The sequence below is a fragment of the Mesoplodon mirus genome, assembly GCF_964341445.2.
Source record: "Mesoplodon mirus genome assembly, chromosome: 7".
Taxonomy (NCBI): Eukaryota; Metazoa; Chordata; class Mammalia; order Artiodactyla; family Ziphiidae; genus Mesoplodon; species Mesoplodon mirus.
In genome coordinates, this window is record NC_138983.1 from 24,994,158 (window position 1) to 25,060,829 (window position 66,672).

A 66,672-nucleotide genomic window follows, 5' to 3' on the forward strand; every position below is an offset into this window, starting at 1 on the left:
CCCGGAGGAGGGGGCACGTGAGCCGATTCCTGAGGCGCCTATCATTAAGAGGTTGACCTATCTCACCAGCACCAAAGACAAAGAAAATAGACTGGGGAGAGGGCTTACTGACCAAATGCAAAGACAAGGAAGGATGAGAAAACCCAGTGAGTCTTGGCGTTCCGAAGAATTCAGTCAGGCTGAAGCATGAAGGAATAAGAATGGCAGCTTAAGGGGAAAAAAAAGAAAAAAAAGAAAGGTTGGTGAGTAAATTGCTCATATATTTTAAATGCTCGAAGGAAAGATAATGTAAACTTTTCAAGGCAGATTAATAATTGACTTTATCACACCCATATGTATTCAATGAGCCAAGTCAATTTGCTGCAGGGGAAAAAAAAATACTAACTAACGTTGAGCAATTCCCATTTGCCAGACACTGCTGTAGTATTTCACATGTATAATCATTGAATTGCCCCAGCAGCCCTAGGAGGTGGGAATGAATATTACATTTACAAATGAGGAAACAAGCTAAAGAGAGATTGACTTCCCAGGGATGCAGAGTAAGAAAGCAGTAGTCTCACTGAACCCATGGAAGCCTTAGCATTTTGGTTTCCTTGGAGTTGAAGCAGGTGAGCTGATAAGGTGCAGGGCTGAGAGTCTGAAGAAGAGAAGGAGATGGAAGAAGGAGAGAAAGAGCTAGAGCATGACTGAGGGAGAGAGGGAGGGAGAGGAGTACAGGGGTGGAAGTGGAAGAGGAAAGGAGTTATGGTTGTCGCTCCCTGTGGGAGACCCTCTGAGCTAAGGTCTAGGACTGGAGGCCCCACTGCTCAGAAGACCCTTTGGCCCAAGCCACAGCAGGGTGGATGGATCCCAGGATTCCCATGGGTGGGGCCTGTGGGCACCAGCCATGCAGGTGAGGGAGGAGGTGGCCAGGAGCCCCAGCAGTGCGCATGGGACAAGACTTCTAACTCCATACCCAGAAACAGTCAGAGCAGATTGGACCAAAGGACCCTGGGCTGGGAAAGCCCTGGGGAGCAGCCAGTGCAGACCCCTCATTTTATAGTTGATAAAACTGAGGGAGGCTAAATGATATGCCCACAGGTACCCAATGCTAGTGTGTGTGCCTTTTCTCTCTTTGCCTGCAATTACCCACCTGGTAGGGGTAGAGGTGGGACTAAAACCTGGGTCTCCTGATCTCCTAGAATTTAAATGTCCATCACTATCCCTTCCTTCCTACGGGGTCAACTGCTCAGCCAAGTTCTGAAAACTAGAGTCTCAGGGACTCACCTGAAGAAAGGGCTAGGGCTTCAAGGGCAGGAGCAAAGGGGGTTAGAAGACATTGTTAGCATAATAAACCTTGGCCAGCTTCCTGAGAAACAGGCATCTGTCTCTGAGTTACGTCCATGCAATACAAGGTGAATCCCAGTGTTCTTTCTCATTCTTTTCTTGAATAATATGGACTTCCCTGAGCAAAAGGAAGAGAGACTTCTGGAAAAAATAAGTGGGGAAAGCCTGGAAGCCAGAGAAGAACCTTTTGTAAAGAAATTTCACGATATTTGGTCAATGAATGAATAGCTACCAGGGAGTCCTGAAAAATGTTCTTTGTACTGCGCTCTACACAGTAGCCACACTGATGATATTCGAAAGCATATTCTAGTATTGCCTTCCTAGCTGTTAAAATTTGTTTGACAAAGAGACACTGTCCCCTACTGTCCCTGCCTCCCTGACTCGTATTCCTGGGAGCCCCTGCACTGCCCCAAGAGCCAGCAACTAAAGTTGCTCTTCCAGCAAGGGGACCACCAGACTCCCCAGGGTAAGTTCTGATTGGCCAGCGCTTCTGCAAGTACTCTTTGTTAAATAACTGAATATCCCCCTTAGTTATAAAAAACCTCTACAGTTCAGTTTGACTAAAGTACGTAAAATGAATGCTGTACTATGTAGTCTTTCCGTCAACCAGGTGCATATACCTCCTGAGAATCCACTAAGGGTTAAACCCTGTCCTAAGCACAAGAAAACAGCAGAGACTAAAACCTGGCATGGGTCTGTGCAGTTTTCGTGGAGCTTTTAGTCTAGGAGGAAAAGTTCTACACTCAACTTCACACCATCATCAAATAAGACAACCTACATGCTCCATTATCCAATGGTTTTCAACAGGAGATGGTACAGCCCCCCTAAGGGGATTTTGGAAAGGAGGGGAAGTATTTTCTGTTTTTGTAACAACTGGAAGTTGTAACCAGCTTTTAGTGGGAATGCAATGGACAATCCTGCAAAAAGAATGGTTGTTCTACCCCAAAAGCACTGACATTTGAAAGAAAAAATTATAAGCAATCGACCTTGAACCACTGTCAGACAGAATGGTCTGCATGTTGAACCACGGCCTGCCAGAGTTTTATATGATGCTTATCATTGAATAATTGGGCATAATATAGGGGTCAAAAAGAGTTCAAGGAGGCAAGTTCTGGTTAGAGAATCCTACCCTATGGTGAGACAAAGTGTTGCATATAACCAATGATCCTCCACCCAGAGTCAGCCATGGAGTTCTATATTCTGAACACAGTACCTGCAGGAGCAAAAAAAGAAGAAAAGAAAGTGTTTACTGAAAACTATACTACAGAAGACTGTGTTTTAAATACTGAACTTCAGCCCAGTACATAAAGAGTTAAGTCCCTTGCTTGTTCCTTTTTTTAAAAAAAATGAGCAATGTACCTCCTAATCCTTGTGGCTTCATTCCTTTCCAGCCAGAAAGCACTGTCTGAACCCACACACTACTCTCTAAAGCTTTCTTTACAGCCCCTCTGTTGCAGAAACTGAAGTATTATTTTAACCCTCGGCACTCCCCTAAAGTAAAGCAAAAATTTCTTGTCCTTGACCACAGGGCTGAGAGCTGGCAAAATAAATTCTAGTGAAGAAATCAGTAGTCTAGAATGCTAATCCATTATTCAGCCAAAACTGCAAAATATTTTCCTTGTCTTACTCCTGATTCCCACAATGCGACTACGGGAGTGGTAGCTTATAGACAGTAGACACATAGTAGATGGGTGGGGAATATCTGCTGAGTGAATTAATAAAATAATAAAATAAAAAACAAACATGCAGTGGGTCATAGCAAGACTCCGACGCTGCTTAAAGTCACCAAGAAGTCAATTCCATTTGAGGCTCAGAGGCTGGAATCGAAAACTCTGGCCTGTCTCCTATTAGATATTCAATAGATTTTTATTGATTAATAATAGTAATAACAGCTAACTTATGTACCAAGCACTATACTAAACGCCGTACCTGGATCATTTTATTTAATTGTCACATAAACGCTGAAAAGTAGGACTCATCATTATCTCCACTGTCCAAATAAGGAGCGTAAGATAATGAGAAGTGCAACTACATGCCCAAGGTCACTCAGCTAGAAAGGGATGGAGCAGGTTACCAATCCTGGTCTCGTGTCTGAAGAGTTTAGCCGCCCGGCTCTCTGGAGGGTAAGAAGATGAGTTACTGACTTCCCATTCGTTGGAGCCCATAGGATTCCAATATGTCCCACTGGGCAGTTTTTAGAAGCCATCTCAGAGAAATAGGAGTTGAAGAAGCTGCTTCTGAAACCTGGAGCATCGCCACCAAATACTTAAATCAGGCATTGTGCTGAAAACTCATGAACTAAAGGTGTGTATAAAGAGTTCCAGAAGCTCTAAGACTGTAGAAACCAGACAGGCCTGAGTGAGGAAGTCAGGTCAGAGATGGATTCACGAATAAGCTGGCATTTGACAGCCTGGGAAGGAGATAGGGATTTGGAGACAGAGGAGAGACACGTAGGGAAGAACACATCATCACTTCCCAAGAGAAGAAAGAAGAGTGATCTGCATTGAAGGAAGAATTTGATCCTTCTGGCAGCTCATTCCTGCTTTTCAGACCCAGGAGCCAGGTCTAAACACACTAAAAGTAATTGCCGGCACAGCCCAGAACCAGATCTCGGGAGGAATTCTTAAGAAGGCACTTCCAGGGTGATAGGAAAAAGCCTGTGCCTGGCTGCCATGATGAGAGGAGTTTTGCTTGTGCTAGGAACCCAGAGGGCAAGAGTGGGTGTGCACAGGGCTCGGATCAAAAGAGGCTACTCCTCGGCCCCTTTGAGTTTAGAGGATTATACAACAGAAGCCCATACATCTCTGCAGAGGTTCAGCTTTCACAGGATCCTTTAATCATTTCAAACTGGCACTGAGTCCCATCTTATTTATTCATGTGTATTCTAGAGTTTCTCACACAGCAACTCCCCTGAAATCCCCAGGCAAACCTGGGACTCTACTCAAGATGAGTCACTCAGGAGCTCCAAGTGGGTTCCCTGGGTTAGGTCAGTCCTGCCCTCAGCAAGAGATGCTGGAAACAGGGGTAAGGGGGTTATCCTTGAGCTCGGACAGCCTGGGAAACTTCAGGGGTCATGGAGGGAGGAGGGAGGAAATATCCAATGAGGGTGCCTAGATCATCAAAGGGCTGGCATTTGGGGTGTGCTCATTAATAGCAACTGATGGATAAAACTTCTTAAGGATATTCTTAGGGCAGTAGGATTAGTAATATCCTTGGTTTTTTTATAGCAGTGAAGACTTTTCAAAGACTAGTCTTGTAGACTGTGTGCTGCCGAGGATATTGTCCATTATATCAGTTATGACTCTTCTGATGCATTGTGACAGAAACCCAACATGAACTAACTTAAAAAATAGGAAGGGGAGATTATTGGTTTATCTAACTGAAAACTCTAAAGGGAGTTCAGGCATGGCTGGATCAAGGGCTCAAACAATCAGCAGGATTTGGTTTCTCTCTGTGTCAGCTCTGCTTCCTTAAGTGAGTTTCCCACTCTTGAACAGTCTCCTACCACATGATGGACCCTCAGAAGCTCCAGGCTTCCACCTTCCCAGCTTCAATTCCAGGAGAAAGAAATTCTTTTCAATAGCTTCAAGAAAGATCCTGAGATTAAGTCTCTTCTCAGCCTGTTGGCTGACTTCCAAAAGCAAACATTTCAAAAAGTCACATGGTATCACTTCCACTATAGTCATGGTCCCACCTAGATTCAGCGGGAGAGAAATAGACCCCAAGTCTCTATGGGAGAAATGTCAAAGTTACATTATAAAAAGGGTATGTGTGCTGAGATATCGTGTTGAGCCATCTCTAGAAAATACAGTCTGCAGCGACCTGGTAAGCACATTGAAATCTGAGAAGCCCAGCACAGCACCAATTCTAGGCTCATTACTTATTTGATACTTTGCTTTCCAAAGTTCCTAGTGTATTCCTCAACCAAAGAATCAATACGTTTGTATCAAAATCAAGCATTTGTATCATATACATAATAAGAAAACACAGAATATTTTCTAAGTAATGTCCTATTTTCACCCATCTGGTCACCAGTAAATAGTCATAGAGTCTCTATTATAGTCAAGGCATGGTCGTAGGTGCCAGGCATAGAGTGGTAGATAGGATGACATGGGCCCTGGTTTTGTGAGGCATCCCCTTTTTCTTAAGGTGTCAAGGATCTAGAGCCTCTTCATGGCCATCCCAAAGGGTCCTGGAGGTCTCCCAACACAGATCCTTGGAATTCTCCAATGAATCTGAGGAGGACTCCACTTTCCTGAAACCTCCAAAATTCTTTGCAGGACTAGCCTTAGTCCCCACAGAGGATTTTGGTCAAAAAGGGACCCAAATATCTGTCATCACATGATGAAGACATCTGAGGAAAAGTCACAGGCAGAAGCAAATCCTGATGTGAGGTTGCGATGAAATCTTTCCTGTCCTCTGAGAGGACAGAGGCTGTGACAGATACCACATCCCCATCACCAGCCACCCTCTTAAATGTTCTCACCCAGGAGGTGCTTGCCCTTGGGGAAAGGCAGGCACTTGAAGACAATGACTAAGTCAGGACTCATCCAGATGCATATGATCAACCCCAATGCAAAATGTATAAGAAAGAAAATGTATTGGTTTTCATAACTTAAAGGTCCAAGGGTACCTAGATTCAGGAATGTTGGATCCTGGAGCTCAAACACTGTCTCACTACCTTCAGATTGCTCTCTCTCTCTTATCTATCCAGCTCCATCACTTTCCAACTCTCAGATATATTCCTGTTTGCACCTTAGCCTTCTTCCCTACCCCTAACCTGGCTTCCTCCATGTGGTCAGGAAAAATGGCCCTAAGAAGCACAGAGATCATTATCTCTACTGTAACTCATCCCAAAGGAATAGAGACCCTGCTTTTCTCAGGATCCATACCTGTGCCTAGTGAGAACTCTGATTGGCCCTGATTGGGGCATATGTCCCCTCCTGGACCTGTCTCAAGGCCCAGGAAGCTGGAAACCTCCAACTGGTCAGCCTGGGGAAGGGCAGAGCAGGGCCATGATTGGAGCAGGGGAGGGGCGACTTTACCAAAGGAAAACTGAGTGGCTGTTATCGAAAGAAGAGAAAAGGAATACTGGTCAGGCAAAAATAACTAGAATCCCCATATGACCCCCTGGGCCAAAGGCAAGAACCTAAGGGCTAAGTGTATGTCCTCCTGGGACCAAGATTTCATTGCAAATGGCAGTTTCATGAACCCCTCCTCCTATATCTCATCCCAATGCCCACATCCTACCCAGCTTGCCTGCCTTAATCCAAACACCACCACCTCTGCAAGGCCTCACCTCATTTCCCCAGATCAAGAGTGGTCACCCCACAATTGTCAAGCACTTACCAAGTACTGTGCTAAGCACTTAGCTTATTTTATCTCACCTAATCTTCACATCTCCACGAGATAAGCACAATTATTGCCTCCATACTAGTTTGCTAGGGCTGCCATAACAAAGTACGCCAAACTGGGTGGCTTAAACAACAGAAATGTATCATCTCACAGTTCTAGAGGCTACAAGTCTAAAATCAAGATGTCAGATTGGTTTCTTCTGAGGGCTAAGAGGGAGAATCTGCTCCATGCCTCTCCCCTAGCCTCTGGTAGCCCCAGTATCCCTTGGCTAGTAGATGGCATTCTCCTTGTATCTCCACATTGTCTTCCCCCTGCCTGTGTCTGTTTCTGTGCCCCAATTTCTCCTTTTTATAAGGACACCAGTCATACTGGATTAGGGCCCGCTGTAATAACCGCATCTTAACTTGACCATAAGCAAAGACTTTTGTTTCAAATAAGGTCACATTCACAAGTACTGGGGGCTAGGACTTCAACATCTTTGGGGACCTAATTCAACCCATAAAATATACCCTTTTTTTTTTAAGATATCGGGGGTAGGAGTTTATTAATTAATTTATTTATTTTTGCTGTGTTGGGTCTTCGTTTCTGTGCGAGGGCTTTCTCTAGTTGTGGCAAGCAGGGGCCACTCTTCATTGCGGTGCGCGGGCCTCTCACTATCGCGACCTCTCTTGTTGCAGAGCACAGGCTCCAGATGCTCAGGCTCAATAGTTGTGGCTCACGGGCCTGGTTGCTCTGCGGCATGTGGGATCCTCCCAGACCAGGGCTCGAACCCGTGTCCCCTGCATTAGCAGGCAGATTCTCAACCACTGAGCCACCACGGAAGCCCCCTTTTTCTTTTATATGAGGAAACTGAGTCTTAGAGGATTATGTGCCAGGGTTACACACCTCTGAAGGCAGCCTATATGCTAACGTCTGGGATCTGAACAATGTCACTCTGTCTCTCTACTCATCCTTCTCCGGAAATTTCATCCCTCTTTAGGACACTCAATGCTGTTTACTTTGTAACCACTATTCCAGGGATTTCTGTGTAATTTTGCACCACCCTTCTAGACTCTAAGCTCCTTAAAAACAGGAGTTTAGGGCTTCCCTGGTGGCGCAGTGGTTGAGAGTCCGCCTGCCGATGCAGGGGACGTGGGTTCGTGCCCCTGTCTGGGAAGATCCCACATGCTGCGGAGCGGCTGGGCCCGTGAGCCATGGCCGCTGAGCCTGCGTGTCCGGAGGCTGTGCTCTGCAACGGGAGAGGCCACAACAGTGAGAGGCCCATGTACCGCAAAACAAACAAACAAACAAACAAACAACCCCCCCAAAAAAACCCAGGACTTTATTATATTTATTTCTGTTTGCCCAGCCCACATAGCAAGGACTTAATCAATATCACCCAGAAGAATAGAGATAGACACCGAGTTCAGGGGCAAAAGCTGACCACTGTTCTTCATAGATGATTTCATTTATGAACCAGCTAAGTCTTATATAGAAGAGTTTATTTTTTAAAAACACATTTTCATTGGTCCCGTTCGCTTCCTTCATTAATTCTTTCAACAAATTTTTAATAAGCCCCTCCTATGAGTCAGGCACAGTGCTAGGCACTGAGAAAACAGATAAATCAGACAGAGTCCACAGTCTCTTAGAGCTTAGAACCTGGTGGACAAGACAGATAAATCAATAAATCATTGTAATACAATGTCTCGAAGTACAGGCTGTCTTGATGTCAGGAGTTCTTAGAAAAGTAATGAAGGCAGGCAAGCTAGGACTTGCACAACTTCTAAGAAGTTGGAGAAGAGACACTACAAGCCAGAGATCATCTTAAAATACTAAATTTTAATATAGGAGAACACAGCAAATAATCTCCCCATTCCTGCTGCTGCAGAGAGCCAGACTGAACGAACAATGTATTAGAAACTCTGCCCTAAAGCTAGCTTTGGTCTTAACCAGTAAGCCGGAGAAAAACCTCACATGGGTTCCAAATCCAGGCAGACCTGGGTTTTGTTTTGTTTTTTGGTTTTTTTTTTAACATCTTTATTGGAGTATAATTGCTTTACAATGGTGTGTTAGTTTCTGCTTTATAACAAAGTGAATCAGTTATACATATACATATGTTCCCATATCTCTTCCCTCTTGCGTCTCCCTCCCACCCTCCCTATCCCACCCCTCTAGATGGACACAAACCACCAAGCTGATCTCCCTGTGCTATGCGGCTGCTTCCCACTAGCTATCTACCTTATGTTTGGTAGTGTATATATGTCCATGCCACTCTCTCACTTTGTCACAGCTTACCCTTCCCCCTCCCCATATCCTCAAGTCCATTCTCTAGTAGGTCTGTGTCTTTATTCCCATCTTACCCCTAGGTTCTTCATGACCTTTTTTTTTTCTTAGATTCCATATATATGTGTTAGCATACGCTATTTGTTTTTCTCTTTCTGACTTACTTCACTCTGTATGACAGACTCTAGGTCCATCCACCTCACTACAAATAACTCCATTTCGTTTCTTTTTATGGCTGAGTAATATTCCATTGTATATATGTGCCACATCTTCTTTATCCATTCATCTGTTGATGGACACTTAGGTTGCTCCCATGACCTGGGTTTAAATCCAGTCTCTGCTACCCCTGAGCTATGCCCAGCTAGGCAAACCTCTTAACTTCTAAGGTGGTTTTGGGGATTAAGTGAAACAAAGATGCCAAGCACATCCTGTAGTAGTCAAGCCTCCAGAAATGTAATGAAAGTGGTTCTGGACACACCAGACCTAGGTTTGAATTCCAGCTCTGCTCTCGCACCACCCTGGGAAGCTAGTAGACCTCAGTAAGCCTCGGTTCCTGCATATGTAAAATAGGGAAAATCATCATCTACCTCCTAGCGTTGTGACGATTCATGAGATGGGCATATAAAGCACTTAGCACAGTCCCTGACATGTAAATGTGAGCAGCTGTGCTATTACTCCTGTCTACATGGCCCTTGGTCTCCATTTTACCCTCTGTTCTTTTTCTACCTTCTTGTCTAGGGCTCCTAAAAGAGCTCTTTTTAAATATATATAGCATAAAATTTCCCATTTTAACCATTTTTAGGTGCACAGCTCAATGGCATTAAGTCTATTCACATTGTTGTGCAACCATCACCACCATCCATCTCCAGAGATTTTTCATCTTCCCAGACTGAAACTCTGCACCCATTAAATGAGAATTCCTCTTTCTACCTCTCCCTACCACCCCTGGCAACCACTGTTCTACTTTCTGTTGCTATGAATTTGACTATTTTAGGTACCTCAGCAAAGTGGAATCCTACCGTATTTGCCCTTTTGTGACTGGCTTATTTCACTTAGCATAATGTCCTCAAGTTTCATCTTCATGTTTCACGGTTGTAGCATTGGGTCCGAATTTCATTCCCTGACCGTTTCTTCTTAAGTTCAAGTCCATCTCTTGTTCCCTCCTTCAATTTATGTCACCCTCCCCTCAAAATGAAAACACAATAATTCATAGGACAGTGACTACATTAAACAACAAGAGCAACAACACAGAAAAGGTTTTTTCCTGATTACAAATGTAATGCATATTCTTTCCTAAGCCACATTTGGTGATAGATCCAAATTCTGAAGTCCACATTGTCACCCATTGCCCTTTTGAGGAGAGATGGTGTTTCATGCAAAAAAATATGGTTCTGTTAAGCTTTGCATCACATCGGGTGGGGCAGGGCTGAAGCAACAGGCAGCCTCTAAACAATGTTTACTCCAGTCGACACTGTTGAATAGCCGTAAATCTAGGTTCACCGGGTCACCTATCTTTCTCTGAATCCAAAGTTGAAAACACTCTCCTGCTCTTCTCAGTCGGGTGGTAAATCTTCCCTTAATCTTATTCATCATGGGTTTTGAAGCCACTCCCTCATGCTAATAAGTTTGGCCTGCTCTGCTTCCCCACCTCACCCCACCAACCCCAGGGTTGACAGTCACCTGTTCCCTGGCTCAGCTTTGGGAGGCTCACTCCAGGTGCTGCCCTACCCTGCCCCCCTCCCAGCTGCTACCATCAAAAAGATCTGCAGCGGTGTCTGTAACAGTGGAAAACTGGAAATAACCCAAACAACAAACACAAGGATACTAGTTAAGTAAATTAAAGCACATGCATAAGACAGAATAGGATGGAAGCCATTAAAATAATGCTAAAAAAACAACAAGACATGCAAAAGCTTTTAAGTTTATTTGGTCCCATTTGTTTATTTTTGCTTTTGTTTCTTTGGCTTTAGGAGAAAGAGCCAAAAAAATGTATTGCTACGATATATGTCAAATAATGTTCCGCCTATGTTCTCTTCCAGGAGTTTTATGGTTTCAGGTCTTAAGTCTTTAATCCATAATCTTTGAGTTTATATAACAGATACAAACCTTGTTGTATATAAAAATATACAAAGCTATTCTGAGAAAATGTTCTGATTTCATTCTTTTACATGTAGCTGTGCATTTTTCCAAGCACCACTTATTTTTTTTCTCATTATGAAAAATATATTTATTTTAAAAAATTTTATTATAGTTGCTTTACAGTGTTGTGTTAGTTTCTACTGCACAGCAAAGTGAATCAGCTATACGTATACCTATATCCCCTCTGTTTTGGATTTCCTTCCCATTTAGTCACCACAGAGCACTGAGTAGAGTTCCCTGTGCTACACAGTAGGTTCTCATTAGTTATCTATTGTATACATAGTATCAATAGTGTATATATGTCAATCCCAATCTCCCAATTCATCCCACCCACCCCCCTTTCCCCCTTGGTATCCATACGTTTGTTCTCTATGTCTGTGTCTCTATTTCTGCTTTGTAAATAAGATAATCTATACAAATTTTTCAGATTCCACATATATGCATTAATATACAATATTTGTTTTTCTCTTTCTGACTTATTTCACACTGTATGACAGTCTCTAGGTCCATCCACGTCTCTACAAATGACCCAATTTTGTTCTTTTTTATGGCTGAGTAATATTCCATTGTATATATGTACCACATCTTCTTTATCCATTCCTCTGCTGATGGACATTTAGGTTGTTTCCATGTCCTGGCTATTGTAAATAGTACAAACATCACTTATTACAAGATTATCTTTTCTCCATTGTATATTCTTTCCTCCTTGTCATAGATTAATTGACCATAAATGGGTGGGTTTATCTCTGGGCTTTCTATTCTGTTCCATTGATCTCTATGTCTGTTTTTGTGCCAGTACCATGCTGTTTTGATTACTATACATTGTAGTGTAGTTTGAAGTCAAGCAGTGTGATTCCTCCAGCTTTGTTCATTTTTCTCAAGATTGCTTTGGCAATTCTGGGTCTTTTGTGGTTCCATAGAAATTTGGGGATTAGTTGTTCTAGTTCTGTGAAAAATGTCATGGGTATTTTGATAGATTGCTTTGGGTAGTATGGACATTTTAACCATATTAATTCTTCCAATCCATCAACATGGGTATCTTTCCATTTCTTTAGATCATCTTCAATTTCCTTCACCAATGTTTTATAGTTTTCAGAGTATAGGTCTTTCATTTCCTTGGTTAAGTTTATTCCTAGGCATTTTATTCTTTCTGATGCAATTTTAAATAGAATTGTTTTGTTGTTTTCTCTTTCTGATAATTCACTATTAGTGTATAGAAAAGCAACAGATTTCTGTATATTAATCTGATACACAGTTGGTGGGAATGTAAATTGGTACAGCCACTATGGAAAATGGTATGGAGGTTTCTCAAAAAACTAAAATTGGAACTACCATATGATCCAGCAATCCCACTCCTGGGAATATATCTGAGGGAAAAAAAACCACTAATTCAAAAAGATACATGCACTCCAATATTCATAGCAGCATTATTTACAACAACCAAGATATGGAAGCAACCTAAGTGTGTCCATCAACAGAAGGATGGATAAAGAAGATTAAGATATGTATGTATGCATATATATATATATATATATATATATATATATATATATAATGGAATATTACTCAGTCATAAAAAATGAAACTCTGCCATTTGCGACAACATGGATGGACCTAGACGTTATTATGCTTAGTGAAATAGGTCAGACAGAGAAAGACAAATACTCTGTTATCACTTATATGTAGAACCTAAATAATAAAACAAATGAATGTATATAACAAGACAGAAACAGACTCACATAGAAAACAAACTAGTGATTACTAGTGGGAAGAGGGAAGAGGGAGGGGTGAGATAGGGATATGGGAGTAAGAGACACAAACTATTATGTATAAAATAAATAATCAATAGGGATACATTGTACAGCACAGGGAAATATCCTATTATTTTATAATAACTTTAAATGGAATGTAATCTATAAAAATATTGAATCACTATGTTGTACACCTGAAACTAACATAATTTTATAAATGATACTTCAATTAAAAAAGAACAATAAGACATAGAAAGACGTTCAGAATAACCCCACTGTGTGTGTGTGTGTGTGTGTGTGTCCCTTAACTACAGAATTACCTAACTGTGGAATTAACATGACTTCTCTTTTTTTTTGGATTTCCCTGCACTTTCTGCAAAAAATACATGTTACTTTGTATATTTAATTCCTAGAGCCACCATAACAAATAACCACAAACTTAGTGGCTTACAACAACAGAAATCTATTCTCTCACAGTTCTGGAGGCCAGAAGTCTGAAATCAGGTGTCGGCAGGGCCATGCTCCCTCCAAAGGCTCCCTGGAAGGTAGGCCTCTTCCAGCTTCAAGTGGCTGTCATCGTCCCTTGGCTTGAGTCCACATGACCCCACTCCCTGCCTCTACCTTCTTGCCTTCTCCTCTTCTGTGTGTCTGGCCCTAAAAGCCCCCTCTCTTATAAGGATACATGTGATTATATTTAGGGTCTACTCGGATAATCCAGGATAAACTCTTCCTCTCAAGATCCTTAACTTAATCACATTTTATTCACTCTTAACCATATAATGTAATAATCACAGCTCCAGGGATTAGGAGGCGGACATATTTGGGCGGAGCTACCTTTCGGGCCATTACACTTTATAATCAACAAAAAGAAATCTTATGTTTTCCTTTTAGATACTCACTACTTTATGCATTGCTTTAGCCAAGAGCCCAGTGCCCAACTCAGGATCGAAACAAGTAAATATTTGTTGAAGGGACGAATAAACTGCCCAGAGTAGGAACCGCATTCAGGATGAGAAATTATAGGTGACTTCTTTCCTTTTATTTTTTTCTTTGTTATTTTTTCTTACTATAATTTTCAGATGCCATTAAAAGTTATTTCCTTCTTTCTTTACCCATACTCAAATAGTTGTACCTCCAAATCTAGGAAGCTAAAACCTCCCTCTAGCTCCATATCAGAGTACAGAAGGAGGTTCCATCCTAGGAGGCTGAATAAGTGAAGAAACCCCACCCCCTCAGTCCCCTCCTACAGCAGTTTCTTTCCTGCAGCCATCCCAAGGCAGCATGAAGCCAGAGACTGACATGTTAAGAGAAGCTCTCTCCTGTCATTTTGCCCTTTTCCCTCCTGGCACACGGAACATTCGTGGGAGACTGGACACTTGAGAGTCTTTATGACACCTAGTCTTCTACCTGAGAATTCCTTCAGTTCTACATATCGCTTAATCCCATTTTAGCTAACATGGAACAAGATCTAACTCAGGAATAGCAAATAGATGTGCTTGTGCTCTCTCTCTCTCTCACACACACACACACACACAACACACACCCGCATGGAAAACACTGCTAATAGATTGTGGCACTCTTTACACACAGCATCAGGATCTTTCTAAACACAACTCCTCAGGCAGTCATAGCCATCAGTCCAATTTGGCACATGAGAGAAAAGCCATATTTCATTCCTCATCTAGCCCATGTTGGAGAATACATCTTTATCATCAACAAACATTTATTGAACTTCTAATGTGCACAAAGGCTTGCAATCTAAGTGTGGCTTCAGGAAAGCCACAAAAAAAGAGATACAAGACAATGCCAGGTAGCCTGTGCTAAAGGCCAAATCCATGATGAATCAACTTGTTGGAGGAATTTAGATGTTGGTGGAGACGCATGAGGGCTCCAAGAAGGCTGCTGGAGAAAATTAGACTGTAGAGAACCATTGAAGGAAAACCAGGATCTACATAAGTGAAAAAACATGGAGAGAGAAATCCCAACTTGAAGAAAAATGTGATCTAGAGCTCAGGGACAGACAGGAATGCATGGGGAACAGAGAGCAAACCCACTTAGCTAACACCAAGGTCATTCAGGTGACATTCAGCTCAAATGTCACTTCCTTTGTGAGGCCTTTACTGACCAGTCCCATGAAAACAGGGATTTGTTTTTCTTCACGGCCATCCAGACTGTGAGTTCTATAGGACAGGGACCTTGTTTGTTCACCTCTGTGTTCCCAGCACCTAGAAGAGAGCCTGGCACATAATAGGTGCTCAGAAAATATTTACTGGATAAGTGAATGAACCAAGGGTTCCTGTAGGGGAAATTGCATGCACTCCATATGGAGAGATACGTGTGCTCAATTGCTATTGCCTTTGCATAACAAACTGAGGACGTTGGCTTATGGAAAAGTATTCTGAAGTGCTTCCCATCCACTGCCATCAAACGTATTAGGTCAAAAACAGGAATTCTAGATTCAATGCATTTTTGGATCACTGGGCTAAACAAAGTTGAGCGAGTCTGTTTTCTGTAGTTCTTTCTTTCACCTCTACCACATCATTGTGGATATTCACATGTTCCCAAAGTATTAACCCATAGCACGCTTCTCTTTTTTTTTCTTTTCTTTCTTTTTTTTTTAAATGCATCATGCTGAATTTAGTGTTTCCTTGGAGACAATTTGGAAAAAGGAGCTGTGGGAGCTCTAAAGATGTTGGAGTGGGAGGTTTATGCATATGCAATGATATTTTCAGAGGATTAGTGTGGTAGAATGGATTAGGAGAGGAGAGAGGCTTAAAACAGGGAACCCAGTTTGGGGATTATAGCAGGAGTCATCCCCTCAATCGTATGCCACAAATAGGATGTGCAAGACACTAGACAGTAAGGATAAAGCAATAAACAAAACAAAGTCTACCCCACCTGGACAGAGTGACCGTATGTTCTGGTTTGTCCAGGACAGGCCCAATTTTTGCCTGTTTTCCCCACACAATTAGTAAATAGTGCCATACTTATTCTCAAAATTGCCCTGGTTTGGATAGTAAGTTAAATTGTCACTCAATTCGTGGAGCTTACATTATGGAAGAGACCATGAGGCTAGCCCACATGGGACCTTTGTGTAAATTAGAAACAGAATCCCCCTCTGGGTGGCCATAGCCCACAGGTGCACAGCTGGTCAGGTAGATGCCCCCCTAGTGCAAATTGAAAAAAAGGCATCTTTAGGGAAGATACAGGCTCTTCCGGGACACTCAGAAGGCAGAGCTCAGGCTGGTTGTCTACCTCCTTTACCTTACTTCATGCAGGCGTTTGCAAGCTAGGTGTAGATTCAGGAATGATTAAAAAAAAGAGGCACAAGGTAATGCCTGGCCCAACCCTTGTGCAGTGAGCAGCTGCACAACCACTGGTTGATGTCTGGAGATAATCAACAAACAAATAAAAGTAAATGCAATGTGAAGTAGTGCAAAGTACTGTGAAGAAAACTAACATGAAGCAAGGGGACTGAGAGTGAGGGGCAGCCATAGTGTTTACTCCAGCAGGCCTCACCGGCGTCTCAGTCTATGGAGATGGCGCCCCCTGGGGTTGAGCAACTTGGCCACCCTGACAGGAGGGGCCATGTTGGAAAGGGTGGCTGGGAAGGGCCTCTCTGTGGAGGTGGTAGTTCATTTGACACTGACTAAAGGAACAGGGATAGAGAGGAGAGAAACATCACAGTGGCGGGGGTCGACACGGCATGGTGGCCGGCTTTGGGAAGGACTTTGAGGAGTGAGTGTTAAAGATGACTTCAGGCTTTCATGCCTGAGGAACTCGGGAAATTCTAGCACCACTCAAATCTGCTCAGTTTACTGAGGCTGCCGTGAGTGGGTGGTGCAGGGAACACCCCAGGGAAAGAGGCGCAGTCCCTTCTCTTGGGGAGCTGACCGTTGCCATCCGGACTTCCCAACCTGTCGGTGGAACACTAGCTGGGTATGCTAATAGGTGTCACTAGAAAAAGTTGCTCGAGTTTGGGAAATGCTGGGTTCAGCAATATTAAACAGGTTTCTTTACTAGAAGACTTCTCAGAGCTTTTAATAGATTCACATGTTTTGTGAATCCAAAGCAGGGGACATAGACAGCAGCTTGTCCTCAATTAGTTGTCCAGAGACATTTTTCTTCACACAATGTCTTGGGAGACTAGGGTTCCCTTGGGTGGTGGGGGCAGGGGGAGGGGAGGGGGGAGGGTTCTGTGCTGTACACAAATGCCGAATGGGCCAGAAGAGAAAGCAGAGTCCGATTAGGGCAGTGCGGGAGGCAGGGCTGGCCGAGATAAGGGAGCCCCGAAGAGGACAGAGGCGCCACATCTGCTGGGGCCCACGGCTGCCACGGGGCAGTGGCAACCTCTGAGTCGGCCCCCCTCAGGGCCAGGTTTAGCCTCTGACAGGCTAAAGTAGTTGTGTGACCTCCCTGGGCCTCCACTTACCCTTCCATAAAATGGGGATAAAGCCATTGCCCTCCCTCTCCTGGGTGGCACGAGGCGCTGGTAACTACTGGTTGGCAGGGTGCTGAGGGGCTGACGAGCTCTGTCTGACACATTTCTCCGCGTCTCCTCCGGACTCCACACTTTCCCTCCCCAGGAGCAGCCCTGCAGCTCGCTCAGACCTCAGCAACGCTGGGCGAGGGAGCAGGCGTGTCTCTTTTTCATAGCTCCCGTCAAAACAGGAGACTTGCCTGACCTTCGTTCGGCTCACACCTGGGCATTGTGGAGGTGGGAGAGCCACCTGCCACCTGCCATTCTGGGGCCCTGCTGCATGTGGGAGGCTGCTCAGGGCTGGGGCACCCAGAGGCAGTGTCACTGGCCTGGAGGCAGCCATGCATTGGGCTTCTGGCTGAGGAGGGGCCTGCCCAACCAGGGCCTTCTCGGGGCCAAGTGATGACCACGGCAGAGGACCAGAGCCCGGCGGAGGACCAGAACCCGGCCCAGCCTGGTGGGACAAGGGAGCAGAGGTGGGTGCTGTGTGTCCGATTGTGCAGGGAGAGGAAGCAGCACCCATTGAGAGAGGAGACGGTGGCGTCCGTGGGCAGAGCTAGCCTTGCCCCAGTCCGTCCACCAGGGATGAAAAGGGGGTGCAGAGGAAACTTTGAGATTCCTGTGTATCCACGGAGCCTGCAAGCCAGCCTCCATCACCACTCCTAAGGGGTAAGACAAGCCTCCTCATGAAGCATGATGGCCTTTTGTAGCTACATTTTCCTCTTTAGTCTAGCTGTGAGATTCATTTCTACCCAAAGTCATCCAGATGGGGGATACTCGGGAGCCAGCAGAGCAGCACACGGTATGCTCAAGTCGAGGCTGGAGTCGCTTGGAACAGCTCTGTCTGGCCCTGAGTAGAAGGATGGAAAAGGAGTAGTTGTTGGATCTCCCTGGCTAGTTTTCAAATGCCAGTGTGCTCATCTGCAGAATGGGATCATAAAAATGTTAAGCTCCTTCAGTTGGCTGGTATCAGCACTCATTCCTATGTGCTGGGCATTCTCCTGTGATCCAGGGGTTCTTTTTTATTTTAACATCTTTATTGGAGTATAATTGCTTTACAATGGTGTGTTAGTTTCTGCTTTATAACAAAGTGAATCAACTATACATATACATATATCCCCATATCCCCTCCCTCTTGCGTCTCCCTCCCACCCTCTTTAACCCACCCCTCTAGGTGGACACAAAGCACTGAGCTGATCTCCCTGTGCTATGCAGCTGCTTCCCACTAGCTATCTATTTTACATTTGGTAGTGTATATATGTCCATGCCACTCTCTCACTTCGTCCCAGCTTACCCTTCCCCCTCCCCGTGTCCTCAAGTCCATTCTCTACATCTGCATCTTTATTCCTACTTCCTTATTTGTACTGACATGCCTTCTGCTCAGCGGAAAAGCATCCCATTGGATAGTGGGCTCTTGCTTTCATCCTTAGCTAAATTCAACTTCTCTAAAATGTGTAAGAGAGCTGAGATCCAAGAGGATGGTGGTCCACATCTCCAGGCCCATGGCATTGAATGCCACTTGAAAATCAAGGTCTCTTAATTTCTGGAAATGGAGTGGTGAGGTCTAGTCCCAGGGTAGGGACTAGTTTAGGGAATGATGTCAGGGGCCTGTCTAGCTCAGTTTCTAGCCCCTACCTTCTTTTAAAGCCACCACTGTCTTTAGCGCTAGCGTGTTACCAAGTGACTTGTCAATGTCAGAGGAGCCGTGCAAAGAATCTTCGGCTCGTCGTTAACCTTATTCCAGAATGTAATTAGCCTAAAAGTCCTCCTCGCTGCCTCCATTTAGTGTTACATGATAAAGAATAAGATATTTTCAGGACATCGTGAAGAGTTCAACTTAACTTTAAAGAGTTAATTATGAGGCTTCCCTGGTGGCACAGTGGTTGAGAGTCCACCTGTCAATGCAGGGGACGCGGGTTCATGCCCCAGTCCGGGAAGATCCCACATGCCGTGGAGCGGCTGGGCCCGTGAGCCATGGACGCTGAGCCTGCGCGTCCGGAGCCTGTGCTCCGCAACGGGAGAGGCCACAACAGTGGGAGGCCCACGTACCGCACAAAAAAAAAAAAAAAAAAAAAAAAGAGTTAATTATGGCTCACTGGAGTCCATCCCCAGGAGCCCAAGATCCAAGAATTAAACCGTTTCTTTTCCAGTGTCAGACTTCCAGACGGAGTTCACGGCCACTTCCTCCAAGAAACTTGAGATTGACATTGGTTTGAAAGTAGAACCACCAGAGTGTGCAGTGACAGGTTGGAGAAAGTAGTTTGATTCGGCCCTTCCTCCTACTCTGGGCCATGTGTTTTTAGAGATACCATCTGTACAGTGTCGGAGAGAAAAGAGAACCAAGGAGAGCTGGAATTCTACTTACCCTCCTAGTTCCATGGGGCGAATCCAGCTAAAGCCATTTGTAATCTCTGAGCTGGAGAGACCAACAGTGTGTCCAGAGTTCAAAGGGAGTTCAGCCCTAATCTGGACGTTACAATCTGAGCCAATCTAACCATGCAGGCTCTGAGGACATTATTATCAGTCAAGTGTAATTATAGATAAAATAGTTTTATTAATCACCTTCCTAAGGAGACTGTGTTTATCTGATGGCTATTCATGGCATGGGGGAATCTGTGCTGTGTGTGGTGGGTCTCTGGGGAGAACAGGGTGTCTGGGGGAGAGCATGGCAGATATAGGAGCGAGTGTGTCTGGGAGCTGTGTCTAAGGGTTATGCAGGCTCTGTATACGAGGGATGGTAGAATTCTGCCTATTCTCCCCTATACCTTGGATCTGTCATAATTCTTTTCCCCAAAAAATAGACTTTTCTATATTTGTACTTAGCTAAGGTCTATGGAGCTCCCAACTGCCAATTCCACCTGCAGATACCCTCTTTTTATTTATTTATTTTCTTTAATGGGAGTATAGTTGCTTTACCATGTTTGTTAGTTTCTTTTGTACAACGAAGTGAGTCAGCTATATGTATACTTTTATCCCCTCCCTCTAGGACCTCCCTCCCTCACCCCCATCCCACCCATCTATGTCATCACAGAGCACCAAGCTGATCTCCCTGTGCTATACCACAGGTTCCCCCTAGCTATCTATTTTACACATGCTAGTGTATATATGTCAGTCCTAATCTCCCAGTTCTTCCCACCCTCCCTTTCCCCCACCATGCCCACATGTCTGTTCTACATCTGTGTCTCTATTCCTGCCCAGCAAATGGGTTCATATGTACCATTTTTCTAGATTCCACGTATATGCATTAATATATGATACTTGTTTTTCTCTTTCTGACTTACTTCACTCAGTATGACAGACTCTAGGTCCATCCACATCTCTACAAAGGACCCTATTTCATTCCTTTTTATGGCTGAGTAATATTCCACTGTATTTATGTACCACATCTTCTTTAGCTATTCATCTGCTGATGGACATTTAGGTTGGTTCCATGTCCTGGCTATTGTAAATAGTGCTGCAATGAACATTCGGGTACATGTGTCTTTTTGAATTATGGTTTTCTCAGAGTATATGCCCAGTTCTATTTTTAGTTTTTTAATGAACGTCCATACTGTTCTTGCAGATACCCTCTTTAGCCACTAATTGTCTGCCACATTTTCAAATCTTACCTCCAGATCTATCTTGGCTTGTCTTAAACGTCCATCACCTTAAACTAGTTTGTCAGTTGCAAGGGATCCTGAAAGAGTAGTGCTCCTTCTGTTCTGAATATTGTTTGGCCTGACCGGAAGTCAACTCCACTCACCTCTGGTCAGGATAAATGAACTCTTCGAGGCTACACTCACCTCTGGTCAGGATAAATGAAACTCCTTTTCATTTCATGAAAAGATCCTCCAGAAGGTCTCCAGGTCTGATTTAAACTTGATTAAACATCAATGGTCAGGTGGGTGTCAGGTAACACTCCAAGGCTAGATTCCCCCTACAGTGAGGGCTAAGCAGCTTCCCAGAGACTGTGGACCAGGCACATAGCCAGCCTGGTCATCTCCGCCCTTCCCCCCAGTCTACTGGCAGCATTAGGTATTTGGACAGCCTCTCTCGGCACAGGCATGGTCTGTTGGCCAATTGTGCAACTCACCGCTTGCTTTGGCTGGAATACTTGACCCCAGTTGATTATTTCCTCCCTCGGAAGGCCTTGTGCAAAATCTGTCTTCTGCCTTAATGCAGAGGTGCCACCTGAACTTTGCCCAAAGTGACAGCTGCAGCCTGGGATGGATATAACCCCCAAATCAAAAAGACCCAGTGCCTGTTTCCCTTCCATAGAGGCAGGTGGCATTCACATTCTCCTCTGGGTACTGCAGAAGGGGTGAACTTACCAAAGCCCACTCACAGGGTTTGTGCAGAAATATGTTAAACTGGGCCAGCTGGGATCTCTATTGCCAAGTGGCAGACCTGTTGGCCACTCTATAAAGTGAGCTGCTGGGATTCCTAGGGCCTCTTTGCTCCCAGAAGGGCACACTGGAGCTCAGGAAAAAAAAAAAAGTTTGGATGAGGAAATGAACATCTTATAAAAGTATTGCTCCATTTAAAATAATTAATAACTGTTGGCCAAATATGGTGGCCTTCTCCTAACTCCCAAGGTTGATCCCCTTTTGATAGATACCAGATAAGAGACTGAAAATGAACCAATGGATGGATGAATATCTACTAGGTGCCAGATGCACATACCTGTATTATTTCAATTAATCTAGTGAATAGCTAATATTACTCTCATTTTGTTGATTAGGAAATTGAGGGTTGGATAAGTTTAATAAAAACAACAGCAGCAGCAATAATAATAATAATATAGTAAGTAGTATAGCCATCATTTATTGAGTATTTAATAAATGCCAGGCATTGAGATAAGTACTTATTGTTTTATATTATCCATTTAATCCTCACCAGAACTCTATGAAGTGACAGTGTATTTATCCAAGCTTTTAGATGAGGAAACTGTGTCTTAGGAAGATAATTATCACTGGCTACCAAGTGATAGCACTAAGCTTTGAACCCATATATAACAGATTCAAAACCCAGTACTCTTTCTTGCACTTGTTTTTCCTTTGCTACCTTCTCATCTGGCTTTTGCTCTTAACAATACCACAGTTGGCTGTTTAGTTATTGTATCACTTGAAAATTTTCAGCCAATTTGCACAGCAAAGGAAACCATAAACAAAATGAAAAGACAACCCACAGAATGGGAGAAAATATTTGTAAATGATGCAACCAACAAGAGATTAATCTCCAAAATATACAAACAGCTCATGCAGCTCAATATCAAAAAACCAAAAAACCCAATCAAAAAAAGGGGCAGTAGACCTAAATAGACATTTCTCCAAAGAAGACATATAGATAGCCAAGAGGCACATGAAAAGCTGTTCAGCGTCACTAATTATTAGAGAAATGTAAATCAAAACTACAATGAGGTATCACCTCACACTGGTCAGAATGGCCATCATCAAAAAGTCCACAAACGATAAATGCTGGAGAAGGTGTGGAGAAAAGGGAACCCTCCTACACTCTTGGTGGGAATGTAAATTGGTACAGCCACTGGTACAGTATGGAGGTTCCTAAAAAAACTAAAACGATAAATGCTGGAGAAGGTGTGGAGAAAAGGGAACCCTCCTACACTCTTGGTGGGAATGTAAATTGGTACAGCCGCTGGTACAGTATGGAGGTTCCTTAAAAAACTAAAACTAGAATTACCATATGACCCAGCAATCCCACTACTGGGCATATACCCAGAGAAAACCATAATTTGAAAAGATACATGCACCCCACCATGTTCATTGTCACACTATTTACAATAGCCAAGACATGGAAGCAGCCTAAATGTCCACTGACAGAGGAATGAATAAAGAAGATGTGGTACATATATACAATGGAATATTACTCAGCCATAAAGAAGAATGAAATAATGTCATTTGCAGCAATATGGATGGACCTAGAGATTATCATACTAAGTGAAGTCAGGCAGAGAAAGACAAATTTCAGATGATATCGCTTATATGTGAAATCTAAAAACACGATGCAAATGGACTTATTTACAAAACAGAAATAGGCTCACAGACTTAAAAAATATGGTTACCAAAGGGGTAAGGTGGAGAGGGGAGGGATAAATTAGGAGTTTGGGATTAACATATACACATTACTATGTATAAAGTAGATAACCAACAAGAACCTACAGTATAGCACAGGGAACTCTACTCAATATTCTGCAATAACCTAAAGGGGAAAAGAATTTGGAAAAAAAAATTATATATATATATATATATATATATATATATATATATATATATATATAAATAACTGAATCACTGTGCTGTACATCCGAAACTAACACAACATTGTAAATCAACTATACTCCAATATAAAATAAAAATCAAAAAAAAAGAAAAGAAAATGTTCAGCCAAGTCCCATATCTCACTGGTTCTTTGGAACCAGAGGGATAACTGTTACTCAGAATGAAACTGAATCCTACTGATCTGCTTCTGTACTTTGAGAGGACTTAAAACATCATTTCATGAAAAGAGGTGAGGGCAAGTCATGTCCAGGACCAAAAAAGACGACCCTTTTCTCTTTAACTCCAACAGCTCAGTGATAACTTCCCCAGATGCGGACCCTAGACAAACACCTTGGGGAGTGACAAGTTCCACACTGGAACTTCCCTGGGTTTGCAAGTTCAAGGCACAGACAAGTCAGTGTTGATGTGGACTTCTCGATGATGCTGGGCAGCTTCCCAAATTTAAGGGCTCTCCCCTCAGATTTATAAGTGCTCATAAGTACCAGGAACTGTTGGATTTCAGTTAGGATATGATGACAAACTCTGGAATAAAACGATAAATCAGAAAAGTTCATAATCGTGAAAGACTGAAATTTTGTAAAAAGCACAGTGCCTGAGTTCTTACACCATTCTGTGTTTATAGCCAAGACTGTTTCTCTAAATGAGTTTCCAACAAAACCAAACTCAGCAAAATTCAGTGTGTAATTTAGACCTCTGTACTTTTTAATGGCAAATTAAGTTGTGGGAGATAGTAGAAGATTACAGGGAAACAACCAAAGAAAACAATGTTAGTTCAAAATGAGTGGAAGAAGAAAACCCAGTAACAACCTCCGTAAGAAAGAACGGTGCAATCCTGGAAAAATACATGGGTGAAGAGTAAGAGAAAAATCAAAGTTGTTGACCAAGTATCCTTGCTGACCTGCACAAATTTGCCCCTGAAGAGCAGACAAGATCTGAAGCCTCCTCAAACTTAAAGTCCTCGTCAACTAGGATCCCCCTTGTTCATAGGGGCCTGTGGGCCAGACACCATGATTCAGACCTCCAGGGCCGCCACATGGTTGCATGTGTTAGACTCAAGCCAACCTTCCACAAGCTCCTGGTCTATCACATACACATTCTCTCCACACACCTGCAGGTTTCCCCTTGTTTGAAAGAGCCTGTCCTTCTGGTCATCCCAGACATCACAGAGCACCGTGGGCCATGTCCTGAGCTTTAAATTAAGCAATCCTAAGATTGAACTCTGGCTCTGCTACTTGTTAGCTGTATGACCTTGGGCAAATTACTGAAGCTCTTTGAGACTCAGTTTCCCCTTCTGTAAAATGGGGAGAATAACAGCCCCAACTCCTACAGTTGTTATACTTGGCACATGATAAGCAACCATTTTTAACAAGTCATTCCAATTTTTCACAGCCCAGCTCAAATGCCACATCCCACAAGAAGCTCCTTCTGTCTGTTCCAGCCCTTATTGTCTCCCCGCTTCCTCAGGTCCTACAGTCCCTAACTCAAAATTTGGCTTGGACTTATATACTTCCTCTAAATGTTTCCTCTTGAATTCTTTGCTAAAGTGTCTATTACTTGAAGGCTACAACTGGGCCTCACTTTTTTCTATTCCTGAAAATACTGGCCTATTATATATATTTTAATTGCTATATTTACTGAGTCCACATTTTAACTTTTCTGAAATCAGGATAAGCTGTATAATCTATCTGCACATTTAACATAATGTTTTCTCCCCACAATGACCTAAATCAATGTTGTATATTATAATCAACAGCATCTCAGAAATAAGATTTGGTCAACTAATGAGAGTAGATCTACATGGATCTGCTACAAATTTCCCCTAGCATCCCTCCTCACGCTTCACCCTCCATCTTCACGGCCACCCCACCCACAATCCCTTGACCAAAGACATGCCTTTGGATGACAGCTGGCAGAAGTGAGGAGTTTAGTGTGGAGACATGGATATCCGTGTGGAAACACACTTTATGAAACTACATGTGTGATCACTCTCACTGACAGGCGAGGAAACTGAGGTTCAGATAAGTTTACCCAGCAAGTCCAATGTCAGCTCACCTACAGGAAGATTAAGCCTTCAAGGATTGACTGATTGATTATCTAAGGATAGCCTGTTATTAATGTGGTTCCTGAATTAACTAAGCAAAGGAGCCATGGCTGCAGGGACTGGTCCATTCAATACCAGTCAGCAGCAGCACCATCAGCCCTACACCATACTCCAGCCAGCACCATGGACTGGGCACAGGAGTCAGGGGTGGCATCCATTCCTCAAATTGTCACCCCCAACAATTCTCTCAGGAAGCAAGCTCTCATGCCTGCCAGGGGACTGATGTTTGGTAGGAAAGCAACTAAAGAAAATACTGTCTCGAAGAATTCTTCCTTTGAGAAGGCTTCCCTTAGCTGGGCCTCTCAGATCCATGCCTTTGTATAGCCATTATTTCTTCAGATTCATTTGGGCTAACCCAAAACATAGAAAATCTGATTAGGTTGGCTTCCAGTATCTTTACAGGAAGAAGGGAGACTAAAAATGCAGTCATGCAATTGTGTCTGCTGTTCCATAAACATTATCATAATTCAACATTATAGTGACAAAATCAGTATTCTTATCCTCATGTTCATTATGCTTCTGTCAGTCATTGACTTTGCTATTGTTTAACCTCCACAATGCCTTCTGTGCTGGAAATCACACAAAGATCCATTACTTCCATGAGGCTCATAACCAAGGAGGGATTATCAGGGGAGCTACCTCACTGCTGCTATCTGCTGAACTGGGGCTCCTGGCTAGGAAAATGGACAGCATGTACAGCTAAAGGATGAGTTGAATATAGAAAACTGGGGAAAGACACCCAAAGAGGAAATAAGGCAAATACAAAATCAGCCAACAAGAATTGCTGTAGCACTTATTTGTGCTTAAGTCCATGCTAGGTGTTTTAGGGGACAATAGGTTTATAACCCTTGTCCTTGCTTTCTCAAGGATCCTGCCAGCAACCTGGGAGGCCTAAGAAAATTGATATCTCCTCAACTTAGATTCTGCTTCCTAGAGGTACCAAATGATAGCATAATGGGGAGGCTTGTGGACTCTGGTGCCATCTTCCTAGGCTCAAATCTTACCTGCAGTTCTACCAGCTGTGTGATATTGAGTAAGTTACCTGAACTTTCTATGCCTGTTTCCTCATTAGTAAATTTTAGATAATAATAATGGTACCTACCTCAGAGGAATGATGCAAAGGTTAAATGATTTAATACACGTAGCATGCCTACATAGTTCCTGGCACCTAGTAAATGCCAGATAAATGGTAGGGATTGTGACTATTCATTGCAGAAGGGCAATATTATCCTACTTGGTATGGTAAACTTCAAAATTCGGCGATCTCAATCAACATCTGCGTTTCTCTCCGTAGACCATAGTCACCACTTGGTGAGAACTTACTGTGCACCAGGAATCACAGTAAATACTTCCAGATGAGAAACTGAGGCCCTGAAAAGTTGTTGCTTCATCTAATGGCTCCCAGGTGACAGGTGCCAGGAGTTGGTTATCATATATACCTACTGAAAGAAAACTTTTCATTCTTAAATATTTAAACCAGTAGAGCATTGAAAATGTAATTTCTCCAACAGACTATTTTCTAAAAAATAGTTTTAAGATAATAGAGACAGGGATCCTAATCCAAAGCTCATACACTTCACCATCACCCTGAAAATCTGTCCTGCTAACAGCATCATCTGTGAAATTACCTAAGTGTATTTTTTAACTCACTTCTGTTTTCAGCCTGTGCTTCCTCTTGGGGTGGTGGTGAGGGTAGCAGACTGGGGGAGAGAAAAATGACTAAAGAAATGTTGGCCCAGGTTAAATGGGGGTAGGGTCTAGGAAAAGCGTGGAACCCATTACATCTAGTAAAAGGAATTGTGTAGGAACCTCCAGCCTTACGTCAGGTGACTTGTCTTTTAATTCACTTCCATGATACATGCACGTATATTGAGTGTCTTCTTTGTCCCAAGAACCATACCAGACACCAGGGAATCAATGAGGTACCAGAATTTGTACTCTACACTGAGAGGTAGACTATGCCAGCAGCAGCCATGAGACTCAGGGATCTTGAACCAACAGAGGGGGAAGGACCCCCTCTGAGGTCAGTGCTGAAGCCAGAGCAAATGGAGAGATGCCAACTTGAGCTTCTGTGTCTACACTGTGGTTTTAACACTGGGCAGCCCTGAGTTCAACCCAGGCTTGATCACTGCCCAGCTGGGTGACACCCAGCAAGCCTCGCACCTCTGGTTCTTCATCCTAAAAAGAAGGTAGTGATAGATACTTCCCAGGATTACTGTGAAAAATAACCAAGCTACAACAGGTGAGCGATTCTAGCACAATGCTTGGCATATGGTAGATGCTCTATGTGTGATTCCCTCTTCCCTGTCCCCATGCAGCCACCCCAGGAGCACCTAGAGACTGGTTAGCATGGTGGTTAAGAGAATGGGCTCTGGAGGCAGAAAATACTGCTCTGCCACTTACTAGCTGTGTGACCATGGGCAAGTTATTTCACCTCTCTGTGCCTCAGTTCCTTTACCTGTAAAATGGGGATAATAAGTAATACCCTCATCAGAGAGTTGTGAGAATTTAAGGCAGTGAATGCACTAAAAGATAAGAGGAGACATATGAAATTTTTCAAGCGTCCATTTGAGCAAACATCCATTCCAATCAGGCATCGCCATACTGGAAGTGGCTAGGTGTTTAAAAGCACTCCACCAACAAGAGCCAGGGGGATGGTTTTTATAGTACACACGTGGAAGCAAAGCAAGGAAATTATTTGATTGGCTATAGCTTAAGCAGTTGCTTTATTTGGGAAATCCCAGTCTGCTGCCTGTGTTTGGTTGTTTTTAATTTCATTTTTTCGGATACGAGCACATTTACAATCAACTCTGGCTTAGGTTTCGGTTTGCTTGCTTGGGTTACCCAGGCATTAAAGCCACCACAGTCAAATGGCCTCCTTGTTTAATTACTTTAACAAATGTCACGGCAGCCCATAGATAACAGAGCACACGCTAGGGCTCTCACCACTTCCCAGCTTTGAACTCATTTAATTCACCCAGCACCCTATAAAGGATGCATTCTTTTTCCCTCAGTTTACAGATGAGGGAACTGGGATGTAAGGGTAATAAATAAGCTTCCCAGACTTACCCAGCCAGCAAATGGATAGCCAGGATTCAAACCTATGAAGTCTCCCTGCAGAATCCAGGCTTAGTCACTCTGTCGCTCTTGTAAGCCTGATTCGTGTTACCTGTTATTGCTACGTGATTGAGACAGAAGAAGGAGGATGGGCTGGAAAGTCTAAAATACTTCATTCCTTCTTTTGCCCCCTTCTGACATTCAAATACAGGTTTTATGAGCTTAGTGTTTGATACCATCCAAGATCTCCACTCCAATCAAATTTAGGTTCAATGTGATAGTTAGACTTCATTAGAGTCAAATTCCTCTTTTAGTTTGGTTTGATCTTAATCACCCCTTTTATCCACTAGTCCAGAAGCCAGTAATTCCCCACAAAGGCACCCAGATACACAGTATTACACATTCAGGACTGTGAGACAAACAGAGTTTGTTGTCATCACATTCATTGCCAGAACCTTTTCACTCTGATATAGTGGCACCAAGACAGCGTAGAAACAAATGGAATTTCTCCAAAAGATTCTTTTCTAAAAACAATAGCAGAACAAGATGTTTTCCATGAAAACCTCTCTGCTGAGAAGAACATATGTGTGCGGATACAAACACAAGAAGACTTTCCAAAACTACTGACAAGATGGGAAAGTACCCAATGGTGAGAAACATGGTGTGTACGACCATCCGGGTCCCCTAGATGCTGAGGAGGAAAACTCAAATCACAGAATTTTAGAGCTCAAAGGAATCTCAATGACCACCTAATCCAGTTCTTTGCAAACTCTTTTTAAGTGCGGATTCTTTTGTTCAAGAGAAATCTTATCCTGAAGATTTGTATAAAAGCTGAGATGCTCTTACTGAATCAGGGAGGAACAGCCCAGAACCTAACCCACTCTGCTTTCATCCTCTCACCCCCAGCAGCTCTTATGAGGGCTCCAGGGAACCCCTGGGGTTCCTCAGACCACAGTTTGAAAATCACTATTCTAACCCAACCTCTTCCTTTTACCATCAGGGGAAATGAAGCCCAGAGAAGCTACCTGACCTGCCTGAGGTTACACAGCAAGTCAGCAGCCTAGGCAATCCCCTTATCTTCCTTCAACACTTTTTCCATGATGACACCTGAGTCCTCTAATGAACTACCTTTTGTTTCTCCAGACTGTATGTGTGTTTGTATTTGTATGTTTGCACCTGTCCCCAGTGTTCCCAAGAAAACCTAACAAACCAGTCCCTGCTTTCACTCTAAAGCTTGGAGTCTGCAATTTGGACATAAGATCTTGGCTGCCCAGGAGAGCTGGAAGCACAGGGCAGAAAGGCAGAGGGTTGTCAGTGCTGTCCTGCAGGCAACCAGGAGACACTCTATTTTCAGCCTAAGTTGGGTTGAGTTTCTGCTCTTACAGGGAAGCAGGTAGTTCTCAGCAAGACACCTGAGAGCTGACATCCAAGTCAGACCCCAACGTAGAAGCTGTGGACACCTGACTGAACCGCTAAACCTCTTCGTTTCTCCATCCGTAAGGGGGAGAGGAAGGGAGAAAGCCACCACATGGCGTGTTACGTCCAAAGAGGTTAGAAGTTGAATAGTTAATGTGTCCGATGGCCGGTTATGCTTTGTGTGAAAAAGTAGAAGCAAGGTCCAACGTTGGTTCTACAAGCTGGCTGTTCCCTTCATCTGCTCGGAAGGCATGAGGTCGGAGGAAGTGGTGGAGAGGGGCTTTCTGATTAACGTGCTCCGTCAAAGAAAATGCTATGATCACAGCGAAACAAAGGGCTCATTCAGTACTTCATTTGCAGGACCTCATATGACCCCCAGCGCACCCAGTGGATAGGTCCTGTTATTTGCATTAGAGCTAGTTACCTTATTAACTAGCTAGTTGAGTGGTTCAAGGTGACACGACTAGAAAATGATGCACCTAGAATTTGAATTCAAGGTCATCTAGCTGCAAAGTCTGTGTTCTTAACCACTGCTCCATCCTACCCTTCCACCTTGCCAAGCTGCGTGGGTGCGGGGCGGGGGGAGGATGACGGGATATCCAAATTTGCAGGGCTTTGTCAGCCCAGGAGGGGGGCAGCAGACATGGGCACCACAGCTAGATTCCCAGAGTTTCCCCTCCAGCTTGCCCTAAAGAGAGTTCCCAGCAAACACAGGATCCCAGAAAGCTCCCAGAGGCAAGAATTCTCAGCTTGTTTACTGATTCCCCCAGGTTGCAGGGGGAGGGGGCGGGGTGTGTGTGAGCTGGGCACAAAGGCAGGATAAAGGTAAACTTTCTGCGTGTGAGAACCATTCCCCCCTCCAAGGAGCCGTGTCACACTGTATGTCACCGTCATCAAAGGGGCTGTGCATAAACCTGAAAAACCAAACGGACCTGTCTGTAGGTGTTACTTATATCACAAGGCTACAGGTGCCTTTATTTCCACTGTACGCCGGTGCTGGGAGCGCCTGCCTTCTCTTGCCTTGAAAACCTCCTCTTTGGACCCAGCACCGCTATCCTCAAGTAAGCACCTTTTCTTTGCTCTTTTGGATGAATTGTAAGGGGTGTCAGGGCTTAGAGGCTCCGGCTGGGGCCTGGGTCTGTGGGTCTGTCCCCAGCTCCAGACTGCCCGCCCTCCTGCCATGTCCACCAGTCACAGTGCCTCCCGGGAGCTGTTTGAGTGGGATTTAACTGCTTGCCTGAGAGAGAGATTTTTGCATCCTCAGGCTGTGTAGCCAGCCACGCACCAACCGCCGTGGTAGCCCCCACTGCCTCTGGATCACTTGATTAAACCAAGGGGAACTAACTAAGAGAGAATGCATACAGGCGCTCTATTCTCTACCCTTCCTAAAGCTAACCTTAGGAAGGGAAGCTGGATTTTACACCGAAAAATATTCAGCTTCAAGGAAAGCCCACCTCCTCCTGCCTAAACGCCTCCTTTTCCCATCGGCCTGCTCATGGACCCCCCCTTGAAACAGAGAAGATAGATGCCTTATTACAGAATAGGGCGTTTTTCAGTAGATTGTCTTACATAATAGCTTAAAGGAAACCTGTTCTGCCCTCTCACACCACCTCCATATAGAATGCTTCCAGAAAAGCAATGGTTAGGGTTTTTCCACTGTATTTATTCTCAGACCTCTGCAAAGACTCTGCAGTATGTGGTGTTCTTGTGCATTCGCCCCCTGCTGGCAGCCACCAGTAGCACATGCTCCCTTCTCCAGCTGGAGCTGGGGACCCACGTTCATTTGGAAGTGCTAAGAATTTTACAAACTGGAAAGGTTATCAGAGATCATTAGGGACAACCTCTTCGCTTTACAGATGAGGAAACTGAGGCCTAGAAAGGTAAAGTGATTTAGGGAGACAGCTTCATGTTTTAGTCTACAGACGGGGGGAGAGGGGTTGTTTGCCCCACTGAGTGAAAGCTTAAATCTTTTGTCCCCATGTTCTCTGTGAGAATGTTTTTCATGATTCAAGGTGCTGTTGACAAGAGTTTTCACAGATTGGTTTTCTTCTTTTCAAAGAAGTCACCTGAGTAGCAACCTTTTAGATATATTGACAATGATTGATTTTCTTTCCCCCCCGCTGGGACAGGAATGGACATACGTATTATGCCTACTCATCTACATATATTATCTAATTTGGTTAAATCCTTGGGATATCCTGAGAATTGTCTTTAAAATCCCTATTTTAGAGATGAGGCATTTTAAAGATGAGGTCAGAGAGGGTCATGGATTTTTACATAACACACTTTGTATAAAACAAAAATAAAGAATAAAAAATACAATTTCGGCAGGCTGAGTAGTAAGAAATGTGTCCCACATCCCTTGTCTTGTGGGTGGCAGAGGTGGGATTTAAACCCCAGTGGATTTAATCCAAACCAAAGCTGATGAGCTTTGTACTGGAGCCCACAGTAAACTATACGGCGTACCTCCTATGAGTCTTTGCTGAATCTTTAGGAAAACAACGAAAAACAAACTAACTAGCAAACTCCCTACACAAGCCAAAGTAAGATGAGGAATCACTTGGCAAGATGTCAGCAAGGCAGTTCTCACAGCTGCTCTGGTTTCTCCCAGAACAAACACTCAAGCAGCCAACCCACAATCCTTTAGTTGCAAGTATTGAAATAGTCCAGTGGGTTTTCCTCCATGTGTCCCTTCTTAGGGAGGTCCAAAAGGTGGGAAGTGGACCCTGCCTTGCCCGCAGGGCTTGGGACCTGATGGACATTGGGATATCGCTGAGGCTTTAGAGGACAAAAAGCTTTATTTTTCCCAGTGAGATTGCCCAGGTGGTGGGATCAGGGAAGGCCCTCCCTGGCCCCCTTCTCCATGGTTTACACCCTCACAGCCTTGTTCTGCCCAGGGGTGTATTAGCACATAAACAGCCAATGTGTAGGTGCTTCACCGGGTGGATTTTTGGTCACATGCCCGAAGCGAAGTGGATGATCTCTGCCAGGGTCAGGAAGGAATTTTCCTCCTCTGGCTAACTGGCCAAGGCTGGGTGGTTTTCTGCTTCTGCTCTCTCTGGAAGGCTGAGCAGAGGTGCCATGGACACCACACCTGTGACTGCTGCCTCTGACTCGTGTGAGGGCAGGAAGCCCACAGCCCTGTCTCTCTGACTGTGTGGACCCTCCCCGTGCACCTTGGTGAGTGAGCCGACTCTCAGAAGGGATAGGAAGCCTCTGCAGGCACTGGGGACCTGAGCGTCCACGCCATTCCCAAAGGTGCAGCCAGCCTTTCTCGTGCATGGAAGAGAACCCACTTGATTCCACCCCCTTGTGTGGAATGTGCTTGACCCTTTCCTACTTATTAGGCAGCTAGAATGTGGATTACACTTTGGGGAAACTGACTCCAACTGCCGTAGATCTGTGGATGGGCAGTGAGTGAGGGTCCAGAGTACTTATGGCACCTGGCTAGCCCAGGCAAAGAATGTCCAGAGTCCACCGTGGGCATAGGAGGAAAGGGAGAAGAGAAAATCGGGGGACTTTTTAGAGCTATAAGTTTCATCTCTGTAGTGATTGAATTGTACTCCAGTTTGGTGAGCTTACTTGACTGCACCATCCAACTATACCACCGTATATATGAATGTGCGTATGCGTGCACATGTGTGGATATGTCGGCCCACTCCAGTGGGTCCCTGCAGAAAGTCACACAGCTGGGGCATGTCTTGGAGTCCACCTCATCGGTGTGTCCATTTAGCAGATGAAGAACTAAGACTCGGAGAGGAGCAAGAGGCAGAATCATGACTCCCAGCCCAGTGTTCTTTCTATGATGACAAACCAGCCAGCCCCTCAAAAAACAAATATGTGTGGTTAAAACAGCAGGCCTAGGACCCTCCCTAGACATTCCTTCTTGTCCTGCTGCTGATTCTAGTTCTAACCCAGTGCTTCTCAACCTTTTTTTTCATTATCACCCCCTCTAGGGAGTCTTTTTAGATCATTGTTTCTTAATCGTACCCCTTCCATGAAATGTTAATATCACAGATTTACTGTTTATCATTTACGTACTATGGCCTTTTGGAGAGTCATAAAGGATTATAATGGCTAAGATTTTTCTGACCCTCAAGAACCAATTTTTTCCCTCTGGGGTCACTGTCCCCCCCACTGGGAATACATATTCTAACTTCAGGCCTGGGCTTACAAATCACTGGGCATCAGCATCTTCACTGAGAAGAGGGTCCTCAAATAGCTGTTCTCTCCCACCACCCTGTTCCACCTACATTAAAGAAATCTTAAGGGCTAAAATGTTCAATTATTAAAAGGACAACAGAGAGCCTAAGAAGCTGGGCTGCTGAATACAAAGCAGCCATTATTCCCGAACTTTCACACCTACAGCCCGCTGGCTAAGTGGCCAAGGTCTCTTGTGGAGAATCCGGAGTTAATAACACCCCGTCCTCCCACTGCAATAGCAAAAAAAAAAAAAAAAAAAAAAAAAAAAGTTGCTGCCTTTTATAAAACACATCTTTCCACAAAGCAAAAGATAATTACAGAAGAAAAATGCATGCTGTACACCTGAAGACAGCCCTTTAAGAAAACTTGATGGATATAATTTGCCATAGAAGAACCACCAAAGGGAATCAGATACAGACGGTGCTGTGTAGAGCCCTGGAGAGATTACAGAGCAAGCGAGTGGGCTGGTGCTAAAAGAAGAAAAAAAGAAGTCTTTAAAGGAGGTAAATATCATACTGGTCAAAAATATTCCTAATTTCTATATGATCAAATTCAATTTACCGGGCTTCCCTGGTGGCGCAGTGGTTGAGAGTCCGCCTGCTGATGCAGGGGACACGTGTTCGTGCCCCAGTCCGGGAAGATCCCACATGCCGCGGAGCGGCTGGGCCCGTGAGCCATGGCCGCTGAGCCTGCGCGTCTGGAGCCTGTGCTCCACAAGGGGAGAGGCCACAGCAGTGAGAGGCCTGTGTACTGCAAAAAAAAAAAAAAAAAAAAAAAAAAAAATTCAATTTACCAAATGACTTTTGAGAGCTTTGCTAGGCAGAGATGAGGAAGAGTGCACTCCTACTGCCACGTTATGTATCTGGAGGATTCCTAATTGACACCGAAGACCTGGGAACTGTTTTCTATTTTCCTCCACGTGGAGGCCACCTCTCCTTTCTCCAAGCCCAGCCGTGAAGGTCATGTCAGAGGTCTGCCATCCTCTTCCTCCGTTTCCTGAGCCTCCAGCCCAGAGGGGCAGGGTGCATTTTTACCTTGAGCCCTCACCTAGGAGAACTTTTCTGGGGTCATGTCCAGAAAGCAGAAGGGGCTTTGGGCTCCAGGAGCCCTTCCCTCCTTCATAATCTCCCACCCCCATCCCTCTTCATCCAGCCACCTGCTCTGGATATAAAACCAATCAATCCGTGGGAAAATCAGAGTCCAAACCCAGGCAGCCTTGACTTCTGTTTGATATGGCTCGCAGCGGGAGATCTAAGAACGTGATAATCTGTTGGGCACGTTAACCCTCTCCGGGCACCAGGAAGGAGGCTTCCTAGTGCCGTCTGGTGAACCTCTGATGATGCCCAGAGAGGGGGCCTACATGTGAGAATTTGAACTCAGTTATTTATCTATGTCTGGAGCACAGTTCTCATGTACATCTGATAATGATGATGATACATAGATAGATTTGCAAACATCCCCAAAGAATTGATCTTTGGTTCTGGAACCACACAATCCCTGCCTCTCTCGGTACTGAGGTCCTATTTGACATGTAAGTGAACCTGGGATGCGTCTGGAAACAGATGAGGCTGTGAGTGTTTTTAGAAAGGGAAGCAGATGGGTTGAAAAAAAACTTAAGAATTCTGTATACCATAGTACTGTGTGACTTTGACAAAGTTACACAAATTTCCTGGGCCTTAACTTTCTCAGCTGTAAAATGGGTGTGGGGAAAGATTAGACCAACTCAGTACTTTCCAACATGCGGTACTCTGACCACTCATGATACGTGAGATAAATCTGGTCAGGGGTAGGCAAACTTTTTCTTAAAGCACTAGATAGTAAATATTTTAGGATTTGCAGGCCTAAAGGCAAAAATCAAGTACATTATGTGTGTACTTATATAACCATTTAATATGTAACCATTTAAAAATGTAAAATCATTTTTAGCTGTGGGCCATTCAAAAATAGGTAGTGGGCTAGATTGTGCCTGTAGGCTGTAGTTTGTGAACCTCTGGTCTAGGCGGTGCATGGATGACTAATTTTTATTTCAATGCTTATGTCTTTATTTTTATATATGTTAAACGAATACCAACTTTCCATTTATAGTGGTGATGTAAAATTTTCCTTTTAAATAAATGTGGTTATGTTAAAATAAAGAGGGAAGTGATTTTTTTAATATATTAAGGAAGTTATCATGGTGGCAGGTGAATGACTAAAGTTTGGGAAACACTGGACGAGATGATTAATAAGCTCCTGACCATCTAAAATTCCATGCACTTAATAACCTGGAATCTAGTCTTTGCTTTGACACTGCCCAGCTGTGTGATTTTTGAGCTGCTGTGTCCCCTTTGCAGAAGGGAGTAGAACCATGCTATATCATCAATATTATTGCGATAATCATAATAGAAGTTGGGTGAACAGATTTTTCTAATTCACCAAACATGAATTCACTTTTTTCTGAATTGTGGGAATATGGGAAACAGCAAAAGGAAACTTGAAAGATGAGACTGGTGGGGCAAGAATGCTTATGAGTAGAAGTCCCAGCCCATTTTTTTCTATCCCCTTTCCAGCCTCGACCAGTCATCTTCTCCTAAAGCTTTCCACTCGCCAGCATGCGCAGCAATTAAGTTCATGACTTCTTAAACAGAGCCACCTGCGTTGTCACCCAAACTCCAGCACCTGCCACCTGGGTGCTCTGCGGCGTGTTACCTGGAATCTCAGAGCGCCCATCCCTCATCTATAAAAACAGAACCCACACCAGAAACTGTCTCAGAGTGGTTGCCCTGGGGACACCATGAATAATGAATGTAAACTGCTCAGCCCAGAGCCCTCAGTGAAGCAAGTGTGTTACAGTTATCACAGGTCTTCACTCTCTTATCCAAAACCCTGAGGCAAGACGTGCTGAAGAATTCAGAATTCTTCAGGTATTAAGAAGGTGACCCAGGGTATATACCACAGAGCACAGAATTCCCCTCTCAAGGTATTGGCTGCTAGGACTGCTTAAATGCATTAATATTTCTGCAGTGTATCATATGAATATTCATCAAGTAGAACAAATAAAACTATAGCTATAGGTATAAAACTACAGAGCATATCTATAGTTGTATATGTTTAATAAATGTATAGTATTTAGTTTATATACATATATAGAAGTACAGATATAATATATATTATAATTATATATTAAAAATTTATAACATCAATTCAGGACTGTTTTTGCTGGGAAATAAGTCGGAACCACACACACACACACACACACACACACAAATATACTTTCAGTTTCAGAGCTTTTTGATTTCAGAATTGTGGATTAGTGTTTGTGGGCATATTCATTTATAATAATTCTTGCCCTGTTTTCAGAAGTATATATATATATATTTTTGGCCACGCACCATGCAGCATGCGGATCTTAGTTCCCCAACCAGGGATCAAACCCCTGCCCCCTACAGTGGAAGTGTGGAGTCTTAACCACTGGACTGCCAGGGAAGTCCCAGAAGTATATTTTTAGACATTATAATCCAGAGTTCAGGGCTCAGGTGTGAGAGAATAGGAAAAGTAAAGAAAGAACATTATTATATAATAAAAGCCTTCATCCTCAAATCCCAGCTTTGCCACTTACTGGCCATGTTACCTGGACAATTGTCTCAACCCCTCTGCCTCAGTTTTCTCATCTATAAAATGGGGATATACACACAAACCTCACAGGATGTGGCAAGGATTAAAAAGTGTCACCGTGGAAAGCACTTAGAGGGGTGCCTGGCTCCTGGGAGACTGCATGTTTGTAAGCGTTTGCCGTCATTGCTAAAAACCAAGTGTCGCCCTGCTGGGGGCTCCTACAGCGTGGCTTTCTTCCTTCATCCGCCTCCTCACAGCCTCTCCTGCCGTTACAGGGTGATGTTGGACTCAGTGACACACAGCACCTTCCTGCCCAGCGCGTCCTTCTGCGACCCCCTGATGTCGTGGACTGACCTGTTCAGCAATGAAGAGTATTATCCTGCCTTTGAGCATCAGACAGGTGTGTACGTCTGGAGAAGCTCATCTGAGCTGGGACAGACTGGGGCAGGAGGTGGTGCTGGCCTCAGGCGGGTGACAATGCCATGCTGGGGGCCTGAAAACGCCAGCTCTCACCAGTGTTAAGGGCAGAGGGTCACAGGAGACCCAGGCGGGAGGAAGGGCCGCTTCTGCAGAGAGAAAAGCACTGGAATCCTCGTCCCAACCTTTTCCCAGCTCTGTGGGCTTGGGGAACTCCACTAACCTCTCTGAGCCTTATTTTGCTCATGGGTAAAAGGGAGATAATAACACCAATCTCTTGGAGTTATTATATTTAAACAATGTAATAGAAAGAAACCCTTAGCCCGAAGCCTAGTGCACTGTAATTGTTTGGTCATTGTGGCTTTAGCCAACATTTGCTAACTACTAGCTATGCCCCAGACCCTGTACCAAATACCTGTCTCTTCCTTATAGAAGCCCTAGGAGAAATTACTAATTATTATTCCCATTTTATAGATGAAGAAACTGAGACACAGAGAAGTTACATGACCTGCCCAAGGTCTCACAGTTAGTTAAGTTTCATGCAAGTTGACTTGAGCGTCTGCACTCTTAACTATCTTACATGGTCATCTTATAAATGATGTAACGTTGTGGTTATTGGTATTAATATTATAGATAGTCTCTGAGCTTCTATTTCCTTATCCCTAAAGCCGGGATGATGAGAATTACTGTGAGGATTAAGGGAGCCAAACTGTAAAATATATAGCCTGACACCAAGCAAGTGCTCAGTAAACAGAAGTCCCCTTACTGTCCCCCAGGCTGCCCTCCCCACACTTCCTCCTCTCCCAGCCCAGTTTTCTCCTCCTAAAAGGAAGCACGGGGCCTTGTGCAAGCCCCATGCCAAAGGGAGGCCAGCTGAGCTTTGCCCCAGAAACCCTCTGTGGGCCTCTGTCCCAGATGCTTGGGTGACTACACATCACAGCAAGCCTGGCTGACTGCTAGCACGGCAGGTGCACGCCCCACGGAAGGTGATGCAAGCACTGATCGAGCCCTCAGGCCTCACCACCCAGCCTTGACCCTGTGTGCTCCAGCCCAGCGGGGCCCACACTCAGGGTCAGGAGGCCAGCAGCCTCCAGAAGAGGCCAAGTTCCTGAGGACACTGAAATGTCCATCTCAAGGAGCCCCTGCCTCCAGGTCAGAGACCAGTGTTGCACAGACAGACCTGAGACACATACTTACAAATCGAATCCCACACCATCCCCCAACCCCACACACGACACACTTGTCCATATGACATCGGTCACTCTCACCAGGGTCCAGATAATTGCACATGGGCCTGAGTCATCCAGCCGCACACTGTAATTCTCCTTCAGGCCTAAGGAGCACCTTGTTTCCGAGAAAGACAATGAGAAATGTACTCGATCTCCCCTACACTCATTATTTGGTCAAGAGGCTAAATTTGAAGGAGGAAAACGAAGGCTTTCGAGTCCCTGTCGCTTCCCTTCCCCATGTGTCCCACGATGGTGGAGCCCAGCTCCTGTCCCTTCTCTCCATCCATGCATAACCCAGAGCTGCCATCCTGGAAGCCTCCTCTTCCTGCCTCGTCTACCAGGGGCCATCAGAGCAGGATGGGAGGGGGTGGCCTCAGCCGCCTACCCCGTGCAATGTTCCAGGAGCTTCTGTAGTTGTCAAGAGCTCAGACTTTGGAGCCAGGTGCCCTAAATATGAAGAGCGGCTCTGCTATTTAATAACTGCAACATCTTACCCTCTCATGCCTCAGTTTTCTCATCTCTAAAGTGGAGATAGCAGTAATGCCTATCTCGCAGACTTGTGAGGGTGAAATGAGTTAATAGGTGTGAAGTGTCTGGGACATGGCAGGCACACAGCAAGCACACACAAGTGTGTAAAAATGAAGGATGAGTTTCAGTTTGGGTTGAAGAAAAAGTTCTGGAGATGGATAGTGGTGATGTTTGCACAACAATGTGAATATACTTAATGCCACTGAACTGTGCACTTAAAAAGTACGGACCCAGCTTTCTCCTGTCTGAGGCCTCTGCATTTCCATCAGTGTAATGAGGGATTGGACCAGGTCCTTGCTAGGATCCCTTCCTGAAGCGTCTCTGATTCCTGCATTGGGCAACATCACAGAGGTAGACTTCATCCCCCACCACCCATTGGGAGACTAGAAATTCCCACCAAGATGTGAAGACAAAATATCCTCCGAGAGTGGCCCAGCTTCCTGACATTCCCCGAGGGAGGAGCCAGGCTTTGGGCTTGCCCTCTGGCCCTCTGGATTTCAGAAGGAGCTGAGTATCTCTGAGCTCATAAAGGTCAAGGGTGGGTGTGAAAATTTAGTCTCAAATGAGGACCCTGGCTCCCTGAGTCCCAGTGGTGGGAGGAATGCCCTGCAGTGCCTTCTGTCTTTTTGTCACCCCAAGAGGTGACACATGGGTCTGAGTGTCTGCAAAAACCTTCTCTGAGAGGGATGTGTCAGGGGACAGCCAGGTTCTCCTCCAGACACTGCTCTGCCATCTGTCCTAAGGTCCTTGCCCACCTCCCAGGAAATTCCAGCTTGAATTCAGGGTTGTCCCAATGGCAGCTTCCTGTTTGGGTCTGAGGTCAAGGGCTGGTGCTGGCATCCACCAGCCCCATGACCTTGGGCAGGTTTTCCCGAACATCTCTGAGATATGCTCTCCTCAGCTGAAACGGCATCCACCTCCCAGCGTTGGGAGGATTGACTGAGATTCCACATATAACGTGTTTAGCAAAGCACCTGGCGCTTGGCAAGTGGTCACTGTAGCCAGGACACCTCACGACTCCCAGCTGGTGGAAAAACAGCTTTCTCTCTGCTCGCTTCACTTTTCATATTGAACCAAAGCAGCCCAGGTCTCCATCTCAGCCTTTCCAATTCAGAATGTTGGCAGCTTAGACACTTTGAGACCAAAGGGAGAGAAAGGGAGTAAGAAATGATGTGCCCGCTGGATAAATGATGTCCATGAGAGTGCAGGGAGGAATACGCAACCTAGTTGGGATAGCCAGCTGTTTACTGCCTCTTAACTGGCTTTAGCAGAGGGTAGCTGAATCTGTGTCCGATGTGTGTTCAGTGCGCAGCATCTGGCCTCTCTTAGAAGCAGCACAGCCTGCTACACGGCAGGCTGGCGAGTGAGCAGTCACAGACTGCAAAATGTTCTAGAATATCATGAGCTAACCCTGGCCTTCCCTTCAGCTTTTAAAGTAAAGAATTACAGATACTGGAAAATTTTATCAAAGAGGGACGTAGGGGGGAAGTGCATAAATGTCACAAGCATGTGATATTTTGAAGAGATTATTTCTCCAATCAAGTTCCAGTAGCCAAGCATCTGACAAGCCATGGAGTATCCTGATCTCACCCCTACTTTCTGGAACTCCATCCTGACCTTCACACACCCACACACCCCTCCCCTGATTGCCAAGGTGGCCAGGCCAACACTCAGTAGGCCTTGGCTTTCGGATCTTCCTTATACTTTGCGGCAGAGGTTTCTAGGTTGAGGCAGCTCTAGGGGTTCCCAGGAGGTCCCTCGGGGATCTGCGGTGACAGCTGAGAAGGGCAAGCTTTAGGTCCCCCTCTCCACCTCCCTCCCGCACTTTGATTCGGAAGATAGTACAGCATAGTGGTTACTAAGGCTTGGCTGCAGGAACTGGAATCTGCCTATATGACCTCCTCGCTCAGCCACTTACTCGTTGTGTGACCTCAAGAAGGGATTTCACTGCTCTGTGCCTTACTTTCATCATTTACTTTGTAAAATAAGCTACGTGATCTAGGACCTCACAGCATCATGTTGAGGATGACATGAGAAAACTCAAGAAGTGTTGCATGGTAACTGGCACGTACTAAGTGCTCAACAAATATGTTAGCAATGGGAGGTTTTATTTGAAGACAGAACTGTTTCTTAAAAAAGAAAAAAAGGTGCAAAACCCTGATCTTGGGTATTAACAACCAGATGATCAGGAAGAGAGGCATCTGGGTCTCACAGGGGCTTTTCTTAGGCAAGACTCCTGTTCAGGGTATAGAAGTTTGAGATCAGATATGAGAGAGAGTCTAGGAACTTCTAAATCGAAACCAGATAATGAAATACAAAATCATTGGAAAGCCTAAGGTGAGCCCCGTGGTGGTAGTCACACCCCAGGACACCCCCAAAGAGAGACCTCACCATCAGCCACCTCCAGTCTCTCCCACACGCATCCAAGCCTTTGGGCAGCTGTGGCCCCAGGACAGCTCAGGGCTTGGTGCTCTCTGCCCCTTTCTAACCACACTCCCATGGCCTCGGCTCTTTGCTGATGCCCAGCCAGCCCTTCTCATCTCTTCTCCACCCAGTTTCTTACACTGCTCCAGGCTTTTTTTTTTTTTTTTTTTTTCCATCTCATGGTCTAAATCATTCCACAGGCTTGGAAGAAAAGCCAAGAAGGACTATTGGATGGGGCTAGACCAGCTCAGGAGGGAAACCTAGAAGCAATATATCATTTCAGATCTCTCCTCATAAAGTCCTTCCTTTCAGTGACAAAGCCACAATCGATGGTACCCGGTGCTATCCAGTCCACTCACTGGCCTCTTCAGCACTGCTCCAGGCAAAAGACTTTCCCAATTCCCAATGCTAATAAATCATGCTAATCATGGTCCAGTCAGTCTAACTCAGGCCTCCTCTGACCCAAACTGTCTGCCTCGCTCTCACTGAGTTTTGGGTTGCTTTGTTCTGCTTGTTCCTCAGCTACACTGAGGCCCCGGTGGAGATGGCCTCATTTCCCTGAGAACAAATGTCATCCCAAAATAATAACTAATTACAAGTGACATATGGAAAGCTTCCTGTCGTTTAGATAACTGGGCTAAGCTCTTTACATGCATCATTTCTCTTCCATTTCATAGCAAACTCCCTAAGAGGTAGGCACTATTATTCTTCCTGTTTTATAGATGAAGGAGGCTGAGGTCCAGAGAGGTTAGGAGACTTTGTTAGGATTGCACAGCTAACAAGTTGAGGAAACGCAATTAACGTAGTGGTATGAGAAGCTCTGATATTAACAAGTATAAATGGGTGGTATTTAATGGGCACTTACTACCTGCCTGTCCTTTTCCAAGCACTTTCCATGTATTGATTCACTTCATCTTTTTAACAGCATTATGGGGTACGTCCTAGTATTCCCATTTTGCTGAGGGAGTGAGAACAAGAAACAGATGCCCTTGGAGGGCATACAGATGCCCTTGGAGACCCTCTTAGAGTCCCTAGGAGGCAGGACCACTAAGTATGAGATCACACACCCTTTCAGCTTTTAGGGGGAATCCAAATAACAGGAGCCCTGGTTTCAAGTTCTAGAACAGTGATTTTCAAGGAGCCTTCTGGGGCTAAGGAGGGGAAGCCATATAGTACCTTCCCCTAACTCCCAGCAAAGCAGCACTGCTTTTTTCCAGAGAAGTTTCAATTTGAAGAAAATACTGTTCGACTAAAAAAGTTTAAAAGCCTTAGCATGCCTGCTGTAAACAGTAGTCTTGAAGGAGACAACCGTCCAGAAGCTTGTGAAGTTCTTCCTCCCAAAGTCACTGCCAGGAGTGAGCCAGCCTGTGGAAGAGTTTTGACTGACCCTCAGAGTGGTTTTTAAAAATTAAATAAGTCAGCACTTAAAAATCATGAGATTTCACCTAACAATCTGGGCTTGGTAACACAGGGCCCACCTTCCTGCCTGGCAACAACCAATTGGAGCTGGGCCACCACTGTCCACTCGGCATGAACTTGCCCATTCCCACTGTCCCCATTGGGGGCCACTCTGGGCATGGACATAACCTGTTGACCCTGTGGGAATCTGAGTGTGCCAGCCAGCTCCACAACTTAAGGCCTCCCTCCAAAGTTCACTGCATCCCAGGTTATAGCATCGGTTGTGAGCATTTCCCCCCAGAATTGCTGAAAACTCCCTTTAGCCCCTTAATTCTTCTTCCCAGTGCAGCTAGCCCTTAAACAAGTGTCCTGACCTCCTTCCGACTTCAAAGGAGCTGGCCAAGGCTGCTGTTTAATCGTGGCCTGCGGACCTTTGGATTAAGTCTACCAGGTACAGGACATCGTCTGTACCCAACTGGTAAACGTAGGCAGAAGGGCCTCATGGCTCAGCTTCTCCAAAAAGTCTAAATTATTTTGTGAAGAGTAGGCACATTGAGACAACACTTTACATTTCCAGGCAATACGACCTGTTAAAGATAATATGTTCTCTGGGTGTATCACCCTGTCTTTTATTTTCCCTGAGTTCATCTCTTCCGAGTAGTGAAAGGGTCTCCATGTCATTCAAACACTGTCACCATCAGTCTCTCTATCCTTCTTCTGATTTTTCAAACCTAGATTATATACGTACATATTATATATGTAATATATATAAATAAATACACGTAATATGTAAAATATATAACAACACATACACTATATAAATATTTATATAAACTATGTGCATATATTTTTATATATATACACCTTCATCGGAATTGTTGAGTCAGTCTTCCAGATGTGTGTCCAGTCTGGTCCTTGTCAACCAAGAAGAGTGAGGCAAAGGTGATGCAAACTTCCCACGTCCAGAGGTGGAAGAGCTGGTGGAGGCCTAACCCCCTTACCGACCAGCTGCGTGGCCTGAGTCACGTAACCTCTCAGAACTTCAGTTTCCTCCCTGTGAAGTGAAGATAGTAAGTGACAGTCCCCTGGCTGGTCATTTCACCTCCGGAACACCCACAGGGGGCCAGGCGGGCTCCCCGCCCTGCTGACTCAGGGTGAAGAAGCAGAGCTGGCCACGCCCCTGTGCGACAGCAAGCCTCCCTGAGAGGGGCAGTGAGCTGGGTCTTGAGGACCAGCAGCAATTACTTAGAGGACAGGTGGGGACCGCACCCTAGGTGACCAGAGGCGCCTGTGCAAAGACTTTGAGCTGGGGGCAATGCTGCGGGAGGGCTGGGGGCGGTGTTGAGGAGGAGGGAGCAGGCCTTCCTCACCCCTGTGGGATCAGGACCGCGGAACCACACCACAGCCAAAAGGCTTCCCTCCATGCTGGCGCTTCGCCCTCCACCTGGCTGAGAACAGCTACTCTGCTCGCGCTCGGGAAGGACTCCGCTGGGAGCCTGCCGTGCTTGGCCCTGGCTCTGGCCTCCCCGGGGGGCGGGCCGGAGCCGCACACGAAGCCTGCTCTGCGGGGAAGCTGCCGAGGAGAGAGAGCCGAGGGGACGGAGGCTGCGCCAGCGACACCTTCCCAGGGTCAGTGACACTTCTCCGAATCCCTTAGGCCCCCGCTGGCCTCCAGAAACAACATGGCCGTGGCCGTGTCCCAGAGCCAAAGAAAATGACTTGGGGGTGGAAGAGAGAGGGGAGGGGCTCGGAGACTTGGCGCACGCTCTCCACGGAAAGAAATGAAGTGTGCCTGGCAAGGGCAGCGCCCCGATAGGCATCTCCGGCGGGGCTCAGCTCGGGACCCAGGGAGAAAGAATTTCAAGGCTCATAAACATCTCTCGTGGGAATACCAGGGAAGTGGAGGCCCCGGGTTTACTCCAGCCAGAACTCGGCACGTGAAAACACAGGCCAGAAGGGGGAAGGGCCGCCAGGTGTTCCCAGGAGACCCTGGCACCCCCAGTGGGTGATGGGGGCCCCTCCTCATCCAGCAGGTAGAGGCCACAACATCAGCCTCCACCATCCCAGCCGGATATCAACTCTTTGACTCACACACATATAGAGTTCTGATTAAAACCCTAAATTTAAACAAACCTGAGATCTGGGACCTGGGACCCTTTGCAGCAGTGCTGGCACCTGGACAAACGTGTCCTCCAACAACAAAATACCAATGAAAAACATTATGTGGGACTAAAAATAACTGCACACATGTGCAGTTGGGGCAAATGATGAATAATAAGATACAAAAAGGCCAAAATCCAACTGCCACTTCTGAGGCGCCGGAGCAAAAGCAGGGTCCTGCACGTGATGCCTGTGCTCAGCTCCACCACGGGGGTGGACAGGCCACCTAAGCCGCCCCTCCCGCCTGACCCACTAATTCGCCCCACCCTCCCCCTGTTTAAGGGACCAGGTTGACCCTCCTCGGGGATCAAGCAAGGGCATTTGTTTCTTGTTCTCACCCCCTCGTGCTGCAGCACAAGTCCCAAGAAAGCCTTGCCTGAATTCCTCGTCTGGCCTCTTATCAATTTCTATTGATTAAAGAGTCCAAGGACTCAAGTCTACAGCAAACCTAGTGTTCAAGTTTGACCTCAATCCACTTCACGGTGGGAAAAGAGATTTCTGGAAGGCCTCTACGTTTTAGGGGGAAATCCGAGGAAGTAGAGCTGATGTAGACCAGGGCACATAGCAGCCTGGCCAATACACAGGGGGTGCTTAGGGGCAGAGAAGCCATCTCCCCGCCTGGGATTAGAAGCGCCACAGTTCCTTTGGTGACAGGGGCAGCCAATGCGGCATTTAAAGGAGGAATCATAACAGCCTCGCTGCCGTGCACTGTGGGGTGTAACTCGTGAGGGACACTTTCTGTCGTCCACACAGCCTGAGCCAGTCACCCCCGCCTGCCTCTGCTCCCTGCCTTTCTCCTCAGCCCTTCTCCTTCTCTCTGGCTCTGTGTCTGCCTCCACTGTCTGATCTCTTCTCTGTGCTGACCTCTGAGGACCAGCATGATGGAACAGAAAGAGTAATGGCTTTCAAGTTCAGACTGGGGTTCACATCCCACCTCTACCCCACACTGGCTGTGGGATCTTGGGCAAGACTTCCATGACCCTCAGCCTCCTCATCTGTGACCTCCTGGGGGACAGGGACCAAACCTCCCATTCATCATGAAGTCTCAGCTCAAAATTTGTTGCTTCACAAATAGAAGGTGTTCAGTGGTAATCTTCTAGACTCTGTTCTAAGTACCCTAAATACTTTTACATGTATTAACTCATTTAATCCACAGACCAACCCTATGATGTAGGTGCTATCATTGTCCCCATTTTACTGATGAGGAAACTGAAGCTTTTTGAATGAATGAATGAATGAATGAGTACAATGGCAATGGCAGGAATTGTTTATGTCAGACTACCTGACCCAGGACCTGGTACCTCACATCTTCCATAGCAGATCTGCCACCCTTTCGGTTTCTCCTGGCATTGGGACAGTCTGTTGAGCACCCATCTCTGCCCCTGGGTTAGGCACAGCCTCCTCTCAGCCTCCCAGACAGGATGGCACACACCTCTGTCTGGGGCATAGGGACCTTCACTGAAGGAGTGAAGGGAATCTGCCCTCTGGATAGAAATTCCTCAAAACAGCACCAAAAACACAAGAACAACAATATAACCAACGCTTCCACCTCCCCCTTCCCCTGGAGGAGCCTGCTCTGGTCATCCAAGGTCTGCCAGATGCTTGGGCAACATTTCAGCAACCCAAGGCCCGCAGCACAAGATGGCCAGGGGCAGCACACAAACCTATAGCCAGTGCTGGGCAGCTTTCCATAACAGCAGAGGGAATCAGATCAGCCTCGGATGGTGCCTGGCACACCACAGGTATTTGTTTTGGTTGACCAAAAATTTCGTTGAGGTTTTTCTGTAAGATGGCATGGAAAAACCTGAATGAACTTTTTGGCCAACCCAATAATAAGTATTGAATTGACTGATAATTTTCTATGCACCATATAGTTTATAGGCATTAACCACAAACTCCAGAACAGCCCTGTGAGTGGAGCATATTATCCCCATTTTACAGATGAGGAAACTGAGGCTTAAATATCTATGGATCTTGCCCAAGTAGAAAGCAGCAGAACCAGGATTTGAATCCAGGCCTGTCGGGCTCTAAAGGCTATGCTCTTGATGTCCTGTTGTCTGAAACCAAATACCTGAAGGGACTTTTTCTTTCCTTCTCCCCTAGTTCCCCCCTTTCAAGGCGCTCCCTAGCCAGGACCAGGTCTCTCACCCCGTCATTCCCTCTTCTGCCAGGAAGGTCACTCGTAGGATCCAGTCCCCTCTGGTTTTCGCTGCAGGACAGAAGGTGACCAGGACCCCAGCAGAACAACCCAGGGCTGGAGGCCCCTTCAACTCATTGGACAGAGGATGAGGATGTTAGTAAAACTAGAGCCTCCTTCGAGGGACTTCTAATCCTCTCCTGGCTGTCATCCCTCACTTGTCTCTTCCTGGTGCAGCCTGTGACTCCTACTGGACGTCTGTCCACCCTGAGTACTGGACGAAGCGCCACGTCTGGGAATGGCTCCAGTTCTGCTGCGACCAGTATAAGCTGGATGCCAACTGCATCTCCTTTTGCCACTTCAACATCAGCGGCCTGCAGCTGTGCAGTATGACACAGGAGGAGTTCATCGAGGCAGCTGGTGTCTGCGGGGAGTACCTGTACTTCATCCTCCAGAACATGCGCTCGCAAGGTCAGTGCCAAGAGGGCTGGGCTTTGAGGACAGGGGCCCGGTATTGGGACCAAATGACCTCTGAAGTCCTTCCCTACCATATGACTCACATGGCGAAATTTTATTAACTGCAACTAACTCTCTGTTAAACCAAATCCCCTGCTAACCAGACCTTTCTGTACCCAGAAGCTCTAGCATGCTAGAATCAGAGATTGGAGGTAAAACAGAGTGAGTTACAAGGAAGCAAGCTGAGTACATTTTTTTAAAAAGAGAAGAAGAAAGAAAGAAAAAGAAAACTAAAACACGTTCAAGGACCACCCAGGAACCAGGCTGATACAACAAACTATTATGTTCATAAAGATTGTTAACCATAAAGCGTGGACAAAAAGAGACTTCTGCTTGACATTTTATTAAGCAGAAGAAGAAGATTAACTAGACCCTTTCCCTTCCCTGTTTCCAGAGGGGTCCGACTAATTGCCATTTCCTTTTATCACATTCCTAATGGTCAAGGATCGAATGGCCACAAGGTGGCCCCAGTAGCATTATTTAACACCAACATGCCCTGCAAGAGTAGAATGTTGCTGGACAGGTTTTTTAAACCCGGAAGCATTTTTTGAGAACATACAATTCTGTATCCCCATATCACAGAGAAAGGAACTGAGGTCCTGAATGGTTAAGTGACTTCTCCAAGGTCAACAGGGCTGATTCATGGAAAGTCAGTACAAAACAAGGACTGTGAGATCAGAAAGACCTTTGCTCCAACCCTGGCTCTCACACTTTGGAGCCGCAGGGCCTCTGGCAAATGGCTTAACCTCTCTGAATCTCCACTGTCTCGCCTCTGTGGTGGGGTTATGATACACACCTCCCCGGGCTTCTTGACAGGATTCAGTGAAACATTATCTGGCACAGCAAATAAGGATGCAAATACAATGACTGGCAACTGTTTTTGTCATCATGAATATAACCAAGAGGCAGAAATTTTAAAAAATAAACACATCTCAGCTCAATTTTAAGAAAGACTTTTCTAAAAGTTAGCACCTTTTTTTAAAAAGGCAGCTTCAGGGGACTTGCCTCGTGGTCCAGTGGTTAAAACTTCGCCTTCCAATGCAGGGGGTATGGGTTCGATCCCTGGTTGGGGAGCTAGGATCCCAAGTGCCTTGCAGCCAAAAAACCGAAACATAAAACAGAGGCACTATTGTAACAAATTCAATAAAAACTTTAAAAAAATGGTCCCCATCAAAAAAAATCTTTAATTAATTAATTAATTAACTAAAAGGTGGCTTTAAAAGATACCTAAGGTAGGAAGCTCCCCATCACTGGAGATAACCAAGCAATCTAATAGCCCCCTGCTTGATGGCAGTGCCGTGGCAGGGATTCCTATTTGGGTGGAAACCCACAGAGTACCTTCCCGCTCTATGATTCTTTGCCCTCCCCTTGATCTCCCCCATCACGGGTGCCTGAGAGCAGGAAAGCTAAGGATGGGGGCTCTCAGGCACTGCTTGGTTTCTGCCCTGGGAGCCATAGCCCCCTGGGGTGAGGAAGGGACAAACAGACATGCTGTCCACTGTTATCCAGTCTCTGCTTGATTATCGCCAGTGACACTGACCTGCCAGGAGCAGTGACCTCCACTCAGCGGGCCTTCCCTGAAAGGAGGCAAGTCTGAGCAAATCACAGAGGCTCAGGGAGGAGCTGGGGGCTCCATTCAGAACCATCCCAAGGGGACAGCCTTGCACGAGAACCCCAGGGCCACGGAGATGAGTATTCCATCCTGAGAAAAGATTCAGCTTGGCACCGCCAGCCTCGGCAGAACGTCAAGTCAATCACGTTTGGTCTCCAGGCCCAGCAGCCCCTGTGCTGGGATCTCCCGCCTCGGGCACTTCCGTTCCTGGCAACTGTTACATCAAAAAATACCTATCCCTGGTCCCATTACCTCAAAGTCTGTGCAGAACAAATAAGCTAAAATCCAACTGTTTTTTAAGCAGGCCACAAGTTGCCTCTTCTTATTCTAAGGAATCCCTGGAGTCACAAAGCTACCTCCAAAGGTGGACTCTCAGGGACTCTATGGGCCAGGGCAGTTATCCTGTTGATCAGTAAGATGATCTATTCCATCAACCTGCTCTGTCCTCAAATTCCCCCTTTAATGTTCCTCATTAAAGTGATTGAAATACATGTATTGTGACCAAAGTTTCCAGTGTCCCAATTTGCTCAGGACATGGTGCCTTCACCCATTATCCTGTCTTTCCTTCTCAAAAGTGTCCCTGTTTGGACAATAAATTGTATGTTAACTAGTTATTCCCCAGTTTAGGCCTTATATTACCCCATAGATTAGGGCTCTGGCAGAAAATGACACAGAGCAAGTTTTAGCCGGGAGAGGAGTTAAAGGGGGTTCTATGCCCAGCGTGCTGTCTGGTTCAGCAGGTGCTGCAGTAGGATTGAAGGGCCGTAAAGCATGAGGACCCTGGTCTCTGGAAGGCGAAGTCGGCCGGAGAGGTGGAGGGCAGAGGAGGCTCTCCCAGCACAGGAGAGGAAGATTCCCCATCACCCCCTCCTGTTCTCGGGAAGAGGGAAGAGAGTGCGTGGCTGACCAGAACCAATCATTCCTAGAACCAACGGCCCTAGGAATCAAGTCACAACCCTGCCCTGTTCCTGTCTTCTCAGTAAATGAGAACTAGTCCTCACGTTGGACACCAAGTTAGAAAGCTGATGTCCTTTGGCCTGTGCTGCTACGTGAAAATGTGATCTGAAACTCTTGATTCGCCCCACCCTTCAGAGACCACCGAGGCCCCGACCGTCTCCAGACTCCTTTGAATCCTCATGTCGGGTTCTGCATTTCTTGCAGCCTCCCGTGTCCATTTTTCTCTTTGACCCGCATGCAACAGGCGTTCAAATCCCCAAGGGATTAGAGGTCACATCCCAGATCATAGACTCTGAGAGCCAACAGGGAGGGCAGGGGTGTTTTTATCACATGTTGCCAGTAAGGAACACGAGCCCGGAGAAAGGGTGACTGGGCAAGTCTGCACAGGGGTCAGTGATTCGGCCCAGCTCAGAGCCCAGGCCTCCTGATCCCAAGCAAGAATTCACTCCCAGTGCCCACTCAGAAAAGCCTAGAAGCTGCTGGGATGTGTGGCCCAGGGCTCTCTCCAGGTGGCCTTTAAAAACAAGGAGATTGGGCTTCCCTGGTGGCGCAGTGGTTGAGAGTCCACCTGCCGATGCAGGGGACACGGGTTCGTGCCCCGGTCCAGGAAGATCCCACATACCGCGGAGCGGCTGGGCCTGTGAGCCATGGCCGCTGAGCCTGCGCGTCTGGAGCCTGTGCTCCGCAACAGGAGAGGCCACAACAGTGAGAGGCCCGCGTACCGCAAAAAAACAAAAAAAAACAAAAAAACCAAGGAGATTGAGGAATTCCTCGGCGGTCCAGTAGTTACGACCCAGTGCTTTCACTGCTGGGGCCTGGTTCGATCCCTGATCAGGGAACTAAGATCCCGCAAGCCTCACAGGGCAGCCAAAAAAAAAAAAAAAAAAAAAAAAACAAGGAGATTACATCTCTCAGGGGTGGCTTTATAGGGTGGCCCTATAAAGGCCAGGTGGTCTCCAAGGTTCCTTCTGAAATAAAAGTACCCTGCAGGGGGCACGGTGGCTCCCCTTCTCCCCAGTACCTCCCCTCCTGGCCTGGCTGGGGAAACCAGGATTGTATGCCATGGTTTGTGGATTTCTTTTTCTTTCCCAGGTTACTCCTTTTTTAATGACCCTGAAGAGACCAAGGCCACCATCAAAGACTGTAAGTAACTGAGTTCAAGCTGCCCGCGGCCGTGTTGAGGCTATTGTTGGGCACATGGGCTTGAATGATGTTCTTGTGGGACCACACTCAACGTCTGATGACCTGAAACAGTAAAGGCTAGGAGAAGATGGCAGGAGAAACGCGGTGGACAGAGCAAGTCTGTGGCTTCCTTAACCTCCCCCAGACTCAGTTTCCTTGTCTATAAAATGGTGAGACACTCGCTGGGTTGTGAGTTCAGGTAACAGGACATACAAAGTGCCTGGCCTGTGCCAGCAGCGTAGATGCTCCAAATACTGGTACCCTTTAGCAGTAATCATCATAATTACTAACCATTAGAGGCCTTGTGTTTGATAATGTCTACAAAGAACCTGAGCTCACTAAGCAGGTCACGTTTATAATTATAAGGTAATGGAGGATCTCAAATGGCCTTGTTGCTTCTGAAAATTAACACTCACGGTTTCACTTCTGCAGATGGAGAAGGTTTAAGAAAGGGAACTTTGTAGCTTTCATTTTTTAAAGATGATGATGATGATGATTGCTCTTAGTTACTGAGACCCACGCCAAGGTCCTGGCTCCGGGGCCTGGCCAACTAGGACAAAGTAGCAGCCTGGGGCTTCAAGCAGTGTTCCCATTCATGTTAAATAGCTATAAGATTAATAGCTACTGTTAGTGTGTGTGAAGCCCTTACTATGTGCCCAGCGCGGTGCCAGGCCAAGTACTCTACCTACATTAACTTATTTAATCCTCATGATAACTTTGTTAGATAGTAATGTTATCCCCATTTGCATCTGAGGAAACTGGAGGTGCTCTAACTCACAAGTTACGAGTTATAAGTCAGTGCCGAGCTGAGATTCCAACTCATCTTCTCAAAGTCTATGCTCTTATACGCTGTGTCCTTCACCACATGCCCACAGGTGCATACACACATGCACGCATGCTCCCAGACCCTGCTGTTCACTCTGCTGTCCACTCAGTTGAAACCTAAGACTCAGGACTCCTCTGGGTCTGGGCCCAGCTCCACAATGGTTCAGAGAACAGGAGATTTTCAACTCAGTACCTGCTGAAGGGGCCCAGGCCCGACAAGCTAGGAAACCATCAGAACTGGCCCGAGTGAAGTACCCCAGCCCCTCTGCACTTGGTCTCTCCTCTCCACACCCTCCCCACCTCCACTGCAGAAGCACCAGAGGACAAAGCCTACGGGCCTGGCTTTGCTGCTGGGCATCTCCGGCTCCTGGCACGGGGTGCAGGCTCCATGGCTGGACTGCTAGCATCATGGGGACGTGCATGTGATAAGCTCGATTCAGAAACTGCCACACCAGCCTCCACCCAGCTTCTGGAGGACAGCGGACCACGATTTCAATCAATGACTGAGACCATATCCTTTGGCCACATTTTAACAGTCTCCAGTTTCAAGGCAACCAAACCTCTCCAAATCCCACAGACAGCAGAGAGCCCGGGCCATGTCCCCACTCGCCCTGCGGCAGGCACAGCCCAGCTGCAGGGGCACATTGAAGATGAAGACCGTTGTGAGACAGGGAGCTGCCCCCCCCCAGAGCACTGTGGACCTCCGGAGAGAAGTTTGGGTCAGGGTTCAGGGTACTGCCGCTGCCACCACCTCAGACTGACCTTGGGGACATTTGGATCTGGGAAGCTGCCTCAACGTGGCCACACACTGATGGCTTCAGCCCCTCTGCCCCCACTAACACCCTCACCCCACCACCCGCCAAGCAAGGTCTCCACCCAAGCCGAGCCGTGACTACCCTCAAAGCCACCGCTGAGGACTAGGAACAGATAAAACAGGGTTATTTATCTCTGGCAAGACCCACAAGGGGAAACTCCCACCATCCCCACAGCCCTGCCTCGTGCTGACCCATCCTGTGTTCACCTCATCAAGCCAAATCTCTTCCATCCAAAGCACGCGGAGAAAGCATCAAAATTAAAAGGGTGACTCTTCCACTTCTTGCCATTTTGGCATTTCAGAGAGAGCTTGTTGTCTGGTCACCAGTTAATAATTCGCCTGTGTTTGTCTTGACGACTCCATTTGTTTTCTCTCTTCTTAAAAGATTAAATTAAAACAGTGGCCAGGTCTTCTCTGCAGGTGATGCCGCAGAGCGTGACATTGGATCAGATAGGAGGGCAGAACCCTTTCTCGGTCTTGATCAACCGGCCGTCAGCCCTGCTCACCTGCTCACCTGCATTCACCTCTCTCTACGTGGCGGCAACCTCACTGTCAGCTGATCTCACCTGAGCATTCACTGTGGCTTGGCCCGTGTGCATGGGCCTGTTTTCCCACATCAATACAATTCCAGGCCGTAATGTAGGAAAGGGTGGAGGAGAGGCCGAAGGGACCCCGAGAGTTGAAGTCACACATTCATGTCATTGTTTGTTCCAGAGAATGATGCACGGCAATTATTAGGGCTGGGGGCCCTGGTGCCGGACTGTTCACATGTGATCTCAGCTCCGACGTCGGGCAGGCACATGACCTGGATCGGGCTCCCCAGACATCGCCAGGGCTCGCTCCGTTCTGCTCAGGCATCTTCTTGTCTGAGAGCTTTGTCTGTTTGCTCTTATTACAGTTGCAACATCGTTCAGCCCCTTCACCATGACCTCTATTCTCCCACCCCGCTGCATTCCTCTCCATGGCATTTATCACCAACTGAAATAGGCCGTGTTTGCTCACTGGACGTTCCTTCCCACTTGGGTGCAAGTCCCCTGAGAGGAGAGCCTGGGACCTGTTTCGTGATGTCCGTCCCATGCCTGCTGCAGAGAGTACACTGTGCCTCAGCACTCGTGAGCCCGTGAGTGAAGGACCTCCAGGGAGACACCCAGCCACTCGACACCTCTGTTTTCTTATACGTAAAATGGGAGAGTAAGAAACGTGCATCATAAAGGTGGGCGAGATTGGGTGAGCACCTGGCAGTAGCAAACACTCAACAAACTTTAATAATTATTCTTTAAGTATCTATTGAACACCTGCCATGAAAGACATGCTGAAGCAGGAATTGTGAACATCTGCTTTAAAACGGAACTGCTCTGGGTTCAAGTCCTGGCTCCACCTCTCTGGATGAAATTCTTAAACTCTGTGGGCTTCAGTTGCTCCTCAATACATGGAAATAGCGATTATACCACACAGGGTCGTGGCAGGTATTAAATGAGATACTGTATGTGAAGCCCTTACAAGCACTTGGCACTTAGTAAGCGCTCCATTAATATCAGCTGTTAGTACACATGAACAACGGACGAGATGGACCTCTACGGTAGAGGTAGAAAGGGACCAATGCTGGAACACTGAGGAACACGCAGGTGCTATGGGACAGAGAGGGCTCTAACCCAGAGGGTGAGTTCCGAGAAGACTTCCTGACGAGGTTTTGTGAGAGCGGGGTCAGCTGGGTGGAAGTGGGAAGCGGGAAGCATGTGCAAAGGAATCAGGAGAAAGTCAAGCCCCATTGGGACCATCTGACCCAAAGGAGGGACGAAGTTGGGGAGCAGCAAAGGATAAGCCTGGAGAACTGGGTGGAGGTCCATGTGTGAAAGGCCTGACTAACGTGGCAGCCTCTGCGCGGGAGACCACAGGGTACCACTGCAGGATGTCACGCCAGGGAGTGACAAGACCCACTGGCACTGAGACAGGCCCCCCTGGGCAGTGGTGTGGCAGACTCTCAACCACTGCGCCACCAGGGAAGCCCTACCTTTTATTTTTTAATCATATACACTTTGCAGCAACGTGAGTGTCTCAGACTTACAGCGTGATTTCTAATTTAACTCAGCCTTGAGGTCACGCCTTGCTTTCTGCTCTTCACAAGCTCTACTCTCCTTGCTTTTACCTGTGTCCCTTCTAGTCTGTTCTCCACACACTAGCCAGAGGGATCTTCTTAAAAAGTAGACCTTGTTAAAGTCCTAAGTCTTCGCTTTACTCTTTGAATAAAATCCCACGTCCTGGGCTTCCCTGGTGGCGCAGTGGTTGAGAGTCCGCCTGCCGATGCAGGGGACACGGGTTCGTGCCCCGGTCCAGGAAGATCCCACATGCCGCGGAGCGGCTGGGCCCATGAGCCATGGCCGCTGAGCCTGCGCGTCCGGAGCCTGTGCTCCGCAACGGGAGAGGCCACAGCAGTGAGAGGCCCGCGTACCACACACACACACAAAAAATCCTACGTCCTTACCATGTGCCCACGTGACCTGCCGGCAGCCCGGTGCCCCTACCGCCACACCTGGGCACCCCACAGGCCTCCCTGGTCGCCACCCTTGGCTTTGCACATGCTGCTCCTTCCCTCTGGAACACCCTCCCACCTCCTGACATCAGCGTGAGTGTCTCCCTTCCAGGAGACTCGCCCTGGCCACCCCATCTACAGCAGGTGCTTTCCTCCGCCTCGTTCTCTGTCTAAGGCCTCCTTCCTTCATAACACTTAACGCAACGGCGATTTGTGTTTCACTTGTGTTTTCCTTGCCCAATAGTCCTTAACCTCGAGGTGAGCAGGGACCAAGTCTGTCTTGTTCACTTTCTATCTCCAGCTCAGAGCCCAGAACCTGGCACACAGTAGGGCCCCAGTGTTGAATACAAACGCTCCTTAAACCTACTAATTATTCCCAAAGGGCCCAGCATGCTGTCTCCTACCAAAAGGTGTTCAATTAATAGTTGCTCATTTGGTGTGATTTGAGGTCGGAATGTGGCCTCCAGCTTCCTTCCTACAGCTGTAAATCACTCTGTTGCAGACGCTGTTTCCAGTTGCTTGAAAACAAGTGGCATCAAAAGTCAAGACTGTCACAGTCATAGTCGAACAAGTAAGTGTAAGAGATGTCATCTGTCATTGGTAATTTCTTAAAACCATTCATGAGACAAAGTAATCTACTTTAATAAGCTTTGAGACTCAGTGTTTGAGTCCTGTTATTTCCCAAAGAACATAGCAGAGAAATTGATGATTACCGTTATGTGTTATCAAAATCCAATTTCTTTCTTTTGACTTGGAAATGGTATTAGGAGAATTAAAGTAATGTTCTAACCATGTTAAATTTCTGAATAAGGGTTTGTTTCTCCTGGTCTACTGTGAATCCTTCTCACTGAAGTACTCAGAGATGATACTAAAGAAACCCCATGAGTTGGCAATTCTGTTAGCTTTCCCAGAACTAAGATCTACCCAGGACAGGGTCGAGCCTGCTGGGCTTGGTTCTAGCCATTTAACATGTATTAAATCATAATCCTCTAACCTGTGCTATGAGGTAGGTACTCTTATGTTGACTTTAAAAAATGCACAACATGGGAGTTGCGAGTTAAGTTTTTGGGAGGCAAAATGAGGACTTCAGCCCGGGAGACAGCGGTTCAGGTAACTCTGAGAAACTGCCCCAAGGAGGCGAGGGGAGGAGCCAGGAGATACGGAGTTTTGCAGCAAAGAGCAGGTAATTGGAACATCAGAAGATTATTGATTTTTGTTTTTTGTTTTTCTAACATCTTCATTGGAGTATAATTGCTTTACAATGGTGTTTTAGTTTCTGCTTTATTACTGAGCATATCCCCTGAGAAAACCATAATTCAAAAAGAGTCATGTACCACAATGTTTATTGCAGCTTTATTTACAATAGCCAGCACACAGAAGCAACCTAAGTGTCCATCGACAGACGAGCGGATAAAGAAGATGTGGCACATATATACAATGGAATATTAGCCATAAAAAGAAACGAAATTGAGTTATTTGTAGTGAGGTGGATGGACCTAGAGTCTGTCATAAAGATTATTGTTAATTAAAGACAACCAAATGTCTCAACTTAAGGAATTCAGCGCTTTTCTAGGTATGGGAAGATGCAAGAGTGTGGGCTCAGTGAAATCATTCCTTTGATATGCACCTCAGCTATCTGGGGCCAGTATCCTGTATTTTCACACCCTGAGTTTCCTCAGGGCTCACCGCAGGGACTGGCTGCAGTCTGATGGCTGCTAGATGGCAAGGAAACTTTTCAGCCCTGAGTCGCCTCAGGGCTCACCGGCTCCCATTGGAGGGTTGAAATCATTGATGACTGTGCCATCCTTTGTTTATTTATATGGCAGGAAATATTCCATTTGTAAATATTCCATTCCATTTATAAATATTCCATTTATCACTTACTAACCCATTTTAGAGAGAAGATAACTAGAGAGATTTGGTTACAGAGCTAGAAGAGGTGAATTCAGGACCCAAACCCAGCCAGTCAGGCTCCAGAGCCAGTCTTAATTATGACACAATGGAACAAGAGAAATACCAGTTTTTCATGCAAAACATAATTGTAGGATTAGTCCAGCCAGACAGTTGTAGCTATGGGATCTCAGTACAACCATACTGCTTTTCAGAAAGAAGAATGAAAACATCATTCGACTGTCATTTCATTAATTCCGTAGAATTAGTTGGCAGTTCCATAGAGCAGGGAAAGTTCGTGAGCCAGTGTTGCTGGTCGATGCAAATAGGATGTCTCTGTGTGTGCTTTGTAATTACTTTAGTAGAAGAGGACATTTCACAGCTAGGTATGGTTCCAAGTAGAGCGCTCCGTCATCACTTTGGGAAATAACCATGAAGGAGCATTTCTCATGGGTTCATGAGAACTTGTACAACTCTTCAATTTTTCTGTTTTAATTTTTAGCTAACTTTTTTTCCTTCCCTAAAGGCCTCCAGAGCTCTCACCTATGGGAATTTGTGCGAGACCTGCTTCTATCTCCTGAGGAAAACTGTGGCATTCTGGAATGGGAAGATAGGGAACAAGGTATTTTTCGGGTGGTTAAATCAGAAGCCCTGGCAAAGATGTGGGGACAAAGGAAGAGAAATGACAGAATGACGTATGAAAAGTTGAGCAGAGCTCTGAGGTAAGTGAACAGCACGAAATGCCGTGAGCCTTCAGGCAGAGGTATATAAAAAGTGTCATGAGACAACACTTCGGCTCTTAGGTACAGGTGGGATTAGGGTTTGTAAACGGACACGCCGTCCTTTCCATTCTTGGCAGTGTTCCCCGGGGATCACTCTGAAGCCAGGCTATCAGACACACACACACACACACACACACACACACACACACGTTTTGAACCAGATATGGTGAGGTTCGCTCTTCAAGATGACTGGGAAAGGTTTAAGCGTAAGTTGATAAGAGGGTGTGAAAATACCAGGGTAACCAAAGACCAGCCTGTCACCTGAGAGGAAAGAGGGACGTGTTGATGTGCTGTTGTTTTCCCAGGGTATGAACCCTCCTCACGTCCCTCTTCTGCTGTCTTTCACAGGTACTACTATAAAACAGGAATTCTGGAACGGGTCGATCGAAGATTAGTATACAAATTTGGAAAAAACGCACACGGGTGGCAGGAAGACAAGCTATGATCTGCTCCATCATCAAACTCATTTTATGGATTTCTGTCTTTTAAAACAATAGATTGCAACAGACATTGAAAGTTCACTTTTTTAAAAGCCTGCAAACGTGCTGATAAAATTTCTCCACATCTCAGCTTACATTTGGATTCAGAGTTGTTGTTGTCTACTTGGGGGTGATGACAGCAACCCTTAAGAAATTCCTTTTTTTTTTTTTTACCCGAGGGGAGGAGGGGATGATCCTTTGTGGTACCCTGATCAAACATCACTTCCCTAATGAAGAGCTGCAGAACCACAATGCCCTGTGCCACTGGTGCTGCTCAGAGAAAAAGGATCCAATTCTGCCACTAGAGGCTCATCCGGTGCTCCCATTCCAAAGGCTCAAAAGTTTTCACATAGTTAACTGTGGCAGCTCACAAAGCAAAAAAAAAAGTGATTAGTTTGTAGTTAATATAGTAGGACGGGGTGAGATGTGGGTAAGACAAACATACTGTAGATTTTAAATTGTTAAAGTCAAATTCCATAGAAAGGTTTCTTAATTAGTAAAGGAGCTAAGCCATCAAGATGGTACATAATTGGCTTTAGCGTAGGTTAATAGCGAGTTTCTTAACCAGAACATCTTTTTAGCCACTCAGCAAAACTCCCATGGCCATCCTTCTGGAGTAACACAAAATTAGGCACATTCTGAATTCTTGCTGAGTGTATTCCCCCTCTTCTCCTAGGTGGGAGGCATCAGATGTGCAAAGAGTCGACAGACGCTTACATCAATTTCCAAATCACCTCTGTTTCTATGATTCAAGTTCTCAACACAATAAAATCGTAATTCATTGATTCTGTCTGTGGGCAAGACGTTACACCTTTATAGAACTGGGAATGTCTTGATGGCTCTGTAATGGCCAATTAAATTATGAGCCTCTCGTTTTGTCTTCCCACCCGATGAGTACGCAAGTTCTAAAATGCATATTTCCCTGACAAAATTAGTGAAGGTGGATTTACACCAGTGAATGTTCACAAGTTAAAGTATGCACTGACATTTTCTCATCAGTCACTGGTACGTGAGCCATTAGTGACCTCCAGCTGGGTGAACTGCCCCTAGAACTCCTTCCCCAGAGCAGGAAGCCTCATGTAACGAGGCACTGAACGACAATACAGGCTGAGGGCCTCCATCTTAGAGTTTCACGTCAAAAGTAACTTGTTTTTAAAAAATGTGAATGACTGTAAAATAGTCTATTTTTTAGATTCATGTGTTTTCCAGGTGGATACAGTTTGTAAACAATGTGAATAAAATATTTAACATGTTACACTGTCTCCATATTGTTCAATTTAGCAAGGCCGACTCAGCAAACATTGACAACGTATAAAACCTTTGATGAGCCTTCCATTTTCTAGCATTTAGGAGATGGAGATTCCCAGAGAGCCCCAAAATATGCAAGAAATATATGAAGTGATCCTCCCCACCACCTTTCTATCCTAAGACAGAGGTCCCCTCACAAGATGGAAGGCATGGTCCAGTGGGTCCTAGAGCTATGTTTTTGTTTGGTGTGCACACACACACACACATTTTTTTTTTTTGCTTGTGTTTTGAGGTTTTGTTTCTTATTTTGAATTAGTTGCCTTATTTAAAAATCAGGACATTTACAGACAAATCCAGATTACCAATTTCTTTTTGAAAATCACATCTAGTACCACTAGTTTCTCAGTGCCTGTCACAGTAATTTCCTGGACCTGAGTGGAAGAGCATTTGGTCACCACTTCATGCTGCCTCAGACACTGAACTTTGTTCTTGCACTGTTGTGGTTGGTTTGAGGGTTTTCTTTGTTTTTTTCTTTTTAATACAATTTTTAAAGGTTACACACCATTTACAGTTATTACAAACTATTGGCTATATTCCCCATACTGTACAGTACATCCTTGTGGCCTATTATACACCCAATAGTGTGTGCCTTCCCCTCCCCCACCCCTATCTTGCCCCTCCCCAACCAGCAACCACTAGTTTGTTCTCCATATCTCTGAGTCTGCTTCTTTTTTGTTATATTCACCAGTTGGTTGTATTTTTTAGATTCTACATATAAGGATATCATACAGTATTTGTTGTTCTCTGACTTATTTCACTAAGGATAATGACCTCCAAGTCCATCTATGTGGCTGATAATGGCAAAATTTCATTCTCTTTTATGGCTGAGTAATATTCCATTGTATATATGTACCACATATTCTTTATCCATTCGTCTGTCAATGGACACTTAGGTTGCTTCCACATCTTGGCAATTGTAAATAATGCTTCTTTAAACATTGTGGTGCATGTATCTTTTTTTTTTTAAACATCTTTATTGGAGTATAATTGCTTTACGATGTTGTGTTAGTTTCTGCTGTATAACAAAGTGAATCAGCTATATGCATACATATATCCCCATATACCCTCCCTCTTGCATCTCCCTCCCACCCTCCTTATCACACTCCTCTAGTTGGTCACAAAGCACCGAGCTGATCTCCCTATGCTATGCAGCTGCTTCCTACTGGCTATCTATTTTACATTTGGTAGTGTATATATGTCCATGCCACTCTCTTACTTCGTCCCAGCTTACCCTTCCTCCTACCCATGTCCTCAAGTCCATTCTCGATGTCTGTGTCTTTATTCATGTCCTGCCGCTAGGTTCCTCAGAACAATTTTTTTTTTAGATTCCATACATATGTGTTCGCATACAGTATTTTTTCTCTTTCTGACTTACTTCACTCGTATGATAGAATCTAGGTCCATCCACCTCAATACAAATAACTCAATTTCGTTTATTTTTATGGCTGAGTAATATTCCATTGTATATATGTGCCATATCTTCTTTATCCATTCATCTGTCAATGGACACTTAGGTTGCTTCCATGTCCTGGCTATCGTAAGTAATGCTGCAATGAACATTGTGGTACATAACTCTTTTTGAATTATGGTTTTCTCAGGGTATATGCCCAGTAGTGGGATTGCTGGGTCATATGGTAGTGCTATTTTTAGTTTTTTAAGGAACCTCCATACTGTTCTCCATAGTGCCTGTATCAATTTACATTCCCACCAACAGTGCAAGAGGGTTCCCTTTTCTCCACACCCTCTCCAGCATTCATTGATTGTAGATTTTTTGATGATGGCCATTCTGACTGGTGTGAAGTGATACCTCATTGTAGTTTTGATTTGCATTTCTCTAATGATTAGTGATGTTGAGCATCCTTTCATGTGTTTGTTGGCAATCTGTATATCTTCTTTGTAGAAATGTCTACTTAGGTCTTCTGCCCATTTTTGGATTGGGTTGGTTTATTTTTTTGATATCGAGCTGCATGTGCTGCTTGTATAATTTGGAGATTAATCCTTTGTCAGTTGCTTCGTTTGCAAATATTTTCTCTCATTCTGAGGGTTGTCTTTTCGTCTTGTTTATGGTTTCCTTTGCTGTGCAAGAGCTTTTAAGTTTCATTAGGTGCCATTTGTTTATTTTTGTTTTTATTTCCATTTCTCTAGGAGGTGGGTCAAAAAGGATCTTGCTGTGATTTATGTCATAGAGTGTTCTGCCTATGTTTGCCTCTAAGAGTTTGATAGTGTCTGGCCTTACATTTAGGTCTTTAATCCATTTTGAGTTTATTTTTGTGTATGGTGTTAGGGAGTGTTCTAATTTCATTCTTTTACGTGTAGCTGTCCAGTTTTCCCAGCACCACTTATTGAAGAGAATGTTTTTTCTCCATTGTATACTCTTGCCTCCTTTATCAAAGATAAGGTGGCCATAGGTGCATGGGTTTATCTCTGGGCTTTCTATCCTGTTCCTATGATCTATATTTCTGTTTTTGTGCCAGTACCATACTGTCTTGATCACTGTAGCTTTGTAGTATAGACTGAAGTCAGGGAGCCTGATTCCTCCAGCTCCGTTTTTCTTTCTCAAGATCACTTTAGCTATTTGCGGTCTTTTGTGTTTCCATACAAATTGTGAAATTTTTTGTTCTAGTTCTGTGAAAACTGACATTTGTAGTTTGATAGGGATTGCACGGAATCTGTAGATTGCTTTGGGTAGTATAGGCATTTTCACAATGTTGATTCTTCCAATCCAAGAACATGGTATATCTCTCCATCTGTTTGTATCATCTTTAATTTCTTTCATCAGTGTCTTATAGTTTTCTGCATATAGGTTTTTTGTCTCCTTAGGTAAGTTTATTCCTAGGTATTTTATTATTTTTGTTGCAATGGTAAATGGGAGTGTTTCCTTAGTTCCTCTTTCAGATTTTCATCATTAGTGTATAGGAATGCAAGAGATTTCTGTACATTACTTTTGTATCCTGCTACTCTACCAAATTCATTGATTAGCTCTAGTAGTTTTCTGGTAGCATCTTTAGGATGATCTATGTATAGTATCATGTCACATGCAAACAGTGACAATTTTATTTCTTCTTTTCCGATTTGGATTCTTTTATTTCTTTTTCTTCTCTGATTGCTGTGGCTAAAACTTCTAAAACTATGTTGAATAATAGTGCTGAGAGCGGGCAACCTTGTCTTGTTCCTGATCTTAGAGGAAATGGTTTCAGTTTTTCACCATTGAGAATGATGTTTGCTGTGGGTTTGTCATATATGGCCTTTATTATGTTGAGGTAGGTTCCCTCTATACCTACTTTCTGGAGAATTTTTATCATAATTGAGCATTGAATTTTGTCGAAAGCTTTTTCTGCATTTATTGAGATGATCATATGGTTTTTATCCTTCAGTTTGTTAATATGGTGTATCACATTGATTGATTTGCATATATTGAAGAATCCTTGCATTCCTGGGATAAACCCCACTTGATCATGGTGTTTGATCCTTTTAATGCACTGTTGGATTCTGTTTGTTAGTATTTTGTTGAGGATTTTTGCATCTACGTTCATCAGTAATATTGGCCTGTAGTTTTCTTTTTTGTGACATCTTTGTCTGGTTTTGTTATCAGGGTGACGGTGGCCTCGTAGAATGAGCTTGGGAGTGTACCTCCCTCTGTTATATTTTGGAAGAGTTTGAGAAGGATCAGTATTAGCTTTTCTCTAAATGTTTGATAGAATTCAGCTGTGAAGCCATCTGGTCCTGGGCTTTTGTTTGGTGGAAGATTTTTATCACAGTTTCAATTTCAGTGCTTGTGTTTGGTCTGTTTATATTTTCTATTTCTTCCTTGTTCAGTCTCGGAAGGTTGTACTTTTCTAAGAATTTGTCCATTTCTTCCAGGTTGTCCATATTATTGACATAGAGTTGCTTGTAATAATCTCTCATGATCCTTAGTATTTCTGCAGTGTCAGTTTTTCTAATTTCTAATTCTGTTGATTTGAATCTTCTACCTTTTTTTCTTGATGAGTCTGGCTAATGGTTTATCAATTTTGTTTATCTTCTCAAAGAACCAGCTTTTAGTTTTATTGATCTTTGCTATTGTTTCCTTCATTTCTTTTTCATTTATTTCTGATCTTATCTTTATGATTTCTTCTGCTAACTTTGGGAATTTTTTGTTCTTTCTCTAATTGCTTTAGGTGTAAGGTTAGGTTGTTTATTTGAGATGTTTCTTTTTCTTGAGGTAGGATTGTATTGCTATAAACTTCCCTCTTAGAACTGCTTTTGCTGCATCCCATAGGTTTTGTGTCATCGTGTTTTCATTGTCATTTCTTTCTAGGAATTTTTTGATTTCACCTTTAATTTCTGCGGTGATCTCTTTGTTATTTAATAGTGTATAGTTTAGCCTCCATGTGTTTGTATTTTTTACAGTTTTATTTCCTGTAATTGATATCTAATCTCATAGCCTTGTGGTCGGAAAAGATACTTGATAAGATTTCAATTTTCTTAAATTTACCAATGCACGATTTGTGACCCAAGATATGGTCTATCCTTGAGAATGTTCCATGCACACTTGAAAGTGTATTCTGCTGTTTTTGGATGGAATGTCCTATATATATCAATTAAGCCCATTTTGTTTAATGTGTCATTTAAAGCTTATGTTTCCTTATTTATTTTCATTTTGGATGATTTGTCCATTGGTGAAAGTGGGGTGTTAAAGTCCCCTACTACGATTGTGTTACTGTCGATTTCCCCTTTTATGGCTGTTAGCATTTGTCTTATGTATTGAGGTGCTCCTATTTTGGGTGCATAAATATTTTCAGTTGTCATATCTTCTTCTTGGATTGATCCCTTGATCATTAGGTAGTGCCCTTCTTTGTCTCTTGTAAAAGTCTTTATTTTAAAGTCTATTTTGTCTGATATGAGAATTGCTACTCCAGCTTTCCTTTTTTTTTAACATCTTTATTGGAGTATAATTGCTTTACAATGGTGTGTTAGTTTCTGCTTTATAACAAAGTGAATCAGTTATACATATACATATATCCCCATGTCTCTTCCCTCTTGCATCTCCCTCCCTATCCCACACTCTAGGTGGTCACAACTCCAGCTTTCTTTTGATTTCCATTTGCATGGAATATCTTATTCCATCCCCTCACTTTCAGTCTGTATGTGTCCCTAGGTCTGAAGTGGGTTTCTTGTAGACAGCATATGTATGGGTCTTGTTTTTGTATCTGTTCAGCCAGCCTATGTCTTTTGGTTGGAGCATTAATCCATTTATATTTAAGGTAATTATTGATATGTATGTTCCTATTACCATTTTAATTGTTTTGAGTTTGTTATTGTAGGTCTTTTCCTTCTCTTGTGTTTCCTGCCTAGAGAAGTTCCTTTAGCATTTGTTGTAAAGCTGGTTTGGTGGTGCAGAATTCTCTTAGCTTTTGCTTGTCTGAAAAGCTTTTGACTTCTCTGTCGAGTCTGAATGAGATCCTTGCTGGGTAGAGTAATCTTGGTTGTAGGTTTTTCCCTCTCATCACTTTAAATATGTCCTGCCACTCCCTTCTGGCTTG

The 66,672-nt window shown here is 45.0% G+C and overlaps 1 protein-coding gene across 4 annotated transcripts; it reads left to right on the plus strand.

Moving 5' to 3' along the window:
• Positions 1 to 17,763: 17,763 nt before the first annotated feature.
• ELF5 (E74 like ETS transcription factor 5) lies at positions 17,764 to 59,808 on the plus strand (the record flags this gene model as incomplete). 4 transcript variants are annotated; one of them, XM_082627397.1, is made up of 7 exons in its annotated part: positions 17,764 to 17,789; positions 38,238 to 38,362; positions 48,493 to 48,726; positions 52,433 to 52,483; positions 57,194 to 57,262; positions 59,108 to 59,303; positions 59,712 to 59,808. In XM_082627397.1, 6 exons carry the CDS (start codon positions 38,242 to 38,244, stop codon positions 59,806 to 59,808), a joined length of 768 nt encoding a protein of 255 aa, XP_082483523.1. The 4 variants fall into 4 exon arrangements, with proteins under 4 accessions (XP_082483523.1, XP_082483521.1, XP_082483524.1 ...); XM_082627395.1 differs by lacking the exon at positions 17,764 to 17,789 and adding an exon at positions 33,247 to 33,423; XM_082627398.1 differs by lacking the exons at positions 17,764 to 17,789; positions 48,493 to 48,726 and having other exon boundaries at positions 38,242 to 38,362.
• Positions 59,809 to 66,672: the final 6,864 nt, after the last annotated feature.